Source organism: Diadema antillarum, unplaced genomic scaffold, assembly GCF_040938485.1.
Source record: "Diadema antillarum isolate AM-2024a unplaced genomic scaffold, OU_Dant_1.0 seq00000527_RagTag, whole genome shotgun sequence".
In the NCBI taxonomy this organism is placed as follows: Eukaryota; Metazoa; Echinodermata; class Echinoidea; order Diadematoida; family Diadematidae; genus Diadema; species Diadema antillarum.
This window is the reverse complement of record NW_027271479.1, coordinates 517,312-580,029: the sequence shown is the minus strand read 5'-3', so window position 1 is coordinate 580,029 and position 62,718 is coordinate 517,312. Positions and strand designations below refer to the sequence as shown.

The 62,718-nt window shown below is 37.9% G+C and overlaps 1 protein-coding gene across 1 annotated transcript; it reads right to left on the bottom strand.

Moving 5' to 3' along the window:
- Nucleotides 1-19,327: 19,327 nt before the first annotated feature.
- LOC139734478 (uncharacterized) lies at nucleotides 19,328-37,401 on the bottom strand. Its single transcript, XM_071645261.1, has 12 exons — nucleotides 37,066-37,401; nucleotides 35,190-35,387; nucleotides 31,298-31,504; nucleotides 30,270-30,511; nucleotides 29,592-29,688; nucleotides 28,426-28,623; nucleotides 26,369-26,528; nucleotides 25,908-26,005; nucleotides 25,220-25,499; nucleotides 22,520-22,621; nucleotides 20,495-20,719; nucleotides 19,328-19,629 (listed from the first exon to the last, which is right to left on the bottom strand). Exons 1-12 carry the CDS (start codon nucleotides 37,399-37,401, stop codon nucleotides 19,328-19,330), a joined length of 2,445 nt encoding a protein of 814 aa, XP_071501362.1.
- Nucleotides 37,402-62,718: the final 25,317 nt, after the last annotated feature.

Here is a 62,718-nt window from a genome sequence, read left to right as displayed (position 1 = left end):
GTAATGTTTCAGGTAACAGATATACAGATGGACTCCTGCCTTTGTCAGAGTAGTCATTTTGGCAGGACTCACTGGGAAAGCAGGATATGCAGTATATAGACGACCCATGGTTTTGAATGTAACATGAAAATAGAAATGGTAGTAGTGATTATCAGTTGTGATGAAAATGATAATAATAATGATTATAATATTGATAAAGAAAATTCAATTCATTTCATTTCAAGGTTTAATTCCGAATAACACATTTTTCTTTATATAATTTCAAGGAGGAAAAAGTACAATGTATTACAACAATACATATACTATATGGAACTTATTGATAAAAGTGATATATCTGCGCTGTTCAAAGAAATAATTTCTCAACAGAGAGTGATTATGCAAGAGAGAGTCAATAAAGGCACAAACATTCATTATCATTATCATTATCATTTTACCGTTGTGATTATTGTTTTACTATTGTAGAATTACTATACCCAGATAATCTGATACGCTTTACTTTAGTGCCTGTGATATACCTCCGTAATTTTGCGCTTTCCTCAAAATATGCTATTGACATCAACTATGGCTTTGCGTTATCTTACTAGTCAAGATTCAAACGGGTAATGACGTACTCTCATCATAACTTTCGCCATTCATTCTTCTCCTTCTTTCGATTTGATTTGATTTGATTTGATTTCGAAAAGACCGCTAAAAAAGTTTTTAAAGTTTATGTTCAATTCCGCCTCCCCCCCCCCCCCCCCCACACACACACAAGGACTGGGCAGTGATAATTAAGGTTGGCTTGGGTATGTTATCTATAGACATTTAGCTCTAAAATCTTTGACAGACGAAAACGTTCACCTGATATGGCAGGATACAATTTTCATAATAACTATGCGTTAATAAGTAAGGAAATGCATAATGACTCTCTCTGGAGAAATTATCTGCTGGTGTTGAACTGCGCAGATAAATTATGATCAAGGCTGCTGCAAGCTTGGACGAATACAGGGAGAGAGAAAGCAAGAGGGGGAGGAAAGAAAGAACGAAGGAGTGGAACAAATGACACGGAGAGAGACATGGAGAGAGACAGACAGATAGGCAAACAGACAGAATACCATCAAAAAGTCTTGCATTGGAATATCATTCATTATTGGGATGCAAGTTCGCTTTATGCAAAATTGTGCAATATTAATCAGGAAAAGGATCATGAAGCGTACAGCTTTCATCTCGGCACACAGGCACATGACATAATGTTCTGTGACGTTGAAAGATTAGATTAAGCCGTTCCTTACGAGAAACTGATGTCTCCTGTAGACAGTGTGAGTGCCTAGTTTACCCAAGCGAAAGCCACCAGGGAAGTTATTAATACATGATGGATTATCCCATTAGCATACAAGAGGGTGGCTATTCCACGCCGAAAGCACTGAAAGTGTCCCCGCTTTAATAGTGAGTCGTGCTGGGGAAAAATACACGATTAAAGCTTCATATTGGGCATAACACGTCGGATTGGGGTACTGCAGTGAAGTAAAATACGCACTTTCCTCATTTTTATTACTGAATATCACATGTATTTTGTTAATTGACGTTTTTGCAATTATTCCAAATATATTCTGCTTATATACATTGCATATATCTTTCTCTGTATGATGAAAATGAAAATAAATTTGAACTTTGAACTTTGAATTATTATCACCTCAGAGTAGCCATGAATCACTTTATACACCTGGATAGGACCGATATTAAGTGGCTATTAGGGGCAAAACATCTTCTACAAGGATGAACCCATCATCTAGGAGTCACAGCCAGGACATGCTCTTTGAAAAAGAACCTTATCCGCCATTATGCTCTTTGTGTCAAAGACGTTTGATGTGGGATTTTTGTTAAGTGTATCCAATCTCTCTCTCTCTCTCTCTCTCTCTCTCTCTCTCTCTTTGATCGAATTAAAAAGACAATTACACAAAATTTACCGCATTCTATCTACAACAATCTACAAGAGATTTTAGGGAATCTGGCAACTAGACAACATTTCAAATTTTGAGGAGATATTAGTGAAAAAAAAAAGTATTACAGGCCTATATCATGTATGCAAAAACGAATAATGTATAATATATGTCTTATTAAGTGTATGGACATATTCAGCAGACAGCCACAACAGAGAGTGGCTCTTTTATTCAATAGGAGGATTTTGGAATAGCACATTTTCATGTTTTAGAAGTTCTTACTTGATTGTTTATGGTGTTTTGTCTTCTGTCCGTTGCCATGGTAATAAATTATTTTTGTTAAATACATACATTTTCAATCAAATAGTACAAAAATGCAATAAAACTGACCGAATTTATTAATTCAGAATTACTAATTCAGTTGCAATTAAATTCCTAGTCATTCCCTGACGTCTTCTCTTGTTGCCATGGCAACTAATTACTTTGTGAAAGAATGTTTATTTCAAGTTCAAACTTTGTTTACCATCAACAGCTTGGTCATTAAAAATGGCATTTATTCTAAAACAAGAAATTGTTGGAGGAAGAAAAGCAATTTACATCAAAATATGACACTAATCACTTGAGTACAGAAAGTTCTATATATGGGTATGTACATAACAAATTTACGTTTTCAAGGTAAAGGTCATGTCTGATAAGACAGTTGCTATGGCAATGATGAAATGATGGAAGCGTTTCAGTCTTGGCTTACAAATCAATGAAAATTGCATGTGCTGATGTAGTTGCAAACGTAACCCCTCTCGCACATCATTCATTATGTCCTTTTACCTAGTTGACTTAACTATCTTTTTTTCGTCTGTTTGCTGATAAATTGGTGATAGGTTAAAGTTCCAGAGATATTTTAACGGTAACTGATCAATCAACAATTATTGTCGGTGTTTTTTAAGGAAATAATTATACTTATGCAAATACAAAAGCATACGGCAACATTCAATGCGTATTCTCCGTAACTCTCAGTCAACTGTATATTTCCAGGAACACGTTTCACTGTAATCAAAATATCAGCTATTCATGATTGTAGTTACATTCGACAATAGCTGTTGATATATAGTAATACATAAATCTTTATTGTTGTGCTAACAACATCGATATAGATAGTTTGAGAAAAATAGAGATGCGATTTGGTAGTGGAAGGATTTTGATTTCGTTGAAACGTGTTACCTGAAAAAAAAATGACACCTCCCAATTGCCTCCAGAGTATCAGCATTGCAAGTCAAAGTGTACTTTTGTGATGTTCTTTGAGCGCGTAAAGGCGTAATTGCTTCCTTGAAATTAAAAACAAAAACACAGTAATTTCGTCATCTCATCAACCTGCAACAATGACAACAGCTCCTATACCACAAGGTTATCAGCAAACAGACAGATAAAGATAGTAAAGTCAACAAGGAAAAAGAACATAATTATTGCATGATGTTGTGTCAGAGAGGGGGTTCACATTATGAATATACATAAGCACATGCAATTTTAATTGATTTGTAAGCCCAGCATGTACACCTTTTTCATTTATTCTATCATTCTGTTGCCATAGAAACTGTCCTGTCAGGCATGACCTTCACCTTGAAAACATAATATATATTTTAGGAACCCATGGTTGACACTTCAGGGCTTTTTACACTTGTAAAATTTTGCTTAGCCCCGGACCAACGGTGGGGCTAAGGGGGGCCTTAGCCCCACCGTTGGTACGGGACTATCCTTAGCCCACTTTCTGTTTACACTCGTTTTTGCCAAAGTGTGCTAGCCCCATCGATAGTACGGAACTATCTGGCCCTGCAAAATAGCAGGGGTTAGCACCGCAATTGCGGTGCCAAGCAAGTGAGTGTAAACAAAACGAAAAAATAATCCTGGGCTAAGCGACGGAGACGAAATCCGACCCTCACTGACCAATCAGAAACGAGGTAATCAAGTGCTGCCGGTGCGTGCGTGTACGTGTACAGTACACAGCGTAATTATGAATATTCATGTGGATTGGAAAGTCCGTGGCTAAGAAATACGAGTGTAAAAATGTCAGTTTTCTCCTTAGCCCCGGACAAGAGATAGTACGGGACTAATTGGCGAGTGTAGAAAGCTGAAAAAATTGGTACGGGACTAACGATAGTCCTGGGTCAGAGAAAGTCCGGGGTTAAGAAACACAAGTGTAAAAAGCCCTTTCGTGTACCATCTGACTTGTCTGAATAATCTGAATAATCGCTTTCACCAGCTGTCATAATTTGTGTCTCTTTTGGCATGACGTGGTGACGGATCACGCATAAAGCACATTTTCTGTTGTTTTTTTTAATGATATACTATATTTGATATCTTCTCAGTGAAATGAAAATCATACTACAATGAAACACACATGCATTAAAGCAAATGTAGCGCATATTTCACGCTTGCAGTTCATCACAATCGTGCATACATATAAAATAATTCCACTCTACACAGGTGAGTTTTCATATGTGTCGTGTGTGTATACTGTACAAGATTTAAGTAATTACAGATACTTTGAATAACATCCAACGATATGATTAAACTTTGCATTTGCATTTTTCTTCTAGATCACGCCTTTATGACCTTCTCTCTTACTCATTTTATTTTGTTGTTGTTTTTGTTGTTTGAAAATATCATTTGTTTCAGTGTGCTTGTGCAGTGGCGGATCCAGAGGGGGGCGCAAGAGGCGCACGCCCCCCTTTATTTATCGTTAAAAACAAAAGAAATAAAAAGAAAAAAATGAAACGAAACCCGGAAGTGGCACCAAAAATAATAGTCACGCCCCCCCCCCCCCTTTACAGAATTCCTGGATCCGCCCCTAGTTGTGTGTTTGCTTGCGTGCATTGTAGTTTTTGCTACGTAAAGAAACCGATCTAGCTGTCCATTCCTGTCCCCATATCCTGCCTGTGAGCCTTCCACCTTAGCTATAAATTATGTTTGTTTTTTGTTTGTTGTTGTTCATTTTCCATCTGAGAAGATGGCTGGATGACCCATATTCAGCTACGTTAAGCTGGTCTTCCATTGGGTCCAGTTGGATTTGAGGTGGGATCACTTCACTGGGTTAAACACCCTGCTCATTACGATGAATGAATGAAGCGGGATCTTTTACGTGCATGAGCTGTTACTCTCTCATACACGGGACCTCCATTTTATGTCCTATCCTAGGGACTGGGGGAGGGGGATGTACCCCTCCCCCCCCCCCCCCCCCAAAAAAAAACAACATATATACTGTACGTATATATTATAATGTACTGATAACAAACCTACCAACACACATCACACCTATATATTCGCTCTTTCTCATTCTCAAATAAGTAAATAATGCATTTAGGTCTACACGCTTTGTACACACTCATTCGTTCACACAAAATTTTTCAGGTCCAGCATACCATGAGCACCTCAAAGTGATTCATTTCATTTTAGTTTATTAAAAAAAGAGTGAACACAAACATCAGACATAAGAAATCAATCAATCTATCTCTGTACAATTTGCACATGTAAGTCGGACTCTCTCTTATGATCAAATATGATCATTTCTGTATCTCATTTCCTGGAGATACATCACACCCGTTCAAACACACACGCAGATATACATATTTACTGTCTACTTGGACATCGAAAACATGTATGATGCCGAATATAAAACTCACCTTTTCTCCAGAGTGATTGAGATGATGGAGGTTTGAGTTATTTTCAGCACCTATTTAGCTCCTGCGTCATGAAGCGATCTACGACTAGAATGACAATGCCCACTGCGGCGCCGCGAAAACCTCCGCAGGGCACAAACTCGAAAACCGAGTAACCCTCCTGTTTGTCACGTGACCGACTGAACGGCCGCAGGGAGAAAAATACATGAACGCTAGGACTATCACGTGACTTAGGTGCACGGTACGTATTGCTCATGAAAACATTAATAGTCCAGGCGCAGCGACCCAGAAAAAATGACTTCGTTCAACCCACCCCGCAGAAAAGGTTTGACTGCATGGGGTGGTCGGTTGGACCCTCTGGAACACCCCTAGGTAGTATGTGATATCAAATTGTGGTATCAATGAAATTTTACAGGCCATTTTAGTTGCGACATGACCATATTCTTCGAGGAAGCGTCTGCGCACACTAAGACTACTACACGTACCACTAGCACTGCTACAGGCGCCAATGCCAGTGGTGCATGTTATAGTCTTAGCGTACAAAGACTTTTTCCGCGACAAACATCGGTTTTTGCCAGCAAACTAACTCTTCACGCTAAGCTGGGGTCGGTGTAGTGTAGTTTCCAGACGTTTTTATTTCGTCTTTATTTCTCCGAGTTGAAGCAAGCCAAGTGAGAGTGCATACCCAGCGATTGTGACGCCCGAACCGTTTTTTGTGGCAATCATTGAGCATGCACCCTCACTCGGCATAGCGCAATACAGCGAGCTTCTGCACAATACACAAGCTGTAACTCAGAGAAATAAAGGCGAAATAAAAACAGCTAGAAATTAAGACTAGGGTCGGTAATGCTTGTTGCTATTGGGGCACTGAAAATGACAAAATTATCACAGTTTTTGCATTTATTTCACGAAGGATTCATCGAAACGCCTTAAAACTATGTATGAGCATGTTGCTAGAGATGTCAGCAATACAATGGGATACATTGTAAGGTATGATATTGTGCATGGTTACCATGGTAACCGGATGCCTACAGGTGATTGGTAACTCCCAAAAATATCTGGAATTTAGACAGGTTTGTTTCTTTTGCCTTTCGTGCACATCACTCATTGAAGATGAGCTCTACACTCTAAAATTAGTCTGGATAAAAAGGGAAAAGACGCCCAAGATTTTTCCCTCATTCTCTCCTCAGCATTAATTCATTACTGCACGTTTTGAATAAAATTTACATATCATGATATTTCATTTCAGTCTATATATATATATATATATATATATATATATATATATTGATTATATATATATATATATATATATATATATATATATATATATTTTTACGATAGCTAACGAACACAAAAGTACGCTTAATTCTTTGATGGATAATCCAGCGCACGTGTATATTCCTTCTTTAGAAAGAAATTTATCGGTATTCTTGAATAAACTTCCTTTCAGAACATAAACAATCAATTGCTTTCCTCTGCTCTTTTCCAGGATTGTTTTGAATAACCATCGCTCTGTAAATACTCGAAAGAGCTACTATAGAATATTGGCTTTGCTTTCTGTATTCATCTTATTTTTAAGGGAAATTTGTGTCCATACATTATTAAAAACTATATACATTTGCCTATGCTTTGAAGTCAAATTTGTGTTGAAAGTACGACGGATGCAACTTTTTCATGCATTTTATTATTCGAAAAATGATATTTTTCTTTCAATGGCCGTTTATTATGCCTTTGCTTACAAATTTTGCTGTAACTTGAGAATGCTTCAAAATATTCTTCACATATATGTCGTACACTTTATGCAGAAGGAAGGACATGCTTATTGAGCTTTTTGAAATTATTGGCTTTAGTTTTTGAGCTATTGCCAACTAAATTCTGATTGGATAATACTGGTTGCCATGGCAACAGGGAAAACTTTTTTAATGAAAATCAATAAAAAAGTGTGTGTTTTTTTTTATTGCATCTATAAGATTTAAAAAAAAAAACCAATGTTTGCAGCAGCAGGAGGCATTTTGGGGGTTACCAGTCACCTTTAGGCATCCGGTTACCATGGTAACCATGCACAATATTATAACTTACAATGAATCCAACTGTATGGATGACATCTCTAGCAACATGTACATAATATAGTTTTATGCAGTTTTGATGAATTCTTCATGAAATAAATGCAAAAACTGTGTGAGTTTGTCGTTTTCAGTGCCCCAAATAGCGACAAGCGTTTACCGACCCTAGTCTTAATTTCTAGCCGTTTTTCGTCTTTATTTCTCTGAGTTGCAGCTTGTGTATTATGCAGAAGCCCGCTGTATATGTTGCGCTAAGTGGAGTGAGAGCACACACCCAGTGATTGCGATTCGGTCGTCACAATCACCGGGTATGCGCTCTCACTCGGCTTGCTTGAACTCTTGAAAAAAAGACGAAATAAAAACGGCTAGAAACTACACTACACCGAACCCAGCTTGGCGTGAAAAGTTAGTTTGCAGGTAAAACCCCTGTTTATCGAAGAAAAAGTATATGCGCGCTAAGACTACTACACGCAGCACTGGCACTGGCGCCTGTAGCAGTGCTAATGGTGCGTGTAATAGTCTTGGCGTGCGCAGACTCTTTTACGTTTGTTCCAACAAATCATGATGAAAAGTGGCCAGTAAAATTCTACTGACACCACAATGTGGAACCACATACTACCTGGGGATGTTTATAGAGGTCCCATCTACCACCTTGTCTGGTCAAACCTTTTCTGCGGGGTGGGTTGAACGAACTCCTTAATTAAGCCTCTTACAGGAATTAGCGCCTTGACTATAAAGATGCACAAAATTCAAAGGAAATTCGTCGTAGAAACTTCAAAAACAGTGAGGATTTGATAGGTGAAGATTCATCATAACGAATTCAAAGTAATGTTTTTCCCAAATTACAAAGCAATTTCGTCAGTAAGCGTGTTGAAATTAAGTATTGATGTAGGCAAAATATCTCTATAAAACTCCTCCAAATCAAACATGATAAACAACAGTGAAGAGCAACGTTCAGTTTTTCCTCGTGGAAAGAGAATAATCTCCTTTACGTGTTAGAACACTCTTGCAATGAATGGGGCATATCATGCGAAAAATGTTATGTCTTACTTCTAAAATACTTTTTTACAAAAACACACACACACACGCACACACACACACACACACACACACACACACACACACACACACACATAACTCATTATGTAAGTATGATATAAGTTTCACAACCAAGGTTGCCATGTCATAAATACGCAACTTTCTCAACGGTTTGAAACAAAAATATAAAACAGCTAAATTATGAGTCCAGTCGATGATTCAGCATCAACAACACTTGGTCCACTAAAGGCCTTCATCGCTGGCAAATTATGACGAATACATATTGTTCTCTACTGATTTCGTGTCTACAAAAAGAATCAGTAAAGACATGTTTGTATAGGTCATTGTGACACATATTATGTGAGTCCATGACAAAGTCACCTCATCTATTTGAAAAACATGTAACATTCTAGAATTCTAACAAATTCTTATAATAAGTCCGATTCTCATAAAGACTCTGCATCCACTTTGTCTGATTTAACTCACAATATTCACAACAGTAACCTGAAAATATTGTACTTATACTCTTTCACTGTACACATCCAGATTTGAAAGACTGTATACCCATTTTTTACATTACACTACATTATTAGTGATTAGTATTGGATAGATGTTGATACAGTTCCAGCAGGGACATTACACAAATGTAGTGATAAAAGAAATGTTCTCTGTGTTTAGCTCATATTTTTAATGTTTATTTGTTTGTCTGTTTTTTGGAATTTTCTCTGTCGTAACGCTGCACATTCCATTGCCATTATGACTGGTTGAGAAAGACGTACGTTTTTGGAAGGCTTGACCCCGTGGAGATAGAACAGCAATTGTTTGTGTAATTCAAGTAAATGTTGAGTTAGTGTATTTTCAAATGGGAAAGCAGGAGAACTGTCCATTAAGTGAAACATTCCCCTAAACGCACGTTTCTTAGTGCACGGATTCCCGCCACGGGCGATGTACGTTGTGACCTGATTCCTCTCTCGGTAGGTCACACAGATTGGGCGTGATAAGCGCTTTGCCCTGCATGTTTGTGACGTCCACTATGTATGAACAATCATCGGAGAAAGAGGGAGGGGAAAAAAGAGAGAAGTGAAATTATCATTTGCATCTATCAATTAGCAACGGTCACTTGTTACTTTCATGTCCTTTAACGCCATGCTCAAAGCGCTAGATTACTACTGCTGCTCAGCATGTATAGACTTGTATACATTTCCTGCCGGCTTCTTGTAATTTTTTTTTTTGTGTGTGTGTACAGTGGTTATATGAACTTTATTATGTTGTCTGGCTCTTTGGCGCTCTTTTGTGTGCCGAATAGTTTAAATGCAAATGGCATTGACTGTTATGAATATATCCACATGGTATTAATCTTAATTCACTCCTGAAGAGAGAAAAAAAAAGCTGTACTACAACCTACACATAATTAGATATAGTGAAGATGAGGCACAATCATGTGATATCAATGGTTAGAATTTGTTCTTCGATTTTGATAAAGACATGATGTAGAGGCTGATTATCTCTTTCAGTCTTTGTATAAAGAGCTTAATCTGTTTGTTGCTACCATCTTCATATTTTCAGGCTCACAAACTTCTAGTCATTCATCTTCCGTCCTGATTCACAATCACATGTTCGATTAGATAGCTTAATATTTTTCTTAAGAGTGTAACCTCTCGATATGTTTAAAGGGATGGTACATTATTGGTGGAGATGACTTTGGCTTTAACTTTTTTTTGCGAGATACGAAGAAAACACTTATGAAATAATACATAGCATACCATTTTAAGAGGAATACAAAGTTTATTTGATGAAAATCGGGTTTGAAATAGCTAAAACATGAAGAAAAAAAACAAAGTAAAACTAAACGATCGTAATAAAATGTGGGTGCTACACTTAATTAGGATCACTCTGTTTTGGAAATCTCAGCTATTACACAGTCAATTTTCATCAAATAAACGTTGAAATCCTCATGGAATTACATGCTCTTTCATATTTCATAAGAGGTTTCTCACTATCTCACCAAAAAAATGATAAAAACCTAAAGTTAAGTCTCAACCAAAACTATACGATCCCTTCAAAGGAATTGATGACAATTTTGCTGTGGCTCTTAGTAGGTAATTTAATTTACACGATGATGGTTGAAAGACGTTACAAAGGGAAACCGCAGAGGATTTGTACACAAGGAATAATTGGTCCTACAGCAGTCGGTTAACGACAGCAGCAGCCACAGCAACAACAAAAACATCAACAACCACCCCAATAATAGTAACAACTATTCCTCAGTGATATCTCAAAACAGAAAACATGCGTTGTTGCGTCAATTTATGTCAGATAAACTAGAACGTATGATATATTCTTCTGACTACCCCGACTGTTATCCATGTAAGAGTGTGTATGTATTGCCTAACTAACACACACACGCACACACACACACACACACACACACACACACACACACACATATATATATATATATATATATATATATATATATATATATATATATACATGTATACAGTCAAAGGAACTAGGCTGAAAAGAGAAACTGCTGAAAAAAAAGAGTTAAGACATGGTTTGAGAAGAAAACGCGTGCACGCACTTCACGTGGCCTCGAGTATTATCGCTGATAACACCTCGTAATCTTGCTGGCATTATTTTTCCATTAGCCATAGGAAAAGGAGTGAACGATAGGGAAAGAAAGGGATAGAAAAGGGGAGAGCAAGAGGGAAGAAAGGAGAGAGGGAAGGCGGGAAATTTAATTTAATCTGGCTGGGATATCTCCTAAAGCTCTGGCTAGTCCGCAAGCATTTATCGTATATCACAGCAGTGCATGGGTAACTTTATTTTTTACTCTATTATTACAAACACCTACGCAAAGATCACGCAGAGAACAATGTATTTTCTCCTGCAATATAAGTTGAGTCACTGATTCAGTTTTAATTTTTTATATCAGCTGCCGTATTCATGCTGAGAAAATCTGATACCAACAGCAGACAGGAAAGGGTTTTTTTTGTCTTGTTTTCTTTTTACGATCCTATAACTGCTGTTCGCTCTCTTTAGGTGTACAATGTACATGGTTGGTTGTTTTTTCCGTCCTCGCTTTACGTGTATGTTTGATATAGTGATTTCAGGAAAAAGAAAATATATCTGCAGATTTTTAACCTGTTTTATTCTTTGGTGTACTTTTTTCAGTTGCTATAAGGAAATTTATCGACAACTGATGTTAGAAAAAAAAATCCATCTACGCAAAAGAAAAAATGATAGGTGGAATATACAAAATCAACAACTACACCGCTTGTATTTGAAGTCGTGATAGGTCATTGGTCAGTTGTTTACTCTGCATCATGCATGGACAAAGTTACGTATCCTGGGGGCTCTGGGGCATAATGGAGAAATCTCTTGAATTTCAACCCGTGATATTTAATCACACACAGACAAACCAATGAACATGATTAAACATATACTGGAAACTTAGTGTCAGAACTATATTTGTCAATATACATAAAATGTAACAAATACCAACAAATTAGAAAATTATCCCTTCAACCCTTGACCACAAACCTGTCATACCATTCGTGAGGTTCTATATTCATATGGAATGACTGTACATTGTCTTCACAGAAACTAAATTATTTCTTTCATTCGTTGTTGTTGTTTTTGGTTGTTGTTGTTGGTGTTTCTTTTTTTGCTAAATAATAATATGAAGAAAGTGTAAAATCTTATTTTGAAAGATTCCCCTTCACGATATTCGTATAATGTGTTGCGGCAGCCCAGCTACTGGAAAAAACACAGTGTCCGACAATATGAAACACAATGTGAGCGCAGTCACAACTTATTGTGAATCATCAATTCAGTGTGAAACACAACCTTGCTAAAACTGAAAAACCTGTGAAAAACGACACCACACAGTGTGAATATTAATAATCTCCACACAGTTTAATTCGAGAGTTTGCACATATTTGATTATGTGAACACAGTGTGAACACATAGTGAGACACTGTGTTCTTTCTAGCACGGAATATGCCACTACAATTTTCTGCGTGTTCATTCGGTTTGCTCTTTGAGAGTCTATTTTGATTTTGTCCAACATGGATGGTCGACATTCCATGGTCTAACATAAGTTACATATCTAATTTGCTTTTGTTCATCAATATCAATGATATCTTGTTCATTCTTGCCCTGATTTTACTTATATTTCATGATAATTTATGCCCGTAGTACCATCATTCTTAACGCAGATAGTAATATTGATATGTTATATGAGAATGTAAATAGTCACCTGATAGTAATCTTTTTAATAATGTGAACTGGTTTCAGTGCAGTAGATTGTAATTAAATGTAGACAAAACTAATTTTACGTAATTTCTAAAGAAAAGGAAAGATATGTAACTAAAATGACATGAAAATATATGGAAAGCCCATAACTAAGTGTAAATCAGACAAGTTTTCAGGAATCACTTGAGATTACAATATTGATTGGTGTGAGCATTATCATAATGTATGTAGAACAGTGACCCATTTTGTCGGTGTTTTAAATCGTTTCAAGTTTGAATCACAACCCTTCGTCTTACTATTTCTTTACAATGCCTTATTTTACTTCATTTGTTGCACTTTTAATTCCAGATGCGACAAATTACCAGGGTATTCATGTTTTTGCTTATTTAGCAGCTGCTCACTTGTCCTTGGTCTTTTCTGGTTTTTGGTTTGTTGTACACTCAACTAGCGATCTCATTTCACGCATTGCAATTTAACACGAATGATCAGCTTGTCATCTCGACAAATGTCTAAGTCTAGTTACACTTAGGGTCGCTATCATATTTAGGGTTAAACGTTATCATATTGAGGGTCGATATTGTTCTTCTAGAGTTAAAAGTTATTACATTTATTGTCAATATTGCATTTAGGGTGGATAACTTGATACTACGTGAAGCGTTGTTATAACTTTAAGGGGTAATACAACGATGTTTTCCTATAGCACATCCGCCCATCGCTAATTGTATTGTAAAAATACACTTGTCCTCTCAATTGAGGGTGTTAAGGAAAAAGGGGAACAGGAAACACGTCTTGAGCAACAGTTAGGATTAAAAGTCATAAAATCTACGGTCGATAGTAGATTTAAGGTTAAAAGTTAATACCTTGATGGTTAAAATTGCATTGAGGATTGACTCCATTAAATACATAAAGGTTTATACGTTATTGCATTTAGGTTTTAAGATATTACATTTCGGGTTAAAAGTTATCATATTCGGGGTTGAAATTGAAACTTTAGGTCGTAATACATGTATAGGCCTATTACGTTCTGAGTAAATATTATTTTCTTAGGGTGACAAAGTCATTACATTTAATGTGCATATCACTTTAAGGGTTGACAGTTAACTCTTAAGTTTATCTCCAGTTATTACATTGATTACAGTTATTTTTTTTCATTGATAAAATCTATTTTAATTATTTCAATTACGGTTAAACGTAATTACACTTAGCGTCGATCATATAAGGTTGATATAACATTTGAAATTGTTTTTACACTTTACATTAGCAGTAGCATTAGCAGTAGCATTAGCAATACTCTAATACAGAAAAAAAAGTTAAAAAAAGTAAGTAAACACTTTTTCAAGTGCATGTTTCTCTTAGAATATTTGGCTGAATATCAATATCTTATATACCATGTTAAAGATTTATTTAATTGGCTATCGACCTGGTAGGTCAATATAAAGAGAAATCTTACGCATGAGTGAACACATTCGTTATTCTCTTCCAAGGCACAAAAGTAAAACTTGCAAAAATGGACAAGTTGGCAGTCATGCATATACGTGCACTTCAATATGACAATGAGAACAAAAGACAAATTTAGCACAATTTGAAACACGAATTAACTTGCAAGAGTAAACCTATGATATCTATAATGCCTTTAAAGCCCCCAGAGATAAGGAAAGGTGAAGATTAATGGAGAAATGAAGAATCTTCAGTCAAATCCAAATTCAAATGGGCATTAAAGAGGCAATATCAACAAAATGTGAACGTGCACCTCAAAACGAACATAAAGTCGCACACACTGATTTTGCGCGAGGACTGAAAATAAGTGAAATGGGTCAACCTAGCCGAACTTGACTTTTTCATATTTTCTGAAAGAGCGGGTCTTCTTTTACATCATGCTAAAATTTGGTATCATAAAACGGGCAAGAAAGTGTGTGTTTTTTAGCAGTTTATCTCGAACATTTTTGGTAGAATAGTGTGATTAGGTGTGTCTTTAGAATCCCTTTTTCATTTCTGAAAAACCTTGTCCACACTCTTCACTTTCAACTCTAATAACTTTTAAAATTATAGTACTACTGCTTTGAAAATTGGCATTCATTATGGACAGAATGTGTTAATGAGGCATGTTTAATTTCAGTTTAATCTGATAACCCCTTCATTGTTCTTACTCTGGTGGTTTACTTCCTCTTTTTGGCCCATTCATCGCACAGCCAGCACGGTTTGGTAAAGATTAAGCGCTTGAATAGACACTGTACTTCAGAGCCTCTTTTCTCAGTTCACACTTTTCCTGAGTTTGTGCTTTCTTTCCAATATTTAGATAGGTTAGGAGAGTCCATTTGATTTAAGTTATACATCATTTTAAAGCTTAAAGTCTGCTCTTTTAGAATATGGTCTTAACTAAAAATTCATGTCACAAATTGGTAGAAATTTAAAATATTATTTCAAATTAAGAAAATTGACAATGATATTTGGTTCTTGAATTTGTCTCATGAATTCTTAAGTTTCCTAGATTAAAAGAATGAATTCTGTCCATTTTATAACCTTTGCGGCTTACTCCATGTCTAAATTGAAGTTTGATTCGAATGAACATTCTTATTTCACTCTTTATTCTCCCACTTTGTTTTTCTTTGAGGATATAAGGAGATACAGGGGAACGAATACTTATTTTTGCTATTACGTACACGTCTCTCATTGTGTTGATTTGATCTTTAATAATCATTGCTATCTTGAAGGGCATTTGCAAATAAATGACAAAATGTCAAATTTACTATATTTGGCATTTTTTACTTTTGTGTCTTGGAGGATGAAAACAAACTGTGTTCATTTATCCTTGCATTATAGCCATTTGAATAATATTTGATATGTATATGACGCAATGATTTTTATCAAAATCCTCTATGAAAAATATGTATTGGAAAAAGTGTTTACTTTCTTTTCTTTTCTTTTCTTTTTTGTTGAGTGTAGATAGTCACGATGTGTACCGTGCTAGTGGTAATGCTGATGTACATGCATATAATATTTGACGACTGAACCACTTTCTCTTAGAAGTGGATATTACTTTATGTGGACATAACCAAGCAGTTTATGGCACATAAACATTTGGATTGAATTTCTTCTTTCTCGTTTTCGTATCTGTAAATCTCTCTTCTTGTGTCTTCTCACGCTGATGCCAAGGTATTACATTCAAATCAGGCCAAACTGATTTAATTACTCGATACAAAGTGCACTGACAAACGAATCTTTATAATGACTGCATACAATGCATTTATTTCTTACTATGACCACTGCCATTATCTTTTTTTTTTTCAACAATTCTGATTACTCTTTTCAATCAAGATCACGCTTCTCTACTGACATAACATGACCACGTCATGATTTTCACTACACATTTCAGTACACAATATGGCCATATTTACAATGTGTATTGCACGCCAAGTGATTATAACATAAACTGAATTCACAAGCAAGTGTTAACTTTGTTTATAGACAATATTTAAGCGTTTTTGTTCTCATTTAAAACACTACAGACATAAAGGATGTATGAATGAGAAGTGTGAAATTAAGTGCGTAAAACAGATTTGTAAACTTTTAATTAACATTAATTTTGCCTCCAGACTTTCATTATGATTGATCATACACGTATGGGTTATTTGTGTCATACGTGATACACATGTGATACAGGCACAGGTGAGCTGGAGTCGTTTATATAAAAAGATAAAAATGCGTAGCCCTGCATCATGATTACCACAAACATACTAAGCAGCCACTATCATTGTCGTAAATATATTTGATAACAACAAAAATGCGGCATATTAAGATACATACTGTATTACAATAAATCTGCAGAAATAGTGATTTTCGAAAAATATTCCGATCATGAAAGCCCATAAATTTGCTAAAGGCAACACGTGAAAAACATGTTAACATAGTCCTGAGTTATTCATAATTAACAGATGAACCAACGCCAAAGTGCAGTGTGCTGAATTGGATCGTTTTGCCAGACTTCACCTTGACACATCCAATTATATCTCCTAATACATTTTGAGGTTACACTCTATCAATTTGCATCCTTTGATACTTGAAAACAAGAACCAAGCAAACCCTTTGTGATGGTCAATTTCTGGTGAGATCTTTTTGCGTATGTATAATAGATTATTGTCAAGTAGTTTTACGATGCAATCTTTGATTTGTTTTATTCTTTGCATCCTCGCAAAGACTAGAGATGACGCATTGCAAATACTGTTAAACGTCATGGATCACAATCATTGGAGACCCTGTAGCGCTCTTTGGCAGAATTTGAAATATTCCCTCCTAATTGATACTCCCTAACCAACATCAACCTCCCACTTCTAAGCTTTTCAACTGCACAGTTATACTTCATGACGCTTGATTTCCATCCTTTCATAATATCGTACAGTTATAAAAAAAAAAGAAAAGAAAGAATAGTTCGTGGCGTCTCTTCAAAAGAATTTTATTGCTCCCTTGCCACGGTAATCATATCTGTTCGAATTTTCTCAAGAATTATCTTCTCTTAACAGTGACTTTCCATGGTACATTTCTATGAAATCTTTGATATGTGTGAAAAAGCCTTGTGAACCACTCGCACATCAATACCCAGTAGCAGTAGATAATAGTTTCGATTCCCGCTGGTTCCTTTTTTCCGACGTGTTTGATAAAAAAAAAAATGTAGATCAGGAGTTCTTACAAATCTTATTTGTACAGAGGGCAGACAAAATTGAAGAAAACTCATACCTCAATAATTTTCTTTAATCTAGATTTTCATATTTACATCAAAAATGGCTATTGACATCAGACTTTTGTGACATAAATTCATTGAGTTGTAATCATGAGAAAATGGATTTGAATGAATTTGTATGCCTACTCATTTACTCGCTTTCTAATTTATAGACACTGTGCAGAGTAGAACTGCATAATGATGCATAGTCTATCGAGGTGTGTTTGTACATCCCTCTGGTGGAATTTACAAAGAACCATTAAACTGAAAGACTTCGCGTGGCAAGGAGATAGCATATCCAATCTCAATATCATCTCCACCTCACTTCGTTAATCTGATTCTGGCCTTGAGTGTGGAAATAACGAAGGAGAAATAGAGGAAGCAAAATGATCTGTCTCGATCTGCCTCAGATTACTGTCGTGGTATTCTAAATTTCACAATTTCACGTAATTTTTACCCCACATATAAATCTGCATTTGTGCCGCGGGAAATATCAGACATCATTACACTCGCTTACTGACGCAGAAAATCGTCTCAATTTCATCCAAGCATCGTCACACATCCCTCTGGTGGAAGTTACAAAAGCACTATGGGGTATTTTTCACAAATCTCAAACTGAAAGAACTCCTGTGTGTGTGACAGGGAAATAACATGTTTTCCTATCTGATTTTTTTTTCACACCACTTCTTTGAATCTGGTACTGGCCTTGAGTTAGGAAATAACGCAGGAGAAGACACATAGAAACCAAGAAATGATCTGTTTCCGGTTCATATTACTGTAGTGATATACTGATCCCACATATAAATCTGCATTGGTACCTCGGGGAATATCAGACATCATTACATGCTTGCATTTACGCAGCAACTCTTCTCAGTTTCTAAACGGCATCGTATCTCATAGTCATCAATGCCTCAAAAGGGGAGAACCGTATATTATTCGACTCATTTCGCTTCAATCAGCATCAATTGTCTGGAAGACCATGACAAGAACGAAAGAAGAAACCAGAAAAAAAAAACCTTCATCTGTAAACCATTCGGTACAACCAACCCAAAAATGGATGACTTGAGGCAAAATGGTTCTGTTATTCAGGAGACAGTTGTCACTGCCAGGATTGGATTTCATTTAATTGTGTATATCAAAAGGAGGTAAATGAAGATGAAACTGTCATCAGCCGTCTACAAATTACACGGATGTGCCAAACCTTCTGCTGCTTTGTCAACAAGTTCACCTCTATGGTGCAGTTATCGGTGACAGAGATAGAAAAGACATGAAAGCGAAACATCCATACATCTCCATAAGATCTACTTGAATGATATAGCTCGTACCCACGTCTTTGTACGCTCATCCGGCACAGACTAACACTTTTATCGTCACCATGGTAACAATCTACGATATGCATGGATCTCATGCACGAGATTAGCGAATTACTCATGGCAAAACTGCCATCAACTGCCCTCAGAAAGACACGCCTTGAAAAAGCGCCGGTCGTGTCATCCACGACTCCGTAGCACCAATCGCTATCTCTCTTGAGTTAGAGAGGGATTTCAAGCACAAACCTCGACCATCGCGACCAACAAGCCACGTATTACAATGTGGCATGATACACGTAAGGGGAGAACGCCCTACATGTGGCTGCATGGCCTTAGATATGCGATCCCCTCACAAAATGTCGTCCAGAGCTTGCTTGAAGCGGATAATCTCCCTCAGAGACTTCAAGCCCAGCTCGTTTTTCACCTCCTTGTAAAAGAACTCCGGCGCGTCGGATGCGATGGTCTTCAGTCCAAGAATCCCCTCGCCGTCATAGCCCTCTAGGCGATTTTTCAACTCCGTTAGACTGTTCCTCGTCAACCATGCATTCACGTCATCGTTTGTCCAGTTTGCCGCATTCTTCGCGCTGACTGCTTCCCGCTTGGACAACCGCTTCGAATCGTTGCGCCTGATTTTCACCGCGAGGTTACTTTCTGGAAGAGAATGAAGAAGAAAACTTATGGAGGTTGGGATGCTTGATATCACAACTCTCTACAGTATAGGCCTATTTGCTCCTTTCATAATATATTATTCATATTGTAACTCTGACTTCATTATCTAAATATGTCCACATTGGTTTGCGAAATGCACCTGCCGTTATTAGAAGAGGGTGTAGACAAATTCAACATTGAGGGTTTCTACGTCATTTGATAAGAATGTTGCATTCGAGTCAAAGCAGAACCTCTCTATATCTCTGGAATTACTGATCTGTCAATTAAAAAAAACTTGGTGCTGATCAAAACTGATGCTTTGCCCAACTTAAGATAAGGATGAAAATGAAATCCATACTAAAAAGACTGAAACTTTACAAATTTTAGTAGATATTACACAATGAAGAGATCAGGTTTGTTCACATGCCATAATTCATAAGCAATGAACGAAAATACAGAATAAAGATCATAAACAGAATTTGTTCAAAGTGATTTACGATTTTGAATGCTGAACGTGCGAAAACTGAATCCCCCCCCCCCAAAAAAAAAAAATAATAATAATGATAATAATAAAGAATAAATTAAATAAAAAATAAAAATAAGTAGGGGCCTATTTGAACTCTGGAATAGCGGTATTGCGCAAATTGAGTGACCGGGGCAAATTCGAACGACACAAATTCAGATTTGATTAGTATATGTAGGAATATGAGTGCGCGAAAATGTTGATTTGAACGATAAATCCATTGTAAACGACCAAGAGGGTGGGGAATACTAAAATCTTTTAAAGTGATATGCAGACACATCATAGCATGAACTTAAAGCTTATTGACAAGGTGAAGGTAACCATTAAGGGTCTTTAAATTCTCACCTCCAGTGACGGACAGATGACGAGAGATGGAGGTGGAAGGGAGACGACCTCGATTAGCCAGTTCTCGCTTGAGCCTGTCGACGTTGTCGACAACCTCGTCCATGGTTGCCATGGCAATGTAGTATTTGGTACCTAGCATGATGCCCAGCCAGCCGTCTGCCTCGTAGTCCGTCTGCATTTTGAGCGGGACGATGGGTTTGTTCAGTTTGAACGTGTACTCGGCCTCTGCGTATTGGGGAAGAAAAGTTTCGCATGGCATTAAAAAGGAAAGACAATAAATTTTCATTTCACTCTGTTTTGAGACTTTTACGTCGTGGACAAAAACTGCAAAATAACATGATATGGCTTACAAAAGACGAAGATTAAAGTTCATTCATAATATGAAGCTGGGGATATCAGAAATGTATTAATGTATTCATGATGCATGAATGTAAGAGTGAGTGTGTGTAGTTTTCTGCTAACACACATTCCAAGTTTGTTTTGTAGATCATGATTATTAATCTATCTATTGGACTGCTACAATTTAAGCGGTGCATTGCTTCTGTGTGAAGGTTATTTCAATCGGGCCTACTCGCGCGGTCTTTCATACGCGTTTCAAATGCGTGCATCCACGATTTTTGTCGCAACATCGAACATCTAGGTCTCATTTGATCTAATACCTGCCGAGATTCATTTTGTGTAACCACGACGGGCATGCAGTTTTCTTCAGTCGTTTTAATTGCTTGACTTTTTTTTTTTCATTAAGGACTAGTAGCCTATTGAGAAACAAGCACGCTGAGAAACGTTGTGTTGGCTTTGTGCGTGTGTGTGTATTATAATGTGTGTATGTGTGTGTGAGCTTTAAAAAAACTTATTGTTGACACTGCCGCCGCCGACATCGACGCTGACGACGACGGGAAAAGGTCGCCTATGTGTTGCTTCCGCTGCACAAGCGAGACAAAAAAAAAAAAAAAAATCTCCTAGTACAGCAACTCCCAGGAAAACAGCTCCCGGAAAAAAAAAAAAAAAAAAAAAAACCCTTAGCACAAGTACCTAGAAATTTGTATGCTTAAGAATAACTACCCCCAAACAACTACCTCTTTATTAAGATGATTACCCTATGGACAATTGGATGTGAGAGGGTACTTATCAAGTGGACCCCTTTTTTTTTTTGGGGGGGGGGGGGAGTGGTGGTAATGCCCTGTGGGTTATTTTTTTAGAATCTGTTGTCCGGAGGGTATCTTTTTAAAGGACAGTTGCCTTGGGGTAATTATCCTGGGGGTAATTTTCCTTCAAAGAGTAGTTACTTTAGAGTATTGTCCTGGTGGTAATTGATCTGGGAGCGGGCGTAGGTGTTCTAGGACTTAGTTGTCTTGGTGGAATTGTCCTAGTATTTGTTCCAGGAGTAGTTGTCTTGGAGATAGTCGTCCTGCAGGTCATTTGTCCTGCAACTTGCCCTAGGAAATAATCCAGGGGTTGTTATCCTGGAGGTTACTGCCCTCGAGGTAGTTATCCAGGGGTAGCTTCAAGTTTTGTTTTGTTTTTGTTTTATGTATTTTAGATAAGTTTCCTTAAAATCATAAAATCTACAGAGTGCAGGTATTGCAATTCACTAATTGTAAAAATCTACTTTATTTGAAAGTCAGTACAAAAGCCTATTGCTTTGTGTCAAAATTACATCTTATGTAAGTTACACGGACTATGAAACAACATGTATATGACTTTTGCTGTATTCGATTTGAATGAAATAAAAAAAGTTACATATCAGGAATCTATGAGAATATAAGAGTTAATAATGATTGTCATATTTATCATCCTAGATTCCTGATAATTAGATTATGTAGCACATAGAGAATTAAGTGTTTGTGTATTGCATATTGTCAATGATATATCATATAACATTCACATAACATAGACAATTATACGATATAAGCGATCAATTCTTTGAAGCTCTTCTTAATTGACGCATATCAATAACACATCTTTTGAACACTATGCTATGCAAATCAAGAAAACCTAAACATCATGGTCATCACTTCAACCTACCTGTTCTGCAGGCCGGGCTATTCTTGTACTTCTCGGAGAAACAGATGAGGACCACCGCAGCATTCTCCACGGCAGACGCCATCGCCTCCAGGGTAGAGCCGCCTGCGGGAAGACATACATGTAGCAGAGTACGTTGAGAACACATTGAAGCTATATAAACTTGTAAAGTGGTCTTAAAGCATGATGGTGTGTCATGAGGCTGTTGGTGCAAGCTTGAAATGATGTTAGCTCTCTCATGGTTCATTTCGTGAATCTAATTTTCTCCGGAGGACAAATTGGAAATATCAGTGCTATCTGAGAGATGAAGCCTGAGAGATGATAGAAGACTGAGGGATGAACAGACGCACAGTGGGCCAGAATGAGCTCAAAGTGCGCCAAAATTATACCCCATGGTTTCTTTTTACCCAAATTTGGTGACTAGGGGTAACTTGGGGCGTAGAAGTGATTGAACATAATATCAAACTCATATGACGTCACCGTGATGCTGATTTTTCATTGGCTACCAAAAATTGGTCTGTAAATGACGAATAAAGCAGTGCAAATATTAGGCTGTTTTATTTTCTTTAAAGGTTAATTTGAAAAAGGGGTTCATTTATCTTTTCACATTCACTGACACTGCTTATCTACTATCATTGAATACAAGATGCTTACATAATTGGCCACAGGAAGTGTATAAACATTCGGCGATCGAATTCATGCTGCGCTGGAAGTTCCATATTATACACACGTACTGCAAAATGATACTGTTGTCCGTGTAGATTAGAAAAAGGTTTATGATGTATGCTGTACTTTTGGGTGAATTTCTTCACTTTATTCTAGCAGGACATAAATGTGTGATATCAAATCAATCTCTCTACTTTATAACCTTAGGCCTATGCCACATCAATTTATACAAGCGCAACACTCGAAAAACCATTTTGTCTAATTTTTTACTGGAAAGATAACAAATTGTGAAGTCAGTAATCAGGAGAATGAAAGGTTATAACAACTAAGAATGAGTCTGCCGTGTATAAAGGTCTACTTGAAAAAGCTATAACAAAAGATTTTTTTCAATGAAAAATCTATCGGAATCACTATCATGTGAAATTATAAATTCATCCCCATTCCACAAGGATTTTTTTTTTCTCATCAGTCAGTCGTCGGAAGCATTTTTTTTTTCCTTCCGGCAACCCACCTAAGTATATAGGATCACAGTCTGATGAATCCGACTTGTATTTGTCGCCTATCAGGCCAATGTCAGACAGGTCGGGCATGATCCCATGAGGCAAGATCGTCCGATGAGGATCACGCGAGCAATGTCCGACATTGACCTGATAGTCGACCGACACAGTCGGATTCATCAGACTGCGATCCGACACACTTTGGTGAGCAGCCGGATAGCAACAGACTTTACTTCCAAAGAGTAATCGATGAGAATAGAATATCTGTGTTTCGGTGTATAACGTTCTATCTGCATATGTCAAGAGCAGGATCGAAGTATTTAGGTGTCCATACAGTATGTATCGCAGAGGGGATAGCTTGTTTACAGCAGTGGCTATGACAATATGGACAATAATATGGCTATAACCTTGGTTATGTGCAATTATGTACTCTTTTATCTTTGAAAGAAGGGTCTTTTAGGTGCCGGAACTAACCCTATTCATACATATTTATAACTCTGTTTACCTCTTATTCAGTGTTAATCATGTTTGCGGGCCTTTAACGTGCAAGAAAAAAAAAAGAATTAAAATATAATGCCGCCCTCATGCGGCGCCGTATGATAACATAATTCCTAAGCGGCTGCCAGGTCCAAAATATACGTAATGTGCCGCGGAAAATCGGCTCTAACACAGAAAGTGGCAAAAGGTGGCAGCCAAATCTGGTATCAGCTTAAAGCTGAGACATCAGGAAATGTTGTGGTAATAGAATTTAGTTGGAAATCCGTGGCAATCTAAACTTTTCATTTGGATATATTAAAAAAGACAAATAATTACCCTCTTTTCAAGGATATTTACCGGAAAATGTTCATGAAGATTAGGTTTCTTTGCATTTTTATGGCATTCATAACGTAAGATAAACTATGAGAAATATGTGGGAGAAATTGCAGGTTGATATCTCAAAAACTATATGTCGAAATTACGTATTCATTAAAGAGCTTACAATTTGCTTTGAAACTCTTAAAATGTTGTATTTTGCTACTTCAGGTAGGAAATATATCCCTTTAATGTACATATCTGATTTAAATATTTCAATGAAATATTCTTCAAAGTATTTCCTCTCAAGAGCGCATGTCAAAAATTAAAAAATCCCAAGTGCCCAAAATGACTTTTGGCGCACTTTGGTATCTCTCTGGCCCACTGTGAGACGTGACAACATTTCTGTTGACATGAAAAGAAGATGCAAAGCACACGTGTACCTAAAATACATGAACAGTGGCCACATTCCTTATACTGGTTCCCAAACTATAGGAAAACTCCAAATACCACTATGGCATGTATATGAGCACCATTGCAAAATTTTGCTGTTTGTTGTTGTTAATGTTGTCATATCTGGTGTCATTCTAACATAAAACAAACTTGTTGAAGCAAATACGCTGATATTGACAAAATTCCACTAATGTCATTTGAAACAACGCTGAAGAGAAAGGCCAATGTATTGACTTCGGGAGTACGTACTAAAATTCCAAAGCTGATAGCGCCCTCTTGAGGGGAACGTACTCACCCATTTGATCGACATCCATCCAGACTTTGTATCCGTCTGCTTGAAGCAGCTCCTTCACTTTCAGAATCTGTTTTTGAACGTCCCACTGGTAACTAAGCATCACATGATTAGTACTGACTTCCTCTTCATCGTCGTCGTCATTGTAGAAGACGTCCCCGACCTCGTTGTCGTGTTCGACAGTGTGTTCAGGGGACTGTTTGCTGCTTGAATTACCCTCACCGCCCGCTGCCGAGTTACCCTCCTTTGCGTCCAGCTTCAACTTCCGAGAGGGGTCTTTTGACTGTAGCGGCAGAAATCATGTAGAAATGAGAGAACTAGGGTTCGAGTCAATAACTGCTTGTTTCCTGTTTTGTTTGACCTGTTGTGTTATCATGTTCTTATTCTTCTAAAGCATCGGCGGTCCTAACAATCAGAATGAGCAACTATAATTATTTTGCCCAGGATAAGTTCGCAAACAGAGTGTTTTCTGCATTGCAGCATCATAATATGTTCCGTTTTTACGTAATAATTTCTGCTTTAGAATTTGATGTGGCATGCCCATGGCCTCTGAGTGATGTATCTGTGCTCACCATTTTTGTGTTAATGTGGAGAGTGTTCCGACTAAAGTATGTTCAAAAATTCAAAGTCAACCTACGTAAAGATAATGATCCGCTCCTCTGTGTACTAGTTTGCATGTAACTCGGCTTACCTTTTTCGTAAGCGTTGCGTGCGTCTCTTCCCCAACGTTCCAGAGAATGGCTTCGCACGGACGTGACAGTGCCGCATGAGTCTTGCACTTTCTCACCACTGAAAATAATTCGTAGTGAACATTTGTTATAATGTGTAAGACACGTGTATACATTCCTTTATTTCTTTTTTCAATTCATTCCGACAACGTTACAGTCAAATCATTCACTAAGGTATTCGAAGTTAAAATCTATAAGTTCCATTTGATTATCCTTTTTTTTTTCTTTCTCGCATCCTTAGACTTTGACATTTTGACGGGGGATAATTGAAATGCAAATATTTCGTTATCAAAATTTCTTCTTTTTTCTGTACTCTCGTTTTCTCAGTTTTACTGTCTGGCCTTACCAGGTTATGGCGAAGATTATTATACCGTACTTCTCTTACATGAATGCAACAATAGGGAATAAATGGAAAGGGTCTCACTTTGAAGGCAACCTTCCTCCTTCAGAATTGCACTTTGGTTAGACGGGTGGAATGAAAGTATCCATAGCACCTCTATCGCACTTCGCTGCTCCTCGAGGGGGTTTTCGTCGGACATCATTGAAACGATGCGTGAAAGAGCGCCGGCAGTAATGAATTTTACCTGGATGGAAAAATGATTGGGAAGCGAGCCTGGTTTGGTGTGCAATGAGACACGTTAACATTATGTAGTTGGTAGCATCTTCAGTCCCTTTCATCGCGTTAACGGGGATATCATACATTACAAAGTGCTTAGTTCTACCTCTCCCTATATTTACCCGTGTTTCCCTTCCATTTCGTAAAGCATTTCACTTTTCCTCTTTCGAAATCCACCTCCGAATAACTACTATCTGCCCTTTTGTGTTTATCTGAAGTTATTCTTTTGTAGTTTTTATCTACGGTATTCTCATTGTTGTTCCTTTCATTCAATTATTAATTTCACCTTCGGTCTTCATCTTAAACCTATCATGAACTTTAACACCAGAATATTACGTTCGGGGGGGGGGGGGGGGAAGAGACCACTCTCCTGTTTCTATATCACAATCGTATCTAATGATATTTCATTTCGACTGAACGTCTTGAAATAGTAGTAGTAGTAGTAGTAGTAGTAGTAGTAGTAGTAGTAGTAGTAGTAGGTAGCAGTGGTAGTAGTAGTAGTAGTAGTACATGTAGTAGTACATGTAGTAGTAGTAGTAGTAGTAGTAGTACATGTAGTAGTACATGTAGTAGTAGTAGTAGTAGTAGTAGTAGTAGTAGTAGTAGTAGTAGTATAGTGAATGGTCACGAGTGCGATGGTACAAGATTTCGTACGAGGTGAAAGATAGAGGCGCTCTATTCAACGAGGCGAAGCCGAATTGTATAGTGCGCCTCATTTTTCACCGAGTGCGATATCTTGTTCCATTGCACAAGTAAAGACCATATTCTATTTGTTTTATACAACACCTCGAACGTCGACATAATGTGGTCCAAACAGATTCTTGAATTTAGCCAGAAATGTCAACCATTTCTCCGTGAAAGACGAATGAGTAGCCGCACATGTCACAGTCACAGTGTACGCATGTACGCGAAAAGCTAATCGGTTGAAGTTGTTACAAAAATGTTTACTTGTAAGCGCGCTTGTAACTGTTGAGTGCGAGCGGCAAATGTTTGTTTGTTGTGACATCAGAGCCGTGCGATGGAACAAAAACTTCGAATCAGTCGTGAGTTTAACACGGGAGTCAGTGAAAATACGTGACGTCAGCCATGCGCTTTGCTCAAACAAAATTGCACGGTTGACAGCCACAGCGTGCGATGGAACTTTTAATTAAAGTAATGTCAAGTGATGGGCAATCGACCAATCGGATAGCTACATTCTTCTAAGGTGTTGTATAGTAGTAGCAATAGTAGTAGTAGCAGTAGTAGTAGTTGTAGTAGTAGTAATGATAGTAGTAGTAGTAGTAGTAGTAGTAGTAGTAGTAGTAGTAGTGGTGGTGGTAGTAGTATAGTAGTAGTAGTGGTAGTAGTAGTAGCAGCAGTAGCAGTAGTGGTGGTAGCAGTTGCAGTAGTAGTATTCGTCGTCGTCATAGTAGTAGTAGTAGCTGTAGTAGTATAGTAGTAGAGGTTGTAGTAGTTGCTGTAGTAGTAGTAGTCGTCGTCGTCGCCGTAGTAGTAGTAGTAGTAGTAGTGATAGTAATAGCATTAGTAGAAGCAGTAGTAGTAGCAGCAGCAGCAGTCTCATCATCCATGACTATAGAATCCACTAATCATATTGCACATATTTCATTATAACCATCAGTGTTGTTGGTATTATGATGATGATTACAATGATAAGTATCATCGTTTCTATTATCATTATTAGTATTATTATCATCATCATTACATGTATTATTAGTGTAATTATCGTCATTACCATTATAATTTTCATTACTATTATATATTATTTCATAATTAGTCATTATCATCATTATCACCATCACTGGGAGTGATAGTATTATCTGTATTGGTACGAGCATTATTACTTTTGATTTACTATAGTAATTTACCTTGTTGTCGTCGTTGGCGGCAAGATACTTCATAGCGTCGGCAACCTGGATGGAGGAGAAATTGTAGTGTGCCGAGTAGTGGTTTGGTTCGTTAAGGGCCTTACTCAGGATCTTCACGATGAAGTCGATGTTGGTGTTGGTTGTGTTGAGGTGCGCGTTCTCATCCTCTGTCACGATGAAGGCTAAAATGAAAATAGCCTTGGAAGATAAAGATAGACAGAAAACAATTACGTAAACATCCCCTGCTGTTCTCCTCATTACTTAAAAGAGAGAAGAAGTAAACATTATGCTCCTTAGATGTAATGAACTAGTCCCGTTAGTCGTAAATGAAAGCGTAATAAAACGTTTAATTGGCTGAAATAAAATTTTTAAAAATGCAACTACACAAGCACTCGGAGAGCGCAGACCTCCTCCAAGACGGCGACTCATTTACACCCTACACGCATGCAATTCCCCCATATAGAAGCCTTTGTTTGCGTCATCAGCTTCCAGCTGCGCGGCGCCTCGCTCGCTCAAGCAGAGTACACGTTTTACTCTATGAATGCAAACCTGAAGTAGGCGCAGCTTGAAAACCCAAGTTCATTGTACCTATATGCCAAAAAGATTTAAAAAATCCTTCAAAAATGCATGAAAATTTCCTGGATCACTACCGAAATTTAATGATGGGTTATGTTCCTTATGCCATTATCGACTTTTCCTGCAAGTTTTATTCAAGTCCGATCACAACTTTTTGAGTTATTGTTGCAAACAATCAAACAAACCAATGCCGATGAAAACATAACTTCCTTCCTTTGCGGAGGTAATAATCATACTAAAATTGACGAAGACTGATATCACTCTAAAGTTGATTTACATCTATAAAAATGACCACAATTTCCATTATTGGCCTTACCTCTTGTGTTTAGACGGGCGTTGTCGAACTACAGATATAAAATATCATTTATGGATTTTGAAGTTGACAATGCGTGACACAATAGTAAAATTGATATTGCGGAACACCTTCCCAGAATAATGACACATACACACACACACACACACACACACACACACACACACACATGAACACACACACACATACACACACACACACACACACACACACACACACACAGAAACAGGTGATCAAACAAATAGGTGTGTTGACGAGAGTTCGCGAGCTTTAATACCTTGACCCGCAGGATAAGAAAGCGGCACTTCAGGTATGGCTTGAGGACCATGGTGGCGTGGTTCTCTCGGAAAATCGACTTGTTGTCCATGTGATGCCTACAGTGGTAGAAAGAATAGATAATTTCGGTCTTATTTCTTTCCGCGTTTAAAAATCAAAACACAATATTGCACGAACTAATGACAATGCATGAGATCATCATTACTGGTGAGATCATTAATGTACATTAAATGTTTGTGTGCATTAATATGACAGATCAATGACATGATTACTCAAACATGCACATTTACACAAATACATTTGCAATATTATCGATACAGACGGACACATAGACTGAATAGGAAACTGATGGATACGAAAATAAACAAACTCTAACAAATGTGATAATCAGCAGCAGAATAGCTGCAAATGATTGACAGATTGACCTACATCGACCGAAATGTACGTGGATGTAGGGCAATTTGTCAATCAGTTGCAATGAAAACATCTCGACGGAAGAATTTCATAAATTTAAAGAAGAATAATTACTTACAATAATAAAGGAAAAGAAATGAAAGAAAGGGCGAAGAGTGAGAGATGAAGGGTGACGAAAAACGGGTAAAGAGTGAAGAGGTATGAGAGAGAGGGGCGAAGAATATCAAAGGATGGGTGAGGGTAAAGGACGCTGCTCGTAACATACCTGATGCAGTGGTAGAGCACTGTGAGAACACGCTTGAGGAACTCTCTCCTCGACATCCATCGCAGCTTCTTGCTATCCATATTGAGAGCGTCCACGGAGTAGAAACGGTCGTGGAGAACGGCAAGGAGTGCAGGCACACACAGCTCGCCAATCTGCTGGCAGAGCTTGTCACCGGCTACTGTAAAGCCCTGTGTGGCATCCAGCAGCAGGTTGATGGCGAGGTACGAAGCGGGGTTCTCGATCTGACCATTTGAGGAGAGACAGAGAGAGATTACTTTAAAAACTTAGTGATTACCACGATTACTGGCCTACATAATAATGCTGGCTATGGCTAACAATGACAAGAACACTAACCTTTAACGCTGAAAGCGCTGCATCAGCGTCAATTACGAGATACAAAGAGGGGGGGGGGGGGGGCTTGAGAGAAAGAGAGGGAGTTGGGGCAGTGAAAAATATGCAGACCCAGACAGACAGAGGAAGAAAGTTTTTACTTTTAACTATTGTATGTCAGAAACGGCATCTGACAGGCCGTTATCGTTGTATTGTCACTTGTCATCTTGTTCCCCAACTTTGAGCGTTAAAAAGAGCTATTCTGTTTTTAATCATGAACAAGATGAAAAGGAAACGCTTGCTATGCTTTAAAATTTTGATATCGATTATGTATTATCGACATTAGAGAAGGATACGACTCTTTTTCTAAACTTGATTTCGACATTCTACAGACATTATCATTCCTTTCATCGTTAGATCCAATACGTTAAGGATATGAGAAGCTTTTGTACACAAACACATGAAATAAATTGTAAACACTTGAATAAGTAACAACATCATCCAAAAGTTCTTTGTACAAGAGATCCCCAACTACAAATTTGTGAAACAATGTCTCCGATTTCTAGGGTGTGAAGAAACGCAGCACACGCACACACACGCAAGATATAACGGTTTTTTTTTTCTTTTTCTGTAGGCGCTTTTACACAGTCGAGCTTAAGGCGGAGAAAGGAAGAGTGTACCTCTAACGAGTCACTCACCAGATCATTTACGTCATCTTTGTGCAGCTTATCCCAGATCTGCAGGAAGAGCCTGGCGAAGCCGAGCTCAGTGACCAGCTCGACGTAGTCGGCTTGCCTAACGTCACTCAATTTGCAGAGGACGAGAAGACAGTGGAGCTCCTCGTTGCCTGTGTACGAGTCGGCCTCATGGAGCTTCTTCATCGTCTCACGGAGCTCTCGCTTTTGCTGGATTACGAATAGACATAAGAAGTATACTTCCAACTGATCCTCGAAACGACAGCAATAGTTTTACTTATCTAATTATTTCTTTTAATAAGAATTCTGATTTTTCTTTCGCTGTATAAAAAAAAACAACCTGCAAATATTTTATTTATGATATATCCGATCATTTACCTGTTTTTACCATCAACAATAGTTCTTTGAAAATAAAACAATATTTTGAAAATAAAAAATCTCAAATGTATTATAAGGAAACAGAAAGTAATATAAATTCTTTGATATTTGATTTAGCGCAGGAAGAATGGGACGATGTATTTGATGAAAGCAATGCTGATACTGCTTATGAAAAATTTATCAGCAGATTATTGTATTATTATCAGAGAAATATTCCTTTGGTTAAACGGAAACCTTTAAAGAAAAATAGACAACCCTGGATTACCAAAGGTATTATGCGGTCTATATCAACCCGTAATAAGTTATATAAGCAAGCAATAAAGAATCAAAGTAATAACTCATTTATGAAATACCGGAAATATAGAAATCAATTAACATCAGTAATAAGATTGTCCCGAAAATTGTATTATTCAACTAATATAGAAAAAAATAAGGATAATCTTTTTTCATTGTGGAAAACTGTCAATGCTCTTATGGGAAAGACGGTAAAAGAAACTACCAACTCTATCATCATTGACAATGAGGAAATTACTGATTTTACCACAATTGCCAATTCATTTAATGATTATTTTATAAATATTGGTCCTAGTTTAGCATCTAATATGAATTCATGTAATACACATTTTACTGATTATTTACCCAATCCTTGTGAAAATTCATTATTTCTCACGCCTACCAATGACCATGAAATAATCAATATTGTTCAGAATCTGAAAACAACTAAATCGAGTGGGCATGATGGTCTTAGTGTTCATTTATTGAAACAAATAATCTTTTACATTGCAAGCCCCCTAACTCACGTATTTAATATGTCTCTTTCAACAGGCATTTTTCCGAACTCATTCAAACTTGCAAAAGTTATTCCCATTCATAAAAAAGATGACTTTAAATTAATGAGTAATTATACACCAATTTCATTATTACCAAGTATATCCAAAGTTCTTGAAAAAATTGTGTATAAAAGGTTATATCAGTTTTTACAAACCAATAATTTATTGATACCCAATCAATTTGGATTTAGAAGTGGATATTCTACTGACTATGCAATCGCTCACATGTGTGATAAAATGATTGAAGCTTTTGCTGATAAAAAGCATGTTATAGGTATATACATGGATTTGTCGAAAGCATTCGACACCATCGACCATGAAGTATTGATACATAAACTTAATACGTATGGTATACGAGGTCACGCTCTGCTCTGGTTTATAAATTATTTGCAAAACCGTCAACAGTATGTTAGTTTTCAGTCTTATGAATCACACAAACTTGATATTAAATGTGGGGTACCTCAAGGCTCCATTTTAGGGCCTCTGTTGTTTAACATTTATATAAATGATATTATAGGTTCTTCTCCATCTTTGAATTTTATACTTTTTGCTGATGATACATCCATTATTACATCAGATTATGATGTAGGGACACTTGTTAATCGTTTGAACACTGAATTATTGAATATATTGGATTGGTTTAAATCAAACAAGTTATCTTTGAATGTTAATAAGACAAATTTCGTTTATTTTAGAAAACCCTACTCACAGGATCTTAATGTCAACATATCAATTGATGGGTTTTCTCTTTGCGAGAAACAGGTTATTAGATTTTTAGGCATTACAATCGATTCTCATTTAACATGGAACGAACATATATCCTGTTTACAAAGGACCCTATCAAGAAATATTGGTGTACTCTGGAAGTTGAAAGATCTCTTATCAGAACGATCCCTGATTATTTTATATAATTCTTTAATTTTGCCTCATATATTGTATTCAAATATTGTATGGGGAAATTGTAGTATTACTAAACTGAATTCATTGTATTTACTCCAAAAGCGTGCTATTCGTATTATTACTAATTCCACATATTTATCTCATACAGATCCTTTATTTCATCGTTTGCATACTTTGAAGCTTCAGGACATCCACATCTTACAAACAGGTATATTTATGTACAAGTATGCAACAAATCAACTTCCCTCTTTATTTCATAATATTTTTCACTTAAATTCGAATATACACACATATCCAACTCGCCGTTCGACAGATTTTCACCTTGTAAACCCCAAAACTGTTTTAGCTCAGAAATCAATTAGACATTACGGTCCCGATGTCTGGAATAACCTACCTGATCAATTAAAGCAGTGTACTTCACTGTTTTCCTTTAAAGCTCATTTAAAAAAGTATTTATTATTGAAATATGTTTCCAGTTAGTAGTTTTTGATCAATGTACTTTTTCTTCTTTTTTTCTGAAGTCTCAGTAAGCCCTGATCCATGCAAAGTGTTTTTTTTTTCATTCCCTCCCGTTCCTTTCCTTTCTTTGATAATGATATTGCATACATTCATTAAAGCGTATACCTTACCCCCAAAATAGGCATGCTACAGCCTTTATTCTCTCTTGCACTGTCACCTGCACACACGACGCACTGTCACTCGCACACACCTACACTTTTATTGTCTACTATACCATGCAGCAGTCAATGGTGCTGCGTGCTGTTTTTTTTTTCTTGTTCTAAAGCGCCAAGTCACTATTTTTCTTTTCTGTTTTTTTTTTCTGTAGCAAAATGTGTTTTGTGTATTAAGATTAAGAGTTTTATGAGTACATATATAATTGGTGTTGTATTACATTGGTATCACATATTCAGATAGGGCCTCATCCACGTCAAGCTCTGCTTATGATGACGGTCCCCTGTATTGATTTCTCCTTTGTTATTAGATACAGTAAGCCTTAATATGTTATTTTGATTCATAATTATGCCACTTCAGACTGAATGTTGTTACGCAAATGATTTTTTTTTGTATTGATTTGTATGTATCTGTATCATTTTGTTTTCATTTGCAATTGTATTCGGAGAAAGAAAATGCAGAAATAAACCAAACAAACAAACAAACAAACAAAACGTATAATCTTTACAAGCAGGGTTTAGTAATACATTTGCAGTTATTATGACACATGAGCGTCATTATGAATTTGCTCCTATGTTCCTCCAGTGATTTCTTAAGTAAGGGAGTACTGTATCTTATATGATAGGACTATCTGGAGTGTAGATCCTGCCACAACAACAGTACAGACAACATACACTATTCCGATAATTCTGTTTTATTTCTAATTATCCGTGAGGTTATCATGTATTTTGGTGCCTGGCATTTCACTTTGGAGAAGACGATGAATTTGACCCACAAGCATTACAATTTAAACTTAACAACTAACAATTATTCGTGACACTATTATTGTTTATTTTTGTTATCATCATTATTATTGCTATCATTACAATTTACAAGTATCATTATAACAATTGATTATCAATATCGTCATTGACATTACATTATCAACACAAATGACGGAAAACAACGAGAATGAGGCGGACGATATCAAATACGCATGCCCATAATGTAATATACAAATGCAATATATAAATATCGCATAACTACATAAAGGTGACATTTAAAGGTGAATAAACATGTGATGCCAATAAACAACTGTATTTTGTCATTACGTGTGTATAATGAGGACGTCATACCTCAATCTTCATGGTTTCATCAGGCATTACGACTCGCTCCCCACGGCTGCCCGTCTCTGTGGCCCATGTGAGGTAGTCGTTGAAGACCTTAAACTTGGCCTCGCTGAACTTGGTCTCCGAGTACGTTCCTTGTCGATGTATCTCCTCGAGTCTGGCAAATCGCTCCTGATCCGTCATTGTTGACGACGGCTTACCACACTTTAGGTACAGATTGAGGGAAGGGAAGATTGAGGGAAAGGTCTTTACATAATATGTGATGACTTTCCCAAGAAATACAATGTTATATCAATACACATATAGAATATACCAAATTACATATACTATTGATATTGCACCGTGCTGCAAAGCGATAAATTGCCTTTATATAATGAAGAACTTACCAGGTTCATAGTCACTTTCCCCTTACGGCAATTTCTCAAACACCTAGGTAGCGGGTTTACAATCTTCCACGGCGTACAATTCATGTCCATGATGTGTCTCCTTTTCCGTAACCAAGTGCGCTTATTTACATCGGCACGACTTTTATATAATGATGAATGACTAACTATCAGAGGGGATCTCACACGATCACGTTTTCTTGTGGTCATCCTCGTAACAGGCCACGCGGCTTCGACTGCGTATTCGACGTACAGTGTAACTATGGACAAAGGAAGTCAATGAACTAAGTCGGAAGCAAGACCTCGCGTTAATTGACAGACCTCAACCTAATTTTGCGTTCAACTGCAGGCTCTGACATCTGGTGCCTGGTTTGTTTTGATGACTTTTCTCGGAATGAATATTACATGGAGTGAAAGACCCGCTCTATCTGCGTGCGTTTGGCTCGGGTGTCGCTCTTTTCCTTATTTTGTTTTGTTGTTAACATTGGCAAGCTAACATGAAATGCGGACAACTAGAATTTTTTCTACCTTGACAAATTCTACATACGCTGTAGAATACGTGGCTCCTATCATTACCTGGCAGGCAGAGAAACACGTCGAAACCAACCTGCTTCATGCTACCACATATGAAAATTCCACAAGGCAAACATAAACAAGTGTTTTTGTTGTGAAAGCAAAATAAAATTTACTTCCAGTGTGTTGTCTGTCAATATGACAATATGGCTTACAAACTTTTTCCTTTCAACCCTAATAAAATTGGAGAGAATGATACTAATACTGTGCAAGTTGGTGTTAGCCATAAATAGAATGAATCTAATGAGCAATTCTTCTCTTCAGTTTGATAGTAATAACCGCTTCATAGCGGTTGTTATACAGTTTAATCATTTTGTTTTTGTCCCATTCATTGCATAGAGCATAACCTGAAGTGCTTGAACAGATCCTACGCTTCAAAGTCTCTTTTTCTAAATGAACACATTTCTAGAGGCTGTGCTTTCTTTCCCTCATTTTGATGTGTTAGGGAAGTCAATTTGTATTTGTAATTTTAGAGTCTGCTCTTTCAGAGTCCGACCTTATAGCTGAGAATTCACAAAATGGTGACCTTTCTGGTGATTTTGTGATGCAGTCTCACATATATTTGGGTACATGCACGAAAGGCTAACAGAAGGACACATAGAGGACTGGAAAAGAATGGGAAACAATCAAGTCATGCAGCTGACATCGCTAAGCAGGAAGAGCCTGCTGCACTTTCTGAGGAGGAGCTTGTTTTATGTCGAAATTTGACTCATTTTGTTTTGTTCGTTCACTCATTATGCCCAAAACATTCTAATCCAGAAACTCAAGACCATAAAAACAGGGCAAGTTTATGATATGTCTGCCATACAAATAGTCCATCCCAATAACCTTCCTTATTTCCACCTCAAACAATATCTATCACTTGCAGATATAAAGCACAGTACATTTGAAGCTGACTGACAAAAAAAAAATATATATATATATACCTGCTCAGCGTTTTCCAGGCTTAGTTCAGCGTTCGATGCCAGCGAGTTCCTGTCCTTGTCTTCTCCGTCGTCATCCAGTTCAGCGTCCTCCGCGACCGTATCAAGTTTCGCCACAGGATGACGAGGTTCATCGTACTCGTTCTCGTCCACACTTTCGAACTGTAGTGTATTGGGGACGTTAATTGTCTCTTGTGGGGGACCCTTCGCTACAATATCCTTCCTACTAAAGGCCACTGTCTCGCGGATGGTAGTGCCTTCGGCGGATTTCTCCGGAGGTTCCTCCTCTGTCACTTTCGCTGTCACTACCTGCGAGGACTTACTCGAGCCACTACCCATGTTTGTTTCTGCAGTAGCCTTTTATGACGTGCTTCTCGACGTTACGTCCCTATCACCACGGACGATGCTCTGATCCCGATAGATTCTCTGGCATTCCCGGTTAATCAGTGATTGGTTTGAATTGCTCCCCAGCTGACTATTTCTCCAGCTCGTAAAGTAAGCGCAAGAAGTTGATTCCTCAAGATGGCTTGTCATCTGCTCGAATGGAGGGAACACTCATACCTGAACGCACAAAGAGATACAAGCACACGAAAGAGTAATTTAGAATTGTTCACAATCATGGGAATTCATCGGTACTGCGTGTCAATAAATTATTTACTAGTAGCTGAAGTATTACACTGTTTAAAACGCCACTTGTCATAATTGCTCTACATGTGCCAGCACATCTCTTCATCGCGTCAAATTATTGAAGCAGTGCAATAGCCAATCAACAAAGACATTAAAAAGCCAGAGGTTGTAGTTATCAGCATCTCAATGATATTTGTATGTGCAAACGAATGGACTAGCGGTAAGGTGACGACATCAATGCCTCTTCCAATTGCCATGAAAACGCGAGGAAATTGCACATACAGCTTTATGTTTACTGTGCCTATTTTCATACGAATATGATTACAATTTTAAAAAAATACTCAATCGGTTGCGCGGCTATCATGTGTTTTTGTTGCTACCAAAATAAGTAAGCCATCTTCAATCAATTCAAAGAAACTGTAACCACCTCCCTGCCGTAACCTTCATTGAATCTTATATCTTGCATTTAATTTCGGTGACACCGTCTGATTTCCCCCTGATTTTTCCTGATTTTCCTCTATTCATTATTAGTCATTATATTCCAACCAACTTTGAATGTAAAGCTTGTCGTACACTATACGACTAACGACTAAACGACTGGCAGACTTTGGATCCGAAATAAATCCCAATACCCTGAGAATAAACATGCCTATTTATTTCAGATCCAAAGTCTGTCAGTCGTATAGTCGTGAGTAGTTTAATGGATGACAGACTTAACTTGGACTTGAACATTAACAGACATGTGTTTGTTGACACAGAACAATCACAAATAACCAAGGCTAGTATCATCCCCAAAAGGCCAAATACACAACACGGAGTTGCGAGTCTTCTCTCACTTCTCATTATTCTCCTCATATGAACGCCTTTTTCTTTGTCTACTGTCTGAAGACTTAATGAATGCTGAGAAAGGGAGAAAGAAAGGGGGTTGTTTGGGGAGCAGAGCTGGACAACTTTAAAGACAAAGACCAGTATAACTTCCTCCCGACATGCTCAGCAAACGTCGTTTCCCATGTAACCACTTTTTCCGCCATCTGTAATTGGAAGGATTTGCCAGCGGGAAGCTTGAGCGTCAGTTTGCACGTGCAATGGTGCGTCCGAAGACGGACAAGACTTAGTTCGGTGGCATCCGGCTGGCTGGAAATGTACGCTCTCAGTTAGGAGTGAATTCACAAGAAGTTCAGACCTAAGCATGACTAAGGCAACATTTGACAACATTGCCAGCTGATTGCGGTGACTAAATGATGATAATGACGATGATGATGATGATGATAATGCTGATTATAACAATAATAGTAATAATAATGATAATAGTAATAATTATAATAATAATAATAATAATAATAATAATAATAATAATAATAATAATAATATTATTATTATTATTATTATTATTATTATTATTATTATTATTATTATTATCATAATGATAATGACAAAGATAACGATGATAAAACGATAACAGTAACAACAATGATAATAACAATAAGTGATGATAATTACCTTACCATCATCATCATCAACAACATGTTATTACACTACTTATATTAATCAAACATACAAACATGCTCACTTAATAGGCGCTATTTGCACCAATTTCATGTGGACTCGGACAAGAGCCTTGTTAACATTGTACATGGCGTAAGGATATTGGAAATGGACAATGACACAGTTTCCATTTGATATCATGTAATGGACAATCGGGATAATCAGGACGACAGCGATATTGCTGAAAGACACTCCTACATAGTACCTTTAAGGAAAAGAAAGAAATAAGGAAAGACAGAAGACGGTACAACAAACTCGAACTGAGTGACGCGTCAAAATTCAGCTGGATCTGGTCTAATATGATTCATATATAACGATTGCTATACAGTTATGATTTCATCTTTTGTGCTACACACAACACGGAACGGATCGTTGTCGCTGGTCGCGCGCTTCAGTTGATGGCCATAATATACACACATGCACACAATATATACGATTTTTATTGCTTTTCCATATGAACAGATTAACTGGGAATGGTTCTAGGATATCTTAAGTTGTTTCTTTTTCTAATTCACACCAGAAAACGGGCAAAATATTTTTAAGTTAACGGTCTTCACTTTATCCTATGAAAGAGATGTTCCATTTACCAACTTACCGAATTATTTTATTTAGCCTTTGTTTCGGTTTAACGAAATACAAGATCTGCATCTTTCAAGACGACATTTCGAATACCGATGACATCTTCGTCATAGATACGTTATAGTTTGAGGTAGATATCTGTTGTATTCAATGTGGTGTAATTATTTGAGCGGGACTGCGTTTGTATCAGTAATGCTGATCAAGCTAACGCATGCAGGCGGTGATAAAATCTTCATGATGAATAATACCTATTAAGTAAATAAATCTTGACTAGCGTATACCCGAAATAAATGATGTACACCTCAAACGCAAGAATCATACACCACATGTGGATACAAAAGGATGCCTACATCACAAGTATGCTTACACACACACACACACACACACATACACACCCACATGCAAACACGAAGATATTTTAATGTGCACCATCATAACCACAACACTCCATATTGCATCAAACACAACGAAAAGGGTGATGCCATCTTCGCTGTATATGATTGTCCTAGTGCAAATTATAAGAGAGAAATCACATAAACCGAGAGCTTACTGACGAAGGAGTCAATTTTAGCAATGATAGTCGTACAATTATTGTTACAAGGATGCAGGCAAGACTTCGATTGGCAAAGGCCCATACAGTATAGTGACACAAAATGAAAGCTGCTATATGATCGCTGTGCCCAGTACTTTGCGTGAATTGTGTTGTAGCTCTACGGTGTCACTTTTGGCGTACGACGTTGCCATGACAACACGGCAACACGGTGTGCATCAATTAATACAAAAAGCCCACTTAATAACGAACCTCTGCTGGGTTCAAGCAATATCATGAGTACGACATCAATTGGTAGCCAGCGTACGAGAAACGGAACTATAGAGTCGTGGCTGTGTTCTTTTCATGCATAGGCCTCAGTTAGCCGCTTGGATAAGCAGAATAATACAATAATCAAAGCGATTTTCGTCGCTTCGCTATGTTTTTCTCTCCTCTCTCTCTCTCTCTCTCCCCCCCCCCCCCTCCTTCTTCTTCTCTTACTCTCTCTCTCTCTCTCTCTCTCTCTCTCTCTCTCTCTCTCTACAAAGCACGAGAGGTTTCTCTTTCAAGCAGTATTCGAAAGTCGCTTTCCATGAATAATGACCACTGCGATCAGGCCAGGTTATTGATGATCGAGAGAACTACTACACCTCACACTCAGCCAAAAATGATTCTCCTATTTGAAAAAAAAAAGAAATATCTCTTCAGGGAAGGGTGAAAATCGCGTAGTAATACAGCACACAATGACAAGAAACGCAATAGTGGCAGCGAGTGTAACATTGCTGCAAATGCATGCATGCGTCATGACAAACACATTAAGAGGCAGTTTTTCCCAACATATTAATGAGTGTAATATATATGAGTGTGGAAAGTGTGAAAGAACTCGGATAATCAGTTTAAAAGTTATGTAGTTCTACTGGTAATTCCAAGGGCTTCCTCTGAAGATGGAAAGTCTTTATCGACCAAAGGAGGTAACACACCTCCTTTATCAACCAAATTCCAAATCACTGTTTGCTTGCGTGTGCCACAGAGGGCATCAACCATGGATGTGCGAAAATACTTTATAGTATTGAGTGTCATTACGAATACAAAATGAAACGAGGAAAATAATATGAGGAAAAGAAGATGATGCACGTAATTCCCAAAATGTAATGGATTGAATCAATACATGAGCATTAGTAAAGTACAGTGAGGTTTTAGAAAATCGAATTCTTGAAGGTTTGGTTAAATCCATGTGTTGTCATCACTCGATAAGAAGACTACAACAATTCATGATGTCACAATTAGGAAAAGATGAAAATAAATCCATATCCTCTGTGAATCAGTGATATTTCATACACGTAACGAAGATATGTACACTGTCGATTGGACTCAAGAATAACTTTGGATTAGACTGCCGAAGCGATATACTAGTATAGCATGGGAAATGAAAATGATATGTCCATTATGTCTTTGGCAACGTTTGTGCCAAAAAAAAAAAATCTTTGAGCTGAATTATTTGGAGAGTGTGAACCTTTTTTTAAAATGTATTAGCGAAATCAATTTTTTTTCTCTATCAGCATCTAAACGTTCTCAAGTGATGTCTCTGGTATTTATTTTAAATATCCAAACAGTAACGACACACCACCACCACCACCACCACCACCAACAACAACAACAACAACAACACAATAGGGAAAGACACGCTATGGACGTTCAGGTTGATATGGCATTACTGCTATCAAAGCTTGGAGCCTTGGAAGAAATATTTGCTACTTGCTTGCTTGATTCTATCTTTTCTTTTGTGTATTTAATTGTTTGCTTGTTTGTTTGTTTGTTTGTTTGTTTGTTTGTTTGTTTGTTTTGGGGGCTACTGCTTTTTGCAGCACGACATCAAACTTGGGTGCAATATATTCATTGGCAACCATCTATAAAAACAGCTGCGTAAATGTGTTTATATGAGGCATTGCGGGGAATGGGAATAATCAAAATTATTTAAGATGGTTACGGTTGCATGCACATGATAAACAGCAGCGATTTGACAGTATAATTACATTTGGGTTTCCAAGAGAAAGAGAAAAAAACAAGTAAAACAAAAATATGCAGAAAATCAAAATCACAGGAAACTCGACCAGGTATCTATAAATATATTTGGCACGAAGTACGACCCTGTACAGGATTGCTCCATTCACTTAAGAAGATGCTATAAATAATGCAAAGGAAGTGTAAGAAATTTGACTGCTTCTCCCCTTGGCCCACGACACGTAATATGAACAAAATGGTGCACGGTGAGCCAAACCTATGCACGTCGATATTCCTGTTGGCTTAATCTGTGCACAAGTAGAGGAGAACTTGTCTTGGCATGGCTACGTTCCAAACAGGGGGTACAATCCATGCCGATCTTCATACCAAGCTACGGGGTTGAATTTTAGATTTTGCGGCCAAATGTTCGCTGACTAATAATGCATCATTTCACTAGAGCCCTTGGTCTACATGCGATGAAAAGTTCACCCACCTTCCATCTTTAGTAGATTACAAATATTATGGTTTTGTTCTTTTGATCCTTTCAAAGACCCACTAAGTAAGCCAGTTTAACACTGTCAAAATAAAACCCCCGAAACGTTAAAATCATCCAATTTATATTTCTATAGATTGCAGAGTGCATCTTCGACCAATATTGCTGAATATAGGATGAAAATGATTGTTAAAAGATGGACTGCAAAGATGACAGTGAGTCAGAATGCCTGAAAATGCTAGGTTAATGTTTCTAAATTGCCACGTTAGCGGGCACTTTCCGGAACTTAAATTGGTCATGCCTGTGAAGCACAAGAGTCGTGCTAGCACAGTGATGTGGAGTGTTGAATGTGAATGTTCTGTTTCTTCGTGTAACATAACAGCAATGAATGAAATTCACGTAATGATAAAGTGAATATAGCTCCAACTTGCTATTATAATCATATGAATGAGCAGCCATTTGTCCATGGGGTGGAATTATAAAGACAGTACACTCTCTTGCAAGCTTGATGATGATGATGATGATGAAGGACTGCGAAATAATACATTACACAAGTTACACTTCCGAAGTGCTTATGGCATTTTTATACACTGACACAATGTTATGAAATAGAGGTAATACCCGAAAATAGAATCATGGAGATAATCGTGATTCATGGTATGGAAATTATTCGAAAACAGTTATACTGTCGGAAGACTAATAATTTGCACGATTTTCCTTTGTTCTATTGCAATTTCCTTCGAATGTATCACTAAAATATTTTTGGTGGTATTGAGTAAAATTGTCCCAGCGGATAAAGTTATTGACGAGCGCGTGTTGCGTAATCTGCTGCTAAAAATCAGAACAAGAAGAGAAATTAGAAGTAGAGGAAGGCGACGACGAAGAAAAAGAATGCTATGCAAGAGGGTTCACACAACCTTGCCAACTCACGTGTGTGGGTGTATACGTGTCACTCTTCAACACCAATGCAATATAACATGTATAACACTTCAGGTGGCATTTAAAGGTAGCTACCATATTTGTAAGTAGGTCATCATATCTGCCACTACCGCAAACAAGACGACACTTCTCTATATTAAAATGCGCAAAACTTCTCTTCAATTTCCTTACGGGATCACCAACTTGACACATCGTTTTCTATCGAAGAAAGACGAGTGTTTTGTTGTATGGAGACCATGAAACCGTCATGACGTGAAGGCAATAACCCCCCCCCCCCCCCAAAAAAAAAAAAAAAAAACAAACAAACAAACAAACAAACAAACAAACAAAACAAAACAAAACAAAACAAAAAACAAAACAAAACAAAACAAAACAAAAAACAAAAAACAAAAACAAACCTTAGAGTAACGCATCATAGGTTCAGTAGAGAAAGGCATGTTTAAATACATTTGCTTCCTTGCAACAAGTGCAAATCTCACATCCCTTTCGCTCGTTCTTAAACGAGCAGAAAGTGTTATAGCGGATATCTAATTTAAGTAGGGTCTACTTTCACTGGGGCAGAAGAACAACGAATAAACGAACAAATAAGCAAACAAGCATCATCTAGTTGCCAAAGGTAAGTGAATAGAATTAAGAATTCCGTGATTCGTACAAAGTAAACAATCTGAATATAGGCTGTAATACGATTATAAAGTTTGGCAAATGAGACTGTTACAGACTCTCATCTAAGGTGATACCACGGACGCAATTGAGGTTAATGAACACCACCTAGCTATAGATAAACATGGCTGATGTAAACCATGTACACTGCGGCGAACAAGGTTCTTAGTGTTATTTTGAATTTTTGTCTTGCAACGGGATTTCTCAGATCGAACCCTGATTTGCGTGTTCATCCCGGGGCAAGTTATTTCCCTTCACAAGGTTCCTTCTGACCCTGGTATGAACCAGGCAACATCTAGGGTACCGACTACAGCAGGGCCTAATCATAGAACGGCACTAGTTGCCGCAGGAGAGTCTTCCACAAGTTTTGGGGACTTTAAAATCTTATTATTTCCTGACCTTGAATCTTTATGACCAACTCTTAAAAATGTTAACACTACATTATAATAATTTGCATAATGGTATCCTCAGTTACCCAGGTGAATACAAACACTCATTTTACCTTCGCCAGCATGATGAAAGATAGACCGTATTGATAAGTTGCCAGCGAATTGATCATAATGTGCTACTCATCTTCGTCAACGAGATGAAGAATAAGATGGTGAATCATCACTGATGGGTTGACCTGGACAGGCTACGTCAGCAGTATTAAAGGAATGATAACGTCAACAACAACCTCCCTTCGGGCATTCTCCATGTCAGGGTGATCAGTGAAAAGTTGAAAAACAAACAAACAAACATCGATGATCATCGTTTAGACTCTACAATCTCTCTGCATCGCACACTCACATGCCTCTTGATAGAAATATGGCTTGATTCATCGATGAAACATCAATCGAAAATTTGAAAAGAAAACTTAGGTTATTCGATTCTATTTTTCAACGAATTCCAAGCTGTGGAGTGTTCGGATTCGTCAAAAGACGGATGCAATTATCAGCGGAACTTACTGAGGTTAGTAACCTGGGAGGGTGGATCCCTACAGTGACAATCAAACTGAAAAGCTTATTTTTCGTAATTGGTCTCCTAATTGATAATTTCCCCTCCTCTTCGGCTAGACGGTCAGACGGATACTGACGGTGAAGTTCACATTGACTTTTTGGCTCGGCAGGCTTTGGCATCGAGGTCACGCACGGTGTTGTTTACCAGGGACAGACTTATCCCTGCATTATTTTTGTTGTTGTTTGTTTTTCAGCTAAATGACCATCGAAATATTCAGATGTTTAAGAAATATCATAAGGAGTTATATAAGTGACGAGTGAAGAGACAATTTACTTTTCATTTCGTCTCGTGTCATTTTCACACACGTATTTCTTATGGTAAGATACATCATAATAACAAATGTAACTGAATACGCTCAGAATAAACAGAACTAACAAAAATGGTTAATACCTTACAAATGCATTCTTGGCATAAAAAAAATCCATATAGAGAATGCGGTCCACATACAGAATTTTCAGTTTGTGTAATTGTATGAATATGCCATGCATTAATATGAAATTCATATCGCAGGTATGCAGATTTCAATGAAAATGCTGTAAGATTACCTACCAGTCATTCTTCGACGAATGTCTTGATCAGCATTTATCTATATGTTTTGATCAATATTTTTTTATTGTATTTTTCTTCACAGTGTTTAGCTGACAACTTAACCATGTGGTTTTATCAATCGCTTGCTTATTAAATTGGTTGTTTGTATTTTCTCCCCATGTTGTCGGGGGGAGGGCAGGACATCACTGTATCCTACACGAGAAAAAAAAAATGAGCACCGAGAAGAGGAACGTGAACAAAAAAAAAAATTAAAAGTCAACTCTAGGTCAAACAGGCCTTTTAATATACACTTAACATTTCCGATGCTTCTCGTCGTATATATATGACAGTAACGGATGCAGGTTATCCTATGTATGCAGGAAGCTATGTTGCACATGAATCATTAAGCATTGCTTATTATTTTGGAGGCCTACACGAGCGATGGAGCTGCGTAAAATTAAAACAGAATGTGTCAGCGAAAAAAAAAAAATGCGCCCGGAATAGATTGTTTCCTCTTGCCCATTCCGTAACAGACACAGCGATGACAAAACAAGGAATTTATAGCACACATTTTAGCTGCAGGTATCATCGTATGTCCGTGATAATTATCACTACTTGCGTAGAATATCGACAATACGTAGGCCTACAACACGTACCCACACAAAATAGCATCCATTGAACCACACTCTGTGTACAAATACAATAATAATGTTACCATGGTTACATATACCAGAGTCTGCTCTTACTGATGGAAAGGATATTGCAAAAGCTCCTCGAAGGGACATTGCAACAGCGCATTCTTCTTCAATATCTGGCAGCTGCTTTACCGAGAGTATCAATTTCCGGTCTCACTAATAGAAGAAAAAAAAAAAGAAACACAAAAACACCACCAAAAAAACACAAAAACCCTAAAAACAAACAACCTGCACAATAGTTGGAATATGGCATAATATCAGCAACATTGAAAGGAAATGTTTTGAAAGTTGGATAGTAGTGTTAATGTTAATATAGCGTTACTAGCATTGCACAAACACTTACGCTCGGTGCACGCAGGAATTTACCATGCATAATATGGCCTATATAGCTACTATCCCAGCATACATCCTTATCGGGATATTTTAGTCATCACACTTATTCTTGTTATCAATTCCATAGAATTCCTAGGGCAACTACTTTATCCTATTGTCAAGCAAGGCTAGTCAGCAAACTTAGGTAAGGGCTTCACCTGAGGCAAGATATTTTCACGCTAAAACACAACAAACAAAACAAAACAAAACAAAGAGAAGCTACACAAAAATCACAATTAAAGATGCCAAACATGTCACCCGTTTAGGACTGTATCAGCTCCACCCCTTCCCTCCCCCATTTCCCATGAATAGGTTACATGTCAAAAAAAAAAAAAAAAAAAATCAGATGAATGGATAAATGCATGAATAAATCGAGCTACTACGGTACAGTCATTTTTCCCGACGTTGCGTGCGTGAGTACTTACCTTGTCATGCTAATGAATAAAGTAGGCATCAAACAATACTGCCGCTGAAGAGAATCCAGTATAAAGCTATATACACAGCATCCTCGCACTCCTAACACCTCCCTGTTTGTCTTGCCAGCTGGTGATAAGGACCGGGTGTCTATGACTCTTGCACAGTCACTGAGTCCACTCCGAACATTGGCAGAACTCTGCATGGCATGACGTCTACTCGACGTGCGCGCATCTCTTCGACTCTTGTACGTAGTTTTGTTCACGAACAAAAAGGTAATAGATGCACTGTAACATTCATGATGTTCACTCCCTTGTGACACAAAACTCGCCAATGTCGTTTTCGTTTTTAGAAGGATGACAACACACAAGATCTGAGTGAGGCGGTGTGTTGAGCTGGAAGTCTCCGTAACGATCGAGTGCGATTGGAGAGAGGAGCGGATGCTGAGGGAGATACGAACCCTGGAGATACAGTTGGTCACGTGGATTCCATAAGACTCTGTCAGGCCCTGCGCAGGGCAAGGATATGTGGAGCACTGTTGCTGTTTTTTTTTTTTTGGGGGGGGGGTTTGGGGGGGGGGGGTGGGTGGGGGGGGACACGAGGGACTGGGCAAAGCGCTATGAGGCATTTAACTTACAACTTTTAACTTGAAAAAAAAAATGAGTGTAGACCTACTTCAGATTTTCCTGCCATATGTGAGGTGAGTGATATCCACTAACGCCGTCGCATGCGACTGTCAGATTATTCGACTTCATCATGCTTTGCATTGTGAACGAATGGAAAAGTCACTAGTAGATGGACGAGAAAGAGATATGGAAATAGATACAATGAGAGAAAGTGACAGATAGATAGCTTGATGAATTGATATATTCTATTCATACAGGCTGGTTAACCAGGTCAATTAACAAATAGACAGACTCAACAGAGAGAGAGAGGCAGAGTGGATTATATTCGAATGAGATAAACAAGTCGATATAGATATAAATAGATACATGTATGTAAACATACGATAGATAGGCATTATATACAGATCGATTTGTGGAGACATATTGTAGACACGAACAAGCCCTAGCAGAATGAAAAGGAAAAGTAGATAGGTTGATAGGTTGATAGATCAATAGAAAGACAGGGAGACAGAGAAGAGAGTGGTAATGTGACGAGGATCATCACGTGTTGCTTCAAAGGAATACTTGCTAGATGATCGATCGCAAGTAGCGTCGACTCTGAATCAACCTACTCACATTGTTGCTGATGATTCAGAATCAGAACGATTGATTTCGACGAGATAACGTCCTGCGTTTGTTGATGTGGATGTTTTAGTTGCTATGTTAGATGACGGTTGCCACAGCCTCGGAGAAAGGCTGGTCATGCTTTCGTCATCCATTGCAGCCACCGACATTAATGACTATGACAGTGATAGATACAATGGTATGAGTAAACATGTCTACTGATCCCTGTTTGCATTTGCATGGCGTTAGTGCATGGAGGCATTTGCATGGCGTTAGTGCATGGAGGCCTGTCCCGATTCATTTTGACACGGTCTTTGCTACAATCATGACAATGGTGTTTGTTGTAAATGTTGTGTGCTTTATCTCTTTTTCAAAAGACAAGTGAAGGGATTCAACTATTCAGGGGGATGATCACAAACAAACAAAAGTAGGCGGTAGCAAACACCCCTGCAAGATTCAATCCTCATGATCAGTTTCATGTAATCAGTAACATTATCATGAGGTCTATATTTGTGCATGAAGTCATTAATTCGAGAGTCCCCATAATCGACAGTGCATCGTGAAAAAAACAACTGCAAACGTATTATGTTGCTATCATCTACCCCTTTCAAAACTTTCAAACTTTCAAACCTACCCCTCCCTAACAAAATCCATTAGCAAAATTTACATGCGTATATTAAAGGCAGGTGAAATCAGATGGTCGTGTCAGTGCCTTGTCTTTGCAATCCATTTCGAAGTGTAAGGTCATAATCCACCTTAGTATAGCAACTTGGAGAGCTTAAAGAGTTCGGAGTTAAAGAGTTGCGGAAACTGAAATCAAACTAGAGCTGTGTTATGAATAATTATGAAGCTGGTAACCCTAAAAATTAAAAGAAAGAATGAAATTAGCGAATCAAATAAGTGGTAAAAAGTTCTTGAAAGCAAAATTATTACAAACGAGGGGCATGGGCAGTATCAGTAGAATCTGGAACAGCGTTGACCTTCGCATGTCCAAAACAAGCCACAACAGTCATAAGCCTGAGTAGTATTCTCACCCACAGGTCCGGGACCAGCGATGGAGCAAAACTAGCCAAATCCGACGGGAAAACCGCACACTATCCGAGTGGTATTCCTGGGATTTTCTGCTCTGTCATCTCTGTTTTAAAACTGTGCGGCTTGGACTCGGCGATAAAGCCGTGGAAATTGATAGTGTTTTGACGGAACAGCAGGTTTAGAAGCACATGACTTCATGGTGTCCTTTTCTCTGTGTAATCCTGAAAAAGTGCACCCGCTGTTACCGAGATTACACTCAAAGCTGCAGATCCATGAGTTTCTTTCGCTTGTTCTTGAACAACGTGTCTAGATCCAAGTGAAAATATCACATCCAGGTATTTTTACTATTCCGAACTTAAATGATCCCATTCTCACCATCAAAATGATACAGAGATTCTCTGTGAAACTTGATAAAAGCGCATAAACTTATTTGCTGATGGATTAGGCCTAACTTACTCGCCTGTATCGACTGTCTATGTAAACAGATTATCACATTGCGTTTTAACAGTTTTCATTGATTGGACTTCAAATGAAATTGGTATCATGCCACAATACAAGTGATCTGCAAATCCCTATTTGATTTATACTGAAATTCAATTGATTCTACTGTGTGAATCAATCGGTTGAAAACCACGAAGAATGGATATTGTCTTTGAGTAAGATCCACTGCCTATCAACAAGGAATTACCTATCTATAAACAGCAAACAATGATTAAAGTAATCCTGGCATTCCTTTAATTGAAATGAGGTAAACGTAGGTGAGTAGTTAAGTACAGCAACAAGTGGATAGCCTTCGAGGTTTTTTTTTTTTTTCTGTGATGAAGGCACAGTTTGAGCTTTTTCTCGTGTTTCATATAGTCAACAGTGGAACCACTGAGGTCAGTGTGGTACAGGGCATGAACTTAGCTTTCTGACTTTCAGATGGGAGGTCCCGAGCTAGAATTGGGTCTAGTAAGATGTTTTACCTACCATTTCTCTCATCACCCAGCTGCGTATAGGCACATGCCGGTGCTCTGGGATAAGAATGGTTGGGTCTTCTGAGTAGTGACAGCGTTTTAGAGCTACAGTCGTTAGATATCAACATTGACTTATTGCAAAAATATTGCACATATGTCAGCATGAGCTTTTGACAATGACGTTGTGGTCACAAACACAAATTTCCGTCATGTGTTCCTAAACCAAGTGGACCAACATGAAGTGCATGGCGAATTCATCAAGAGCGTAAATCGTGATATGTAGTTTCGTAGTTCTATGCTCAAAGCACCGGTTTGCACTTGCAGTCTACGCCTTTTTCGGTGCCTAAAATCACAAAATGGATTGTGTCATCGATGACCAGGGAGCTACGCAGACCCATAGGGAATAGAATGCCATCGCTCTGTCAATTCAGTAATCTCCCTATTCGCTGTCTTTTTCGGCTTTCCGCATGTACTTTCTGGCTATAACCTACACCACTTACAATTAAGCGTTATCGACGATTGCCAGGATTTTGACGGGGAGGTACATGGGTGTATAGTTCTCCAAGTCACCGCAGTGATTTCTGACAGCTCACCGCAACACTTTGACAGGTGTCTGGTTTAAGTTTGCTCGGAAATGAAAGTCGGTTACACAGCAAACAGACTGTGAAAATCATGGTTGGGTCATATAGCTCTCTGTTCTTGATACAAAAAAAATGATAGCATCTAGGGTTTTTGTTCTTTTTTAGCTTAGATTTTGAAGTAAATATTGATAATTCTAGTTACATGTTCCATCGTGTCTCTGAATATCCATGACACATGACAAAGTGCGTCCAACACACACTCATTGTTACGGACAGCCAGGAAGATTTTCCTGTAAGGGGAAATGATTATTTGGGTGGTTGCAATAGCATCTGTAAAAAGTTGTGGGTTCTTTGCTGTGTGTACAGAGAACGGGTGAAATATAATAGGTATACGATTTTCATGCATTATGTAAACACGCTCAGTGAACTGTACTTGGCACGTACGATATGATGTATAGCATTAAAAACTTATCGATTATCATCAATAATGAAGTCATTAATAGTAACCCGAAAAAAAAAATCGGCAGTCAAGAGTAATATCGATTTCTGATTGTGAGATCTTTTCTTTAATCTGTATCCGACAAACTGTAAGATTGAATAATGAAAGCTATCATTCCTAGCCAACTTTCTTCTCATTGGTGAAATGCATTGTGCACTGAGAGAAAACCACTGATAGACGAAATCATACGGTTGTCATTGTTCACGTGACCTTCTCTCCACGCGATTGTGATGCACCAATCAGTACGTGACTTGAAGGATCCTCATGAGCAGTATGCTTGCCACGTGACCTGTTAACGGAGGTGGCAGGTTGCAGGATGTTATCAGTGAGAATCATGACGAAATGTGAGGCAGTATAAGGCAAGGCGCAGCCCCAGGACCGTCGGCCGGCCAGTGAGACGGGGGACATCCGCTGGAGGGTTCAGAAGGTTACCATGTCGAGACTTACTGTTAAAGGAAGGACAGGTTACTTTAAGTATTCGCTTCGATCAAAATTAGCAGTAATTATTAGCGTGCATGCTGTAGTAGTTCAGTGAAAAGTGATTACTTTTTGTAAGTCAGATTAGTCTAAAAAATGTTGATGTCATTTGCATGCTCATCGTGATGATTCAAGAAACTACAGTTGATTTTGCTTCGACTGCCCCTACAGAAATAGGGAATCACAATATGTGTATTACCACACTTGTTCCAAACTGCTTTCCATTTTGATCATTATTCCCTCTGTTGAAACATACACTTGAACTGGCAACTGAAACTGTGACATGAACTGTTCTTCGATTTGCGTGGGTGCATGACAGACACGCAGCCAATATTATGAACTGCAAAGATATCTACATTCAGCACTGAATGTATAGAACATCAACATCCCTGCCTGAAAAGAACAAACTGGAAAAATGAAACGAATATATGTTCGCCTGGGAACAAACCCAGATACATTCCATAAAATATTCTCAGGTAAAATATTGCTCGTTCTCATTTCAGATTTGAGTTTCTTCGAGCAAACTATATAAGTACCTGCAAATTGGAAAGTATCTTCCCTACAAAGATGGTTTAAAAGAAAATGTGCGCGATGTCGTCGTCATTCCCTTCAAGAAGCGCAAACACTCACATGATCACATTCTATGTGATCCGTCCGATTTTACACGAAACAACCTGCAACCAGTAGCGAAAAACGATATCTAGCCAAAACAAACGACGCATCCTGACCTAAGTCTGGTGCTCAACAACACAAACAAAGGCGAAAAAACCAACAAAAGTAGGGAACCCTTAATAGAATATCAGAATTCATTTAATGATAAGACGTTTTGGCACGCAGTCAAGAGACGTGAAGAAGACGTCCGCTAAGCATTAGGGATAACAGGACAGTTAATTGATACTGCACTGTTTTAATTAATAAAAGTAGATCATTGTACCCACTGGAACCGCAAGGGCGCAGGACTTTGCACATGTCCACCTTCAACTCGCATCGATGACGGAATCCCGAACGTGACAAGCGGTGGTAATCTTTCAGGCCAGCGTTGTACCGTTCATTTTGCAGAACATCTTACAAAAATATACACTCTTTGCCCTGCATTCTCCTTACTGAGCTGTTAACTCCACGGAATGTCTCAGTGAATCTTTTTTACAGTAGTGATCCCACTAAATACATTCCATGAAATAGAATAAATGGAATAGAACAAAGAATTCACTTGTTCTTGAAGCTTCATTCTTTTCATCTGGCACAGAAGTAGATGTACAGCTGTATATAAATGATTAAGAGGCCTACATACAAACTAACACACACAACACACACTCACAATCGCACACATAATGATAATATTTATAAATATATTATGTGTGTTCATTATTTGCATCAATTAAATATACACACACTTTCCAATTCTCCTTATTCTCTCTTGGAAAGGTAAGTCATACATACATGTATGTGCACAATTATTGCCAAGATCATAATCGCAGTGAGTATAAATGGATTACTATACACAGTAGACTATAATGACAGGGAGTAAAGGTATGCATGAGATTTTATGCTGGTCTTCACGCATGGCCTGCGACTGACCCGTAATACAAAGCTGGTGCGATTTCTACCATGGAGATGACAAACAAATTTGACAAAGAAGAGAACGATTTGCAATGAGGGCCTTTCTGTTTTGTTTTGTTTTTCTTTCTTTTTATGCCTAAACGTGCTTGCGGGGTTCTGTTTATTTTACAAGTAACACTGACGGAGAAATTAAAAAGAATATATGCCCTTACATTTTGACGAATTTGTCTCTGCTCCCCCAAATGAACAAATGAGTGAAGTAAAAAAATTAGATATACAGATAATGAATTATGACAGAATAGATTTCTGCGGATGTTGTACAATCATGTCGGACCAGTTCGGCGTTGGCAATTAAGGCAGCATAATCAACCTCCTACATACTGCTCTTCGCTTCTCTCCCCCCCCCCCCCCTTTTTTTTTAACAGTGGTTTTTCTTGCTTGCTTTTCATACTAAACGCAGTGGCGGATCCAGAGGAGGGCGCAGCAGGCGCGCGCCACCTCTCTATTTTTTGTTAAAATAAAAGAAATAAAAATGCTTTTGTGACGGCTGCACCGCGATTGTGGAACGATCTACCACGGCTCGTCCCCACTTCCCCATGTCTTAAAGGGGATGGCTAGTAACCGATCAGCGGGTATCACTGGGAATGCTGAGGGATGATTGTTCCAATCCTTATGGGATTCATTTAAGAGTACATTATGTATCTACTGTTGTGTGAAAATGATTTGCTTCAGAACGGTCTCATACTCACGCTAACCTGGAAACACTAAACTGCACATTACTTGAATATGAGACCCTTCTGAAGCAAATAATGTAAAAGTAGACCTGCTCTTTCAGAAAATATGAAAAAGTCAAGTTCGGCTAAGTTGACCCATTTCACTTGTTTTCAGTCCTCACGCAAAATCAGTGTGTGCGACTTTATGTTCGTTTTGAGGTGCACGGTCACATATATGCCTGGAGTGTAGCTTTTTGTTGTATTGATGTTTGCTGGGGGGGGGGGGTGGATGTCTGCTCTCAAATTAGATACCTAGCTATTGTCATTGAATTCCTTTCCTTTCTTTCTTCAAACAAAATCGAGCACAATTTACTGGACATGTGACATGGTAAAGTGGATTAGTTCTTTTCAAAATCTGGATATCTAACTTAATTTAATTTCAAGTTTATTATCATCATTATTATTATCATCACCATCATCATCACAATTATTATTATCAATATAATTTGTTATTGTTGTTGTTGCTGTTTATTCATCAGAAGCTATTGGTCAACTAGAATTCTGTTAGCCAGCTTTGGATTATACAATCTGAAATACATGCATCTCTTAAAAACGTGATACAGGTACTTTCCTCTGTCCTGGAAAAACCTGTTAACTTCTTCAGAAACCACGAAATCATGTGTTTAAGGGTCTCCTTCGCTTCTTCTTCTGCGATTTCTTCTTTTCCTTTTTTTTTCTCTTTTTTCTTCTTACATCTCCTTTTGTATCTTGTCTTTTTAAACTTTTTTTCCTCTTACGTCTTAATATCTTCTAATTCAATTCTATCTCGTTCTTTTGTTTTTCCTTCTCCTCTTCCAGCTCATTTTCTTTTTTTTTCTTTTTCTTTTTTTCTTTTTTCTTTTTGATATGATGATATCTGCTCTCATCCCAGTGAATGCTGGCACTCCTTTTTTTTTCCTTCTTTTTTTTTGCATATCAAGCGGCAAAGCTGATGATCATTCTCGTATTCTCGTATTCAGTAGAAATCAGGATATGAAGAATTTAATGCAAGGATGGATGTGAAGGGCAGTTTAGGCTGTCTTAGCATTAAGTGTATTGTATCCATATAATGAGTTTGTAACCAAAAAAAAAAATGTAACTGAACGAACATATATCTATATCCCCTTCCAGATAGCATAATTTAATATTACCAAATAAATGACTATAAATGAATAATTATGCACACAACTGGATACAAACAGAAAGAAGTAAAACAGAATCTCTTAGCAATTGTAATGCTCCTTTCATGTCCAAACCGAAACTTAAGTACTATCATGGTCAGATAAATATGTTAATCGCTGTTTAACTGATAAGTCTCCGTCGGTTTGTGACGTTATGTTGAGAGAGAAAAAAATAATAATTACTGATACTTCAGGTCACTATTTGGGCTGTCAATCTTGCATTATCAACACCAGCAACTGCCGTGTGAGGTTAATTGCACTCTGACAAAAACGCATCTTAATTGCATTTCCTGCCATGTTCGCTTAGCAGAGAACTCGTTTGCATCAAGAAGAGGATTCTTCCTCATGTTAAGTGGAATTACATAATGGCCCCCTAAGTCCCCAGCAAGCCATGACCGCAAAACGGTTACATTCCCGGGGGAAACAAACAATAACTCCCCTCTCCTCTCATTCTCCTCGTATGCATCTTATGACACAGGAGGCAATTTGATGAAATTCACCTCATCCTGTTGACAAGATAAAGTCGTTACGTCAGTAAATTTGCACGCCTGGGCACATGGTTTTGGGAAATGATTGAAATCGAAACGAATTTAGTTTAATACCCTATCACTTGTCGTGGTGCAAGCCTTGTACCTGAAACTCAAAAAAGGATTGAATCATAAATATTAGATTATGAATGTGAAAAGATATGTAGGAAGAGTTATCAAAAATACCGGTTTGATAACGATATTGGCTGGTTATGTATGATGTACAATGTACAAATACATTAAGTCTAAGCGTTGAACACTGTATGTATTTAGCTTTACACACATTCTTCTGTATTGGCGCTTATTCGAAGACGTAAAAACTCCACTAGCTTCGCTCAAGTCTCAGGAAACAACAAGAGCCATAGCGATGTTTGAGTAAGAAGAAAGATGGAGAAACGTAACACTGTTTTCTTTTCGTCACAGGATAGTGTCATAGCGAATTCGCATTACAATTTCTTATACAGTTATACTTTATTGCATAAACCTTGATTTAGAAACGATTCAACTCAACATCTCTCTATGAGCTCTTTCAATGTTTAAATTTAAAGAGAGAAAACAGTTGTATTAAATGTTCAAACAAAACAGGTTCTGCTAGCACGGGGTGGTCGCTTTTATTCCATCCCGAAAGAAATACGCAAATATACTTTTTTTTAAATAGAAAATACGGGTATATGTATACATCAGAATGTATAGTAAATGAAATTTTAATATAAGTATGCAATTAATTAGAAAGGAAAATACAAAACACATCTTGTGTATATGACAACACTGAAAATGGGAACGAATGCTAAAGTATACAGAATCAATGCTTGTAGGGTGCATTTTCCACAAACAAAGCGATACAAAATTACATGATTAATATGCTGATAACATGAAAAACGGAGATTTCCCAATTACACAAACTAAGAACAGAAACCTAACTAGCTTCAAACAAACACCCTGGACAAATTCCAACACAAGGTCGCTGCTATTATACAACAATGCACTATTATGCAGCACAGAAGAGAGAGAGAGAAAGTAACGTGGAGTGGAAAAAAAGGGGGGTCGATGGCTAAGACTAGAGGTAAGGGATGGTCATAGCTGCTGAGCAAACGCTTGATGTTTAAAAGAAAATAACAGGTATATAGATGTTCCCTTTCTTTTGCAACATTAACGAATCAGCAACGTTCTTCTACATTGCAATATAAATATCTGAAACGTTGGCAATTTTATAAAGATGAGGCCCAGACGAGTTTTTCTAAATAACTGAACAGATTTTCTTTTTATTAGTTTTGAAAGAATCTAGACTCGGAACCCCTTTAAACTATCAATGAGACTCTTCCAGGATTTGAGCCCAGCCACTGTAAAAAAAAAAAAGAAGAAAAAAAGAAGAAGAAAGTAGATTGAGTGGAAAAAAAAAACGTGTTAAGGGCATTAGTGGAATTCAGTGGAGTGAGAAGTGGATATCTATGAAAGGAGTTATTTGTCAGAAACAGACTAGTGAAGGTGCTAAATAATTAGTTATTGCTGAGTTTGTACATGTATTGGCATGCATATATGCATATATATGTGCATATATATATTCATTCATTCACAAATATCTCATTTTGCCAAGGGGGTATGTTTGTCAATAATTACAGTGATAACACCCCCTCCCCCAGACATACATACTAGTACATTTGACATGTCTGAACAGTTTGTTTTCATGTTTTTCGGGAGGAGAGGTTCGTTCTTTAATAGTAAACATACAGTCAGCTGAAGATCCGCGGGGGCAGCCGGGTTAAAGGACAAGTTCACCTTCATAAACATAAGGATTGAGAGAATGCAACAATATTAGTAGAACACATCAGTGAAAGTTTGAGGAAAATTGGACAATCGATGCAAAAGTTATGAATTTTTAAAATTTTTGTTTTGGAACCGCTGGATGAGGAGACTACTACAGCTTGTGAGTCATATGCGTACAACAGTATAAAAAAAATGTAAAAGAAAATTCAACATATTTTCACTTTTTTCGCATAATAAAAGAGCTCTTGACTTGCCTCTTTCTAAAGGCAGGGGGAATAATATTACCCATAACATTTGTCGGTAACGAGTCAGGGGAATGTGTACTTTTTTCAAAAGATGGCATTTTGTGAAATTCTCTTTATATTTTCCTTATATTGTTGTACGCATGTGACATCTAAGTTATTCATACACTGGAGTAGTCTTCTCATCCAGCGGTTACTGCACAAAAACTTCAAAAATTCATAACTTTTGAACGGATTGTCTGATTTTCGTCAAACTTTCAATGATGTGTTCTACTAATATTGCTACATTCTCTCAATCCTTATGTTTATGAAGGTGAACTTGTCCTTTAATTGTTTGAATTACGCAGTATATCATCTCGTCGTGCTGACTTAATGGGGTTTCCACTATTACAGCACTCAGGCATATTTGTAACGCTATCAAAAACATTTTAAAAATCTCGTATCGTTTTCACATCATACAGTGTATAATAATCCTCTGTACATATTCAATGTAAAGAATCCTAGAGCTGTCGAATGGTCACTCATTACTTATGTTACATCCTACACCTGTCTTGCTGTGGCCTTGCATGATTTCGATCTTTGCAGTACTTAAATCATGTTTCGGATATTGAGAACGAGTTATGCATACGATCAACAAATCAAACAAACCATTGCTAGTGCATGAATGATGACTCAGTCTCTCTCTCCCTACCGCTATCTTCGTATTGCGATTTCCACTTTAGCCTGAGTCATCTCTTCCCGTGTGGCCGCTAACGATAACACATACTACATTACTGTTATTAAGATCTCACCTGAGTAATCAAGAGCACGATGAATAACATATCACTCGACTTTCCCCGCACAGCGATGATTGACATGTCAGTAAAACCAAATTTTGGTTCAATCGTGTGGTGACACACTATTCCCTCTGTCAGTATCATTTCACGCAGACCGGAGTGCTTTCGAGTAAATACAAATGCTTTGTACAGTTAATACACGGAACTATTCCCTACTGGTGGTTCTATTGTAGCATAGTCAGTGAGCTCTGTGGACGAAAGAAAAGCATACACCAGGCATTGTGCTATACACCTGTGATCTTTCCCGTTTTAAAGCTTTCGTTGGGTACCTCTGAGTCGTGGGGGACGCATTGATCCGTTGCTAGGCTGGGTACTACGCGTACGCTCTATTGCTTCTAGCTGTGCAGTGGCGAATACATCGCGAGCAAAAAAAATGCACAGCGCTGCGCACAATAGTCCCACGGGTGTTGAATCATGTCGCTGTAGAAGCTCCACGGTTGATAGAATCAAGTTATCTCAGCGAAGTCACTTAAAATGGTGCTAAATAACGCCTGAAAATGAGTTTGGTCTCGACGATTTGGCAACGGTTAAGGTTAAAAACACTGCTTGACAACGCTTCCATATCAAACAACCTGGACTGTAAGCTCCAAAATGCTACGAGGATCTATGATAATATTATTGTTTTAAGAAGCTAGCAAAATATCAGGGTTGAAATTTATATGTTGGTCATTGTAAAGAAAATATTAAAGACTGCTATTCGGTATTTCAAACCAGATGTGTTCGAATGGGCTATTGAGAATACCGTTGATGCCATCAGCATTGTTGTTCATAATCAAATTGACAGACTGACAACCTATTCATTTGAACATCACCGTAATCAGAGGCCGCGGAATGTTTTTGTTTGTTTGTTTGTTTGTTTGTTTGTGTGTGTGTGTGTGTGTGTTGTTTTTTTTTTTGGGGGGGGGGGGGAGGGGGTGGGTGCAGGCCGGGGTAAAAGGACCAATGGTACCCCCTCCCCCATGATATCATGCACCCAGTCAGCAAAAATAGATAATGTCTGAAATCTAGCCATCGCGATGTGAAACGGTGTTTCCAAGCTGGATAATCAACCGAAGCAATGAGTAGGCCTACTCATACTAATAAAAAGACATGTCTATACAGGGAAAAATGTCCATCCCCCTTCTTTTTTTTTTAAATTACCCGTCAACAGCTGTTGCGTGGACACTTTAAAGGAATATAGTTTTGGTTGAGACCTAATTTCAGGTTTCTAACATTTGTTGGGGGGCGAGACAATGAGAAATATCGTATGAAATGTGAGAGAGCAAGTAATTCCAAGAGGGATTCAACGTTTATTTGATGAAAATTGATTTTCAAATGGCTGAGATATCCAAAACAGAGCAATCTGAATAAAAGATGGGACCCACCTTTTATTACGATCACTTTGATTTACTTTAATTGTTTTTGGATATTTCAACCATTCAAAAACCGATTTTCATCAGAAAACCTCTTAGAATGGTATGCTCTGTACTATTTCATGAGGGGACTCTTGGTATCTCGCAAAAAGTTGAAGCCCAATCCTCATCTCCACCAATACTAGATACCATCCCTTTAATGATAGAATAAGATAATGGTTAGAAAAGTTAGATTTATGAATCATCGTTACTGCACTTTTCCGGCTATTAAATCACAGTGGAGAGGGTTCAAAAGTGTGGGTATCACTTGATAATGTAAATGTTCACCTAATACATCTGTATCTGCGCTCATCATGTTCATTACACTCTATTTTCATTTTTGTATACTTTCAACAAAAGATGGCGCTCTTGTATAAATCAGCGAAATAAATAAAGAGTTTGTTTGCAAAAACCGATAAGTCCATTTTTGAAGATTTTGAAGTACGGTCTCTGTCATAAAGTACAAAATAATACCTTTTAAATGATATATTGGTCACTACATATAAAGGTACATTTTTGAAGTTATGGTCAAAAGATTCAAAAATTTTCTTATTATTCTCTTTATTTTTCTTGACCTTTAATCGCAAATATCTCCATTTGGCAAATATGGACTTATCGGTTTTTGCGAACAAACTCTTAGTTAATGTTGATCTTCCATCCCCCTGGCGTCCACTAAGAGCGCCGGCAAGATAACGTAGGCAGTAGTAGGATTTCGAAAGCCATTCTTCGGTGCTCTTTCCGCATCAAGTAGAGTGTACGAATCCTTTTGTAGGACAGTACTTGCAGTCTCTGCGTATTGACTTCAGGAAACCTGATTCGGAAGGGCACGAAATGCCACAAAAAAGGTTGTGATCATAGCAAGACAGCCCAAACGCATAATCTAGGATCACAAAAGGAGAGGTCATATAATGGACTATGGCATCAGCATGACTTTCCGACAACCCTACATTATATATGTAGATAATGGGAAAATTTGGGGGAATGATATTGTTATAATTCTGTTCGACTTTCGGAATATGTTCTCACTCCTGCTACTGATCACGTCTGGTCCTCCTCCTCCTCTTCCTCCTCCTCCTCCTCCTCCTCCTCCTCCTCCTAGGCACTGCCACCAGCCTAGGAATCATGTCCGTATACGATTCTGAGCCAGGCAGAATGGCTGCAACCTCCTCACCAGGAACCAATGTTACTCGTTGCAGTGTCTCAGTAGTGACTATAAATACCCCTAAATCATTATTCACGTTCTTTAGATTTCCAAATGTAACAGATGAAACAATTTATCATGATAGAGCAATTTAATGATTAACAAAATCTCTGAAATGGAAAAAAAAGAATCTCATAAGAATGAAACTAAACAATTAAAATACACCTACCAGGAGCTGGAGGGTCTGTTTCCTCTTCCTTGTAGAAACTTTGGACAAATAATCTAGGCTTTTGGGCGTTGCTTTCTTCCTTGTAACCAGATGAATGTGGAAATTCGCCGGTGTGTGATCAGAGGAAGAGATAACATTGATTAACTGGTTGTAGCTAGCATATATCACGAAAGAAAACTCAAGTCTATTATGCACAGTGGAGGAGGGAATTGGAGAAACAAAGTAAAACTAGAAATCAGGGATAGATGAAGAGACAAGATCCGAAGACAAGGGGCAAAACTTTGACAAATCTGATCCCTTAAAGGAATATACAAAATGAATTCAAGAGGGCATAGTTCAATAGACCACACAGTAGTTTCATCTATGTTGTTTTAGGTTACACACACACACACACACACACACACACAGACACACACACACTCACCCATTTCCCTTCCACTCACCCATTATCCGCCCACTCCATACACACACACACACACACACACACACACACACACACACACACACACACACATTCACACCAGTCCTCAAACCCACACTCCATCCATCCACTCCTCTCCTCTTCACGCACACCCCACACATACATGTTCATACGTACACACACTCACACACAAACGGACACTCAATTATCATGTGCGCGCGCACATACACACTTCCTCAAATTTTTAACGTGAGTTTTACATGGCTTGTTTGCATGGATGTAGCCATGTAAGTTATGCGTTGCTATTCCAATAAGAATGAAATTACCCATCAAATGTGCTTCGAGGGCGGGCGACAATTTGTGCCGTCAGCCCTCTGCACAAATTGTCGCCAGGCGACATATTGTGCAGGGGCGACTATTTGTGCCGTCAGCTCCTGCTATTTGTCACCCATTTCAG

Coding starts and splice junctions, on each gene's coding strand:
- LOC139734478 (XM_071645261.1), bottom strand. CDS start 37,401: ATGGGTAGTGGCTCGAGTAAGTCCTCGCAGGTAGTGACAGCGAAAGTG. Junction 35,388..37,065: donor GCCTGGAAAACGCTGAGCAG/GTATATATATAT, acceptor CTGTACCTAAAG/TGTGGTAAGCCGTCGTCAAC. Junction 20,720..22,519: donor TAGCCCGGCCTGCAGAACAG/GTAGGTTGAAGT, acceptor CCCAATACGCAG/AGGCCGAGTACACGTTCAAA.